Genomic DNA, 60,948 nt, shown 5'->3' on the forward strand with positions numbered 1-60,948 from the left:
CACCTTGTTCCAGTTTCTCCGGACACAATTTATACAGCTATACATGTTATCTATGTGTCACGGCTATGTATACAATTTATATACAAATGTGTTGTGGTTGTCTTAGAAAACATTTCGCCTCTACTTCAAGCAGGGTTCATCAGGTCATGCAGCAATACAAGATAGGACAGCTCAAGTCAGCGCTAGCTTGAGGCCTTTTCTAAGACAACCAGCAGAGTCCTGTAGGTATTGATTCAATGCCCTGAGAAGACAAAGACCTGGATGAATGAGAATATTCAGAGGTAAAAGACCAAACAGTCCTCCAGGACACCTCGGCATGCGACCTTGTGGGACTTCAATCTCAAACACAGGGCAGTAACTTGTCTGCATAAATTGTGAACCTTTAGGTTGGAACAACTTAAAAGGAATTAGTAAATGTAATGAATGAAATAGTGAATATGCTGTAGTAATATCATAAATAATAAGTCCCATTACATAAAAGCAGGACAGATACAAGCGTTTGCACTGACATCAGCTTGAGTTCCCTTCCATGTAGGCTGGATTTACATTCGGAATTGTTCAGATTGAATGCCTACACTGTATCCGACTTTGGGAGTATTTCTTCATTTTTATTGATATACATTTCAAGTGGCAAATGTCCAATATGACTGTGCTTATATTCACGGAACGCATGAAACAACCCACCCAAATCGCATGTACTGTAAATGACTATACAAGCGTCAACACATAGATCGAAAAAAAAAAACCATATGAAAATATCAAAAGTATTCAACTTTAATTCAATATATTAACTTATAAAATATTAAAGTTTTGTTATTGTTTAGCTGGCTTAGGTTGACTCTTCCTCTGTTGAGTTTCAATAAATGAGGGTATTCTCCGCATGACTCCATTGACTGCCGTCGGTAATTATTTGACCTTATTTAAGGAATTTGTTCAAATCAACACAATAGCATATTCAGAACATAAAATGCATTTCAATTTACAATGGATGTTTTTTGTAGCGTTTATTTGTGTGGTACAGGCAGACGACGCAGGTGTGTATACATTCTGAGTGGCATATGCGGATGTCGTCAGGCTGTCATGGACGGGGTACATCTGATCTCGACCTTTGCGCTGCATTCACGTTGGCATCAGATTTTTACCCACATTTGGAAGAGGCGTGATTCCAACCTGAGCAAATCCGACTCTGTGCGTCTTTTTCTCTTTGCGCTGCCATGTTTTTTTTTCCCCCCAAATTGTGTCATTTGGGAGCTAATAATCTGAATTGTGCCAACTATGCAGTGTCAATCCAGCCTCACCTTTACATTTCTAGGTATCTATTAAGCTCACACGAAATACTTGTCACGTACCTTGTTCTTTTTTACTTTAGGTTTTTTTTATACTTAGCAGATTTACACAAAAACTACACAGCTGCATGTGCCACGTAAGAAATGTAGTATTTATGTTGACTTCTGTTTGGATTTAAGTGACGGGTTTTATGACAACCTATGAGATAATAAATAGCCTTTTAGAAGGTTACAGATCCTTGTCTTTTACTGTACATCTGTGTGTCGTTTCACAATAAAGGAACACTAAAGGACTGCCTCGTAGTCGATGCAGATGCTGAAGGTAGCACAAATGGCTGCTTGTAAAAGGTGGTTAAACAAACAAATGTGACACTCCACTATTGTGCACTAACACATCATTTTTGTTGTTGTTTCTGTTTGTTTGTATTGCATTCTTGTTATATTCCAATTAAGAAATAGAAATGTCTGGCCATTGTAGCATAAATTCAATGGTTCAGCCATCTTTGATGTATGTCAACTGAGTGTTTTTTAATTTCTTGAATGTTTTCCATGACGAACTCATGCACTGATTTTAAAAGACGTGATCTCAGTTCGGGACACATTATGAAATGTCTACCAACATGATAGTTAGAGACATTCAAATGGTGGCTTTATAGGTCCTAGATGATGGCACGTCTTTCGCTTTTCATAGTGATTTACTGCAGCCGGGTGGGATGAGCTCAGTGAATATGTGTGGTCGCTCATCTATTGCACTTTTTCCTCTGTTGCTTTTTGGCCTTCGTGGGCCCTGGAGGTTTCCTAAATGTTGTAGAGCAGTTTGGATTGGAGGCACAGCAGTATAAAGCGGCCTTTGCCAGATGATCTGCCTGCGTCTCCAAAAATAAGAGAGAGCAGGGTCAGCGTGTGTGTGTGTGTGTGAGACTGTGTTCATGTGTGTGAAGAAAACCCCCGACTTGTAACCTTTATAGAACAACATCAAGTTGTGTTACCGCCCCTGAACTTTTATAAGGCCGTTACAAAAACAGCACTTTGGATGTACTGTAACTCATCTTTTTAAATGATAATAATAAATGAATGATACTTTTAAATATTTCTTGCACTGTATGCTGTTGTAATTGTGCTTTTTTCCTCTGTTTTAAATGTTTATAAGCTGTTATTTTTTCTTTGTTTTTAAATGCTATTAATCATATAAAGCACATTGAGTTACCTTGTGTATGAAATCAATATAATAATAATATAATAAATAATGTATAAATAAATTTGTTTTTTTTGTATTCACGTCCAGAGGTTCATTGTTTGTGATTACATTTCTACCTGCGGTTGCTCCTGCTGGTCGTCTTCTTGAGGAAATGTCTGTAGAAGTGGACATGACCTTGCCACCGCCGATGGTTTAAAAAGGAGAGAGGTGAGGACCTTGCTCCTCAGGGACCAGTTCTCTGACCCGAGGACAAGTTGGTCGAGGACATGAACCTCAAAGGCAGCGGAGGGCTCCAGCTGGTGGGCAACACGAGACCATATCTTTATGTGTTAATATCATCTATGATTGTACTAAATATATATATATTGGGAAAAATACATATCCTGTACTATAAGGGTGAAGTCCTCCTGTGGGGAGTTTACATGTTCTCGGCATGCTTGTATGGGTTTTCGCTACTTACTCCAGCTTCCTCACATATCCCAAAAACATGCATTTTAGGTGAATTGAAAACTACACTGCCCGCCGAATGTGAGTGTGAGGGGTTATTTGTCTGGACGTACCCCGCGATTGAGTGGCAAGCAGTCCGGGGTCTACCCTGCCTTTTGCCGCAAAGTCAGCTCAGATAGGCTCCACTTCTCCCATGACTCGAATGAGGATAAGCAGTGTAGAAAATGGATGGATGGACATTTTTTTTTTGACATTTTTGATGGAGTCACATCTATGTAGTGGTCTCTTCAACTATTCCACAAGACGGTACAAGGATTTGTGTATTTCATTCGATCCATTTTACAAGCTGAAAATGTGTTGCCTTTTTATTGATGGCCATTGAGGTATTCATTTAAAAATATATTTATTATTGTGTTTGTAGTTTACAGTGATGTTCAGCTGCAGTACATCATACTGAGCGGTGTTATGAAATATACAGTATATTATGTAATATCACGACCCTAACGTGGCTGAATAATAATAATAATAATAACTCTTTTGTGATGCACGGCACTTCTACACCACTGTAAACCATAATACTAAACATATCATTGGAATAATATTCTCTGACAGCATCAATCAAAAACTGAGCGTTATTATCGCAATAGATTGTACCAGTGTACCTAATGTTGTGACTGCTGACTGCAAGACTCCAAATGAGCAATCTAAATTATTTCATGTATTGCCAACTTCTCATATAATTGCAGCTATTTGTTTAATGGGTCAAAGTCAAGGCAGTTGAGCTTGGTTGAAACATTACATTTATTGCAGTCATATTCAAGCTGTTCTTTATTTTCTTGGCATGGAGTCTTCCTGACAAATGATCCAATTGCACAAATTTGGCTGCTAATTTTCCTGTTATTCTTGCTCCAATTGGCAACGTGACATAATGCATAGTGGCCGTTTTTCATTGCTGTGCAGCTTCCTGACAGACTGGCAGTTATCACCTCTTCTCTGCAAACCGCCTGAGCCGTTTAGTCGACACATAAAGAGAACCGCAAAGTCACTTCTTCCATGTCACACCAAATTTCATGACCCAGTTGGTGAACAGATAAAAGCAGACCAGTTCATGAGGTTCGTGGCCTCCTCTCTGTCTGTTGTCAGCAGTGAGAATTTTCAATTAACTTTTGCCTATTAGATTGTTGGTGACCACATGTTTCAGGAGTGTTAGGTTTGTTCTGAATCCTTCCTCACAGGCTGGGAATGAAGAGAGGTACGGGAAGTCAGTCCCACAACTTTCAGATTCAGGACTGGACCACAGGCAGGGCCCACAGCCTTCAAGTTTCCACCATTCATGTTTGTTCTTCTGCAACTTCACTCCGATGCGAGTCTACCTTATGGCACGCACAGGTCAAAAAGGAAAGGAAATCCGAATCCCAGCTGACGACAACAAATGAACTCTGATCCGTGCAAAGGGAAAATGGATCACTCAGTAAGTCATCCCTTTCAACTGGAAGGCTGATTCCACCACCACCCGCAAGCCCACCTCCCAGGGGACGATAACAGTTAGATCTGCATGGTGAGAAAGCAGCTGTCTGCTATAGTGTGTATGCAACGTGTGGATCATGTTAAGAAAAGCAATCATTTACTGTAATTTGGGGCAATTATTGACTGCAGCACAATATGTTTGCATGTTTTCCTGTCCCACACAGCAGCTTTGAAAGCTTTACTGCCTTCTTATATAAAAAAAAAAAAAACGAAGTTCAGTTGTGATTTATGACTATTTAGACAAGTGGTTAACAGAGGGCTGTAGGATTTTGGAAATACTGCATTCATGCAAAATACACAAAGAACGTCATGTGGACACTTATTCTGTTGGCAGGGAACAACCATTCTCACAAGAGCTGCTTTTTCTCTGAACTTATAAACTTCACTTTTAGATACATTTTCTTCATTGTGCTTTAGAGGACAATTGATTGGCTTCAAACGGAAAGATGTTACAGGCTGTCGAGACGACTGGCTTCCTCTCTAACCTCCATCACGCAGCAACACTGTGGAGCTTTTCTCCTCCCGGAGGTGGACAAGCCAGGAGATGACCAAGGGTCAGACTGACATGCAGACATGAATTTCTCCCCACTGTATTTTCCTCGCGCTAATGATTCAACCGAGATTTGCCTATATGGTCACTTCAACGGTAAATCCTACATCATACACGTTATTTGTCCTGTGGCTCACACTGACACGTTTGAGCACATACTTCCTGATGGTTACAGACAGTGATAGTTAAAGCTCGCAATGCTTTATGTTTCAACCTTTTACGAAAGCCAGAAAAAAACTAAATAACACTTGGGAATTTAAATATGACACCGAGCTGTGCAGTAAATTGTGATATCTAGGTATGATCGTTTTTCTGGGTGCAGGCATAGTTTGCTTGCCAACTGCACGCTGTAGTGGTTAGAAATGGGCCAAGTCATTAAAACTAACTCACTTACAATTGTGCTGATAGCCACTGATCAAATGAAGGCACTCAGTACTTTTGTAATGGGGGAGGCCCGACTTACCGTCATGCGCACTGTAATGAAGCGTAATGTATAATGCGCACCCATGTATAATACGCACCCTCAAAGTTGACCTCAAAATTCTGGAAAACCCTACTACCTATATATGATGCATTTTTACAATGCATGATTTTGCTTCTACCCATATGATCAAAACTTGAAGTATTATCTGTATTTTGTTAGTTTTTCAAAGAATTATTCTGAAGTTAAGCACTTTATTTGAACACGTAATATGTCTTTTCAGTTACTTGCTCTTATTTTGAAATTCACAGCCCTACTTTTATTGAGTCAATGAGAAAACACAGCACCTCCGCGGCCGCCCACCTGTCACCAATCAGCCTTCATTGCCACCTGCATTGAAGCCTGCCAGGCTCTCAACTTGCGCGTGAGATACGCCAGTCTCAGATTTCCTTCTGACCTCCGTGTTCTTCCTTCACCTCAGTGCTCCCTCCGTGTTCCCCGCCGTGCTGACCTCCTCCGCCACACCACCAAGCCATCCACCTGCTCACGCCACCGCCTGCCGCACGTTCCTCGCCTCGACGACCTGCCAATACGCCCCAAGGATCCATCCTAAATATCCGCTTCAATAAACCTTTCACATCAATCCTTTCAGCCGCCGCTTGCTTCTGAGTCCCGTTAACATCAGATCGTGACAAAGCCAGTGCCATAATACATTTGTTAGGTCTTTATTCCAGCTATCCCAAGCTATAATATTGTATTTGCTGTGCCACCCAGCTTCTCAGTGGGGGTGTTGCACAAACATACCAGACATAATGAGTTTCACTGGTGGGACCATGCTTGGGGACATCCATGCTACAACTTCACACAAAGCCAAAGTTAAAACCAGAGGTTTACTGTCTCTCGCGCTTTATTTATTTATTTTGTTTTTGTTTTTAAAGAGAATAGCTTAAGCATCCCCTTGAAATCTAAATCTTGGTACATACATCAATACATCTCAACTGTACATACAGTACATACCTCCTGAGTTCAGCGGAAATGATTCAACGAGCCGAGAAAATGCCCTTTTTTGAGCCAACATCCATGCAGGTCTGATGGCCATTTTCATTTTAGATGCACTAAAATCCACACTATCGCGTTGCTAAAAGATGATCACTTATCGCATGAAATGTTGATGCTGTGCCAAATGAACAGAGTAATATTGTCAGCACAGAGAGCCTGATCGCGATGCAATCCAAGAGGTGACTCGTATGAGGTGGCAAGCACCAGCTTCTGTTTGAGGCATGCCTCTCTCACTCGTATTTGTTCTCTCACAAATTATTTTTGGCCCTTAGTTGACAAAGATTATGGGGGGATTAATATATATTGAACTAATCTGTCAGTTTGCACTAAGGCTCGCATATGAGCGTAGATAGTATTTCCCTCAGGTAACCAAATGCAGGACTACTGGATTAAGAGCCATTTGCAGGAAGGCTTAGCCATGATCCAAAGCCATTAGCAGAACATGGCTGTGGAAAAGTAACGAGGGGAGAAAGGAGTTTTTTTTTTAATTGCTTCCTGCTGATTATAATTCAAAGATGTGCCTTTAAACGCTCCCTTGAAGACATGAATGCTTTAAATTGGAATCTAGTGTCACAATCCTCTAGGGAATCAAACAGAAAATGTTTAGTCAGAATTCTTTATTTTGTGTTTGGCTCATGCAGTGTTTGGATTTAGTGTATTGTACAATGCAGCTTGTCTTTAATTAGTTCAGCCTGCGTGATTATGGCATACTTAGTATATGTTCATTGAGAAGAGTGACAAAAAGGAGAATTTGTTTTATGACATCAATCACACATCGTTTTTAACACCACCATAAATCAGATTGCTCAATGTTAGCATTGAATTAATGCACAAAAGAACTGTTTTTAACTGATGTCAAACAAAATTCTGCAATCTTAATAAACACTGGGTAGTATTTAAGAGCGATTTTAACAGAATATAATTTAATCATACACTCTTCTAAGACACCTGCAACATTAATAAGTACTGTAGCATAAAGAATGCGCGTGTGAATTTTATTTTTTACCCCTCATAGAGCATATTTATCAGAAGTGAGTTTGTAGCACCATGGTGCATGGCTCTACAGTGGCATTGTAAAGATCAAATAAGAGCTGCCATTCAGGCCAAAAGGAACATTTACCTCTCACATGCATCAAAAACAACTGTCACTCATTAAAAAATATATATATATATTACAATAAAAAAAAAAAAAACTCTCCCTCAGCTTCCTTCCACACACAAACACTGTTAGACATTTCATAGGGCTTTTACAGTAACTTACTGGCAAAATTGTTGCCAGTAAGTTACTGCAAACTTGAATTCAGGCGATACTCCGTGAAAGCAGCAATTGGCTGCTGTCTCTTGACCTCTACAATGAGCTTCCTCCAGTGGAAACAGTCTGCTACTACTAGGATTGAGCCTTGTTTGAATTTGAGCGATTCCGGTCCTGATTCCGATTCCTCATTTTGATTCCAGTACCAAACGATTCTCCATTCCGATTCTTTTAAGGAGCTGGGTCAAAAAGGTTTGCATGGTTTAAATAAGGGGTGTCCAAATGATGAACTTCCACTTTTTTAGCAGCCCGCAGCATAGCATAAAATGAACATTTGACTCAGGGTTCTTCAAAACCAGTATCAATATCAAACCTATGAACTAAAACGCAATGTGTGTAGAACTGACCCAACTGACTTAATATTCAATAATTAATGTTTCAGCTGTCGAAATGAAAAGAAGAAGAAATGTTTCAGCTAAAAAATATAATATAGCATAGCTAAAATAATTTGAGACTGTTTTATCACGTCAAATGCTTTATATGTGCAGGTTTTAACTTGACTTCCTGTTTTAAGCATGTAGCCTTTTATTTTAAAGAGTACGCACCAGAACTCAGCATTTTGGCACAAAAGGTAACTTCACACAAATGCTCTGTAAAACGCTGATTCATTTACCTACCCACCGATGAGGCACCATGTTAGTGTTTGTGATACTGTGAGACAACATTTTGTCCCAATTCATTGTGATGTCAAGTTGCTAGGTTGACCTTTGGTGAACTTTTAGCTCCATGTAAAGCTTGTAATGCGACTGTTTCTACTTTCTTCCCAGTATGGTAAAATAATTGACTTGGTTTTTGTGTCTGTGTCTTAGCTGTTGGCAATGTTGGCATTGATGTATTTTATTGTTTCACACACACCCAATTGACTTCACTGAGGTTCCGCACGGTGTAGTCTGAGGAGCGGGAGGGAGCACGTCAGACTTCTAGACATCATGAAAGCCTCATTTGCACAATATAATCTTATTCCAAGTGTTGCACTGAGGCGACTGGTCATTTCTTTTTACCCAAGTTAAATTTGTTCACCGCCGCCGATTGGGACAAGCACGTCTTTGTGTGCGTTCTTCTTTGTTGGTTTACGCCACTTTCTTCTTCGGGATCCGTGGACTGTAGGCATCGAAACTGGCAAACCAAATGTTTCAATTTCAACGATTCCCGGAGAACCTGAATGTTAGTCCCGGGCCCATCGATTCTCAGTGCCCAACCCGAGCTACTACCAAATATATAATGTATATAATGGAAGCATATGCAACAATGTTTTTCTGCAACGATACCACAATGTTAGTGTTCAATATTTCGACACAATATATTTTTATGATCATTCTCTTTCTTGTATTATCATATTTTCTTGCACGGGTCTCTTGTTATATAGGCTTCTTGTTATTTAAACTGAAATGCTTAAATGATGTGGAGCCATGAATATTACAATGCATGCTGGGAACATATAGGCATACTACAGTACACTTAGACATTACAATAAAATCTACAGTTGTTTAACACATGCCATGCAGTAAAATACTGTGAAGTAATTATACTTTAATTAAATATAGTTTACAGTCCATCATGGGATTTTGGTTGACATCACTCTGTCAACAGAGAGTTACTACTACATTCTTTGAAATCAATGTGGTTTTTTTGTTGTTGTGGTTTTTTTTTTTTTCTGGTGCTGATGAGTCAAACATGGAATATGGGAGCTCTTTGGCTTGCAGAAGAAACAGGCCAAATTGAGTCATCACAAAGAAGTTCACACTTCTATCTAATGCAGTTGATGAGTCACAGTTATTAAAATGGTTAGTTTACCATCAGGTTGCGTACGGCTGAACTGACCCGAATGACACTCTATCGCCCATAACCCACAGTCAGGGATTCGTGAAAACAAAGTGCAGCATAATGTAACGCGAGAGTTAAATAAGGCACACATTCAGCGAACGAGAGAGAGACGGAGAGAGAGGATTTTTTTTTGGGCACCTTACATTTGTATGTTGACAATTTTTCATCATATCCATGTTGCTATATCATCCCTTAGTTTTTTTTTTCTGAGCAACGGCCTCCATGTCTTTTCCTGCTAAACAATAGGCGGGCACACGGAGTGGAAAATCAATTGGTTGCAATCTGTAACCTCGCCGCTAGATGACACTAAATTCCAAGTCTTTAGATTTATTCTAGTCATCAGGGTCGCAGGTAAACTGGAGCCTATCCCATTTGACTCTGGACGAGATGCGGAAGACACCGTGGACTAGTCGCCATATATACAGTGGATATAAAAACCCTGTTTAAATGCCAGGTATTTGTGATGCAGTATTTAAAAAATGAGACAAAGATAAATAATTTCCAAACTTTTTTTCCACCATAATTTTGACCTATAACCCGTAAAACTCAATTGAGGTGAATAAATATATATATTTTAGAGAGTGGAAGTAAAAATAAACAACTGCGATAATGTGGTCCCAGAAGTGTGCACACCCTATTATATAACCGGGGATGTGTTAAGAATTAACCAACGACATTTTATCAGATTTTAAAAAGGAGATAAATCTCAACTAAAGCTAAAATGTTCTAGTAGGCTTTTCCTGACAGTTTTGTTGCCACATCTTACGGCACTATTGCCATGGTCTGCAGAGAGCTTCCCCGGCATCAGAGGGATCTCATTGTTCATTGGTAGCAGTCAGGCGAATGGTACAAAATAATTTACAAGTCATTAAACATACCGTGGAACACAGTGAAGACGGTCATCATCAATTGGAGAAAATATGGCACAACACTGACATTACCAAGAACTGGACATCCCTCTAAAATTGATGAAAAGACGAGAAGACCATTAGTCAGGCAGACTGCCAACAGGCCGAAAGCGACACTGAAAGAGCTGCAGGAATTTATGGCAAGTACTGGCTCTTTAGTACATGTGGCAACAATCTCCCATTTTCTGTGTATGGATGGGGAGATGCAAGATGAAAAATAAAAAAGCGCATTTGAAATCTACCAAATGCATGTGAGAAAATGTGACAGAGCAATCTGCACTGCCAGCCATTGTATAAGCCCCAGTTTCCTGAGTAAAGTGAAATAATCATGAGCTTCCGCCACACACAAAACAACCACAGGGTGGCGCCACAGATTAAGGTGAGTGGAGGCCGGATACTCTCCAGCACCAGCAACTGAAAAAACTGTCTTGTGCCGAACAGGACATCCTGATGAATGACATGAGCTTCTCCATTTTCCACCTGACCTTTTTAGTCTAATCACAGCCAGTGTAAAAGAAGAGATATAAAACACTGGCCAGCTGGTGATAAAGAGCCCTCACAAAGAGCAGGTGGTGCTTGTGTATAACGTCCCCCCCCCCCCCATACATGAGGCCGGTTATGGCTTTATTACACCTACACATCCCCTTCATATCTGCCTGCTTCCCAGCCACAGTCAGCTAACACCACCTGTTGGGACAACCATAATACAATAGGAGGGCGGGGATGTTGTAATAGCAGCTTCTGCACACTCTGTAATAAACGTCTCACTTATGGTTTAATGGTGAACTTAATAAATTGGAATAAGGTGTTACTCATCCAAATGTGTTTTCTATAGTTAAGCGTTTCAATGTTCACTGTTCGTCTTGATGGTGGTACTTGAAGTTTATTTTAGGTCGTACTTGGTGCAAGACCTTTGAGAACCACTGAACGAGGACTCGCAAATCCTTATAAATTGTGTGTGGACAACATTACTCAGTGAAATGCCAATGAAAGAAATGAACCGATGACTTATCGTGCTAAGTGTTAAATGCAGAATATCACAGCTGAGCCACCATTCTGCAAGGCCATGCAGCTGTACAGGACAAGTTAAAAAAAACAACAACATGCATATGAAACATTTACAGAACCCGACAGAAAATATATTTCAATATTTATTTTGTTGCTATCGAATTTCTTTTTGTCATATTTGATGTTTAAGCAATTCCAAAGTAGTTGAAAGTAATCAAGTTACATACATTTAATATCGTGTTAGTTGGATTACATTACTGACTAAAAAAAAGGTAACTACTAACTGTATCCGAATACATTTTTAAAATAATCCTCCCAACCCTGGCTGTAAGCATGATTAAACATGTTCAGTTTTCCACAGAATTTCATATAAACACACCACAAATGGCCAGTATTAGGGTTTGACATTCACTTTTTTTTGCTCACCAGCCACTGTGGCTTTTGGTTTCCCAGAGTGACTAGCCACTGAACATTTTTATTAGCCACAAAAAAAAAAAAGGTCACTGAATATTTTTGCGATGAAGATGACTAATTGCAACATATGTAAATGGCATCTTATTCCACCAGCAAGCAGCTGCTCTTATATAACTATCATTCGCTTCCAGCTTGAGGTGGTTAAGACATGTGCAAACTAAAAAAAATAATTGCATCTTGTACCAGTTTTATGATGTTTATACGTCTTTAAAAATTGTACCTCTAAATGTTTAGTGTACTTTAAAATGGAACCTAAAACTAGGCACAATCACGTACAAACATCACAAGTGAACTGGGAATAACCTTGAAAATCAGTTGGAAAATGAGCAAGTTTTGATTTATTTCCAATGTGCATGCATTGCGTTTGCTAGGAACGTCGAACCCACCAATGTGGCCACCACGTCGGCACATCGCTTAGCCGGGCTGCAACAGCGCGCTGGCGTATCGTGTCTTCTATTCATATCTGTGATTATTACGTGACATCAATCACATAACCTGTGTGCTAAGGCTAATGAAATTGTCATTGTTAGCCTTAAGCTAACGTTAACATTTACAGCGTTAGGCAGGTAGCTTCACTAACGGGTAATATTAGCAGCTAACTAGCCAAATAGCTGACTGAGATGACTGGCCCTGTTTGTCAGTAATTGAATCAGCCACAACGTGCTTGCTTTTTCGATGCTCGTGTATCACTGTCGTGCTGCCATGAAAGGCGAGTTCTGACTTGCAGGTTTTGCATCACATTCCGTCAGCGGGAGACTACTGAGGTAGTTTTGAGCGGAAAACAAATCAAGAAATAAACGACCACATTGATGCCCCACTCGAAAAACATTTGTCACCGGGGGTGAGGGATGAAGGGTGCTGGGGTGGCGGGTGCTGAGCGAAACGGCCAAAGTGGCGAGTGGGAGTGGCTGTGCTACCTGCTACGGTGCAAATGGACCCGCATTTGGCTGGTTGGCGGGCGTTCTTGTCAAGCAGTAGGCAGTACAGTATGATGGTAGTAAGCTCATCTGGGGTTAGAATCTTAGCTCAAGCCTTATTTGGGTTTTCCATGGGTATTCTGGCTTCCTCCCACATTATTAAAAAAAAAAAAAAAACATGCACGTTAGGTTAATTGAACACCCAAATTGTTCACGAGTATGACTGGTTCTTTGTCCCTGGTTGTTTGTGCCCTGCAACTGGCTGGTGACCTTGCGACATACCCATGAACCTCACGAGGACAAGCGGTCGAGAAAATCAATGGATGTCCATGGACACTACAAATAACTGAAATGTTTGCTGATAAGTAGATGTGTACCATTTGTTTATGTTCCTTAGATCATACAACAATGTGGAGCAAAGATTAAACGGCATGTTTCCACAAAGCTAACAATGCTAGCAAACCATTGCTTTGGTCACAAAAAGATATAGTATCTAAAAAATATACTTTTATGTTCAATCATCTGCACTAAACAGTCATTATTTATGGATGTCTACACAGTATTTGGTTTATTAAAACAAGAATAGTGTTCTTGTGCAGTCAGTGGGATTCCTTGCTCGTTTTTAGAACAAAAAGAAATGGGAGAGTTAGTCTGAAGCAGAAGTTTGTTTTGTTAAAAAAAAAACCATGGGAACATAACACTTTTCTGTTTAGCTGTGCAGTTTTCACACAAAAACACAGGATACCACTGTGTTCAGACGTTGAATTACAAGAAACAAAGTTATTATAGGTTCGAGGAACAATGTATATTTTTGCCTATATTTGAGTAATTGGGTGAACGTGTGCGCGAATAGTTGTTTGTTTCTACGTGCCCTGCGATTGGCTGGCGACCAGTTCAGGGTGTACCTGGCTTCTCGCCCGGAGACAGCTGGGATAGGCTCCAGCACGCCCGCGACCCGTGAGGATAAAGCGGTACAGAAAATGGAAGGCTGGATGGATAGCTTTATTTGGGGTGGCACGGCGGCTGACTGGTGAGCAGATCTTCCTCACTGTTCTGCGGTCCCGGGTTCAAAAACGAGCTGTGGCGACCCCTCTCCGCTGGAGGGCGGTGTTGCTTACGTCAACACAGCCTCGTTCATTGAGGCCTACTGTGCAGAGCTGTCAGATATATTTGGTATTCCTCCAAGTGGTATTATTAACACCAAAGTATGAAAACACAAGGCGGTTGCTTTAAGCAAATATGCCTTTCTCTTGTCCATTTTGGTAGTGGAGGGTGTCACAGCTGGAGTGGTAAACAATCATGTCTCACTTGCTGGGACTCGGTTGGTTTAGCAGTTATACAAACAAGGCAGGATGATTATTTTTTTTCCCCCCCCCCCAGTATGATTTACTAACATGCCACTGAGATCAGCAGCTAGCTGGTCTGTCTGAGTGCGGTGCTTTGCAGCCCACTTTGCCGTAAATCTGAGGAGCTCTCTGCAAACAGCCTCTTTATGACAGAGAACAAGGTGAGTTACTTTGCACTCTACAAGGCAGACAACACATCAAACAAACACGGCAGGCACTGAGTACACCCGCAGTGTACCATATAACTTTGTGTTATTCGAGCCATTGTCGACGCTGGTACAATATTACAGCATGCTATCAATTAAAGGTGCTGCGGTGCATACGTGCATGTGCTGTATGCAGTCGTGGGAAGTAACAAAGTACAAAAACATTGTTACTGCAATGTACTGCTGTAAGTAGATTTTTAAGGTATCTGTACTTTATTTGAATATATATATTTTTTTGATGACTTCCCTAGATTTGAAAACAGATATCTGTACTTTCTATTCCTTTGTCAACATAGGCTTGTTACTTTTTCGACCTCAGATGACGACTCCACATAAAAAAATGCTAATCGAGAGATGTAAAGTCATCAACTACAGTGTAAGTACTTTTCCACCTCTTATGTATGGCGTGGTGGCGTTCATACAATAGCAAGCTAATTGATGTCCGTTAAACACGACATCCCCGTACGCTCTTCTGACAATTTGATTCCACTTGTGGCACTTGTAGCATTGAGAAGCATTTACTGTTTATTCAGCACTTCACATGTAGGAAGGTGTCATCTTCTCCCCAGCTCAGAGCACCTTTCAGCACGTTTCCAGCTACCTCATCCCGCCCGCCATGGCAGTCTAACCTGATGAATCTACACACGCATCTCCCAGCTGCACAGCTCACAGGCTTCTTTCAGCAACTGAACCTGCCAACAGCTTGAGCGCTAATCTCCAGTGATTTCTCTCCGAGTCATTTTCTTTATTGCCTTTTGAATGTAAAAGTTGCTGACTGATACTTCTGTTCTTCCACTTTCCAAATCTCTTTACACACCTTTTCTCAAAATGAGTGGAAGAATAAAAGAAAAAAAATGAGTGGCTGGCAATGATTCAAGAGAATGCAGGTGGTGCTGAGAGCTGTATAGTAAATCCTTGCAAACACTGAGATAGAAGCATAAAACGTGTTCTATGCTGTAAAGACAAGTGCTGCAAATTCTGCAAGGAGGTCTCGCAGCCAGATGAACTACTGATATAATGCTTCTTCATATATTCCCTGGAATTCTCCATGACAACTAGCATATCCTCGCAGATGCGGCAGGAGCACTCCAGGCAACACACATGCTGCCTGAAGAAGGTCCAATACAAGAAATAGTTCCTGCTCAGATTCAATTGCCACTGTTTCAGAGCTAATGTGTCGATTGCGAATGTAGTTTTGCAGTGACGTAGAACTACACTTAATCATACTGAGAGCTGTTTCTCATATACGGTATTCAGTAATACGGTACAGAAAATTGTGACCACAACAACAAACATATTCATTCAATATATAAATTAATACATACAGCTCTACTGCATGTAAAAGTCCTAAAAGTGTTAGGTTAGTTTAATTGTCCTTTACAGATCAGTAATGTTGACATATTACAATAATTAGAGGTGAGTTTGCAGTTTTTTTTAAACGACTAGCAAGGTTTGAAGTTGCCTCTCTTGTGTCGGTATATCTTTAGCTGTTTTATATTTCAGAAGACCAAAGATGAAATCTTTTCTTTGATGATGATGACAACGATGGTAGGATCATCATTTTCCTCATATCCATGAACGGATGGTCCAAAGCTTCGAACGAACAAATAAGCATTCAAATAAGTAACGACATATACAATACATTAACGGCTCATTTTTTTCGGCGACAAAAACGGAAACAAAAGTAAATGTAACCACCAGATGTAAATGGTCGCAGTGCCTGAATTGATCGTTTAGATAACTATTGGCTGAAAACGTCCTGTGCTGAATGTCAGAGCGCTGTGAAAAGAAGCAACTGCCATAACTGCCTGTCTCGTGATGTGAGACGACTTTATTTATAAGCTCGATGCAAATGCTCATCAAGTCACTCAAAGTGTGACTAAAATATGACTTCCTTTTGTCCAACTCCCTGAGCTCTTTGTTTCGGCATGCAAATATCACTTGCACCTACGCTGAGTAACCTCTGAATGTCCTGATGGACGTCTTGGTGAAAATGTCCTGATTGTGTTGTTCTGCTTGGAGTCCTTCCAACGTGCCAAAGTGGGCCTGCTTTGCAGCCACGTGTGACCGGGCCACTTACTGGCTCACACTAATGACCCTAATTGGGAAAGTGGGCTCCGTTTCAGGGTCACTGACAGACTGACTGGCATGTGAGGAATGTGACTCGATGGCACCACCCGCCTATTGTGTGCAGCGGCCAATCCATTAGCTGCTCCCCGCATTGGACAACTTGACTCATTCTTATCTGTGCTGCTCTCAAAGAGGCAAATAAACTGAGTTGCTTGTGCGATTTCCTTAAGCAACAACGTGTACTGTACTTATTGGCCTGAAATCATTTGGTTGCTGCCATGGCTTGTAAAAAGGTAAATTGCGAAGCATTGTAAAATGATGAACTTTCACTTCAATAAATTGAATTCTAACAGGCATGTTTTCAATTACTAGAAGTGTGTGTGTGTTTGTGTGTCTGAATGTTTATGTCCTTCAAATCGCAAAGGAATCTTGCCCACAATAAACAGGCTTTTGTATGTTATCTGTACAACATCCATCCATCCATTTTCTGAGTCGCGGGCTTGCTGGAGCCTATCCCAGCCATCATCGGGCAGGAGGCGGGGCACACCCTGAACTGTTTGCCAGCCAATCGTAGGGCACATACAAACAAACAACCATTCACACCTACGGGCAATTTAGAGTCTCCAATTAATGCATGTTTTTGGGATGTGGGAGGAAACCGGAGTGCCCGGAGAAAACCCACGCAGGCACGGGGAGAACATGCAAACTCCACACAGGCGGGACCGTGGATTGAACCCCGCACCTCAGAACTTTGAGGCAGACGCTCTAACCAGTCGGCCACCGTGCCGCCTCGACTGATGCAATCTTTCTCAAAATGTAAGACAACGAGCTACATTAATTGTGACATCACTTCGTCACTTTGGGTCTCTGACTTACGACGTTTTCTCCCGAAATGGCGCAGCTCGTACGGTGACGAATTATTCCATTTCGTTCTTATTCCACAAATGCAATATTAATCAGAGTACTGTGTTTTCAGTAGTGCAAGCACATACAATGTAATCTTGCAAAAGAAAAAAAAATGTCGGTATAGTTCCCCTTAAGTGGTTCAAGAGTTGTGGTTTAACTGTAGTTATTTCATCCATCATCCATTCATTTTCTAAGGCTAGGCCTCATTAGGATTGCGGGCGAGCTGAAGCCTAGCCCAGGTGGCTGGGCTGAATTGGTCGCCGGCCAATCGCAGGGCACATATAGACAAGCATTCACGCTCACATTGACATCGAGGCCAGTGATTTCCAACCTTTATGTAGCCAAAGCACATCATTTACAAATGAAAAATCTCACGGCACACCAACAAACAAAAATGCCACAAAAAGTGGATACATTAATTATTGTATTCACTTCCTGCTATCTAACAGAATGGCATGTATTTGTTCTGTCTGTCACTATGCCTCACTGGCATAAATAGATGAACAAAGATACATTATTTCTTGTCAACAAATAATTGTTTGAGCAATTACGTAAAACTATATAATATCCCGCGGCACACCTGAAGAGCGCTCACGGCACACTAAAGTGGTTGAGAATCACTGATCTAGGCAATTTCGAGTCTTCACTTAGCCTACCATAAATGTTTTTGCAATGTGGGAGGAACTCAGAGTACCTGGAAAAACCTAGATAAGCTCCTCCCCCAGAGCGACACAAACTCTACACGGAAGAGCCTGAGAGCCGAAATTCAAACTTAAAAACCACTCATCAGTGCAGTTCCACTGAACATATTGTTTCATTGATCGTGTAATGAGTATTACTGTATTTAGAAAAGGAAACATCTTCATCTGTTGGAGTTGACGTCATTGAATTGAGCAGGTATAAACAAGCGAGCGTGTTTAAGTCTCATTACGAAAGAAAAAGCATTTTGTGGAAGTGGAGAATGTCAACTTGTACCGAAGAATAAATGTGGAGGTAATAACACGAATGAGCAAAACTCACTGAGATTTGACGGCTGAAGATTTGACTCGTGATGATTTTCCCGCTGTAGCTCGATGCTGCCGCTCGCTGAAAGAATTGGGCATGGGCCACAGGCTGTGAGGTATGTGTGTCAACACTGTTGGCCCGGAGGTGAACCCTTAGATACACCTTGTGTTGGAGGGAGAAGAAAGGCAGAGATGGGGAAAGCAGGTGTGGCCTGCCGAGTGACTCAGTCTGACTCTGCCGAGTGACAAATCAAATGGCAATTGACAAAGCACGCGCTGGCTCCAAATTCACTGGCTTCCTCCACCCACACACACGGGAACGCGCCAAACCACCCCAACATACACGCGCAGTATGTACATCTCAATGGGTGATTGCGCTCTGCATTAAACAGGTTAATCTCTGCAGGAAAAAAACAATACTATTTGAGTTTGACAAACATTCCTGATCACACATTCGAGAATCAATACTCAACGGGAAATAGCAACACATTTACACTTGTGTATGTTTTTGTGACTCGTTGCTATTATTAAGTTATTGTTGATCTAGGGTTGATCCAGTGCCCTGTATATGAACCAGCAGTTACAACACACCACAGCACAATCTGACCTCACACACACACACACGCGCACGCACACGCACGCACCTGTGGCACTGATTAATGCTCTCTGGTGTGTGTGCCCCAGGTCAGTCTTTATGTGCTGATCCTTGAAGGGAGTGGTCAAGTTGTCCAAGATGAATTGATGGGTTCTTCTATGCGGGAGAGAAAGAAAAAAAAAGTGATTGTGGCATAGTGAGTCTTGCACAACCACAAACAGAAACGACTTTCAGTTGTCAGTCCCAATTCCCGTTGACCTGGATAGTGTCGAACCGGAATCCATAATAGGTGTGTTTGCAAAGCAAAGATTCCCTAAGAATGATCTATTTGCACATTTCTTAGTTGTTCAAATAAATGCATTACATAAACATTTTTTGTTTGTAAACGCTGAGCAAATGTACTCAGAAGTGTGCTGAGGTGTCTCCATCCAGCAACAGATGGATTTCAACAAATTGCAGTTTTAGGATGTTATTTTTTTTTCAATTTAGTGTGAACTTTCATGCTATTTGTGAAAGTCGGGGGAAAGAAAACAAAAGAAGTTATCATCCGCTGTCCGATAAATTCGGATTAGGAAGTCATCAAGTGCCGTGTTTTTCCAAATCTGGATGATGAAATCAGTTCCACAACCTCTGCACGGCGAGGCTGCCAGATTGTCTGTACCGCATGCGTTAGCACGTTATTGTCTGAATCATGGTTTCCACTTGCGCCAGCAGCCCACTGTTCTGCAGCCTCACGCTGATAGCATTGCCCCAAATGTTGTCGATGAGAAATGCGCCTTCATGCTCAGTGTGTTGAACATCTTATGAACAGACTTGCAACCTGCCCGCCTGTCTGCTCCCATGTCTGCACTCCACCTCGGGAGACGGGGATTAGCAGCCTTGGAGGAGCGACTGTATGGATGGCGTATGAATAACTTGGAGCGAGGTGACAGACGGGACAGATCGCGTCTCATCATCAGTAAAGCCTCGGGGCTCCCATAGGGGACCGGGGCATCACGCAGAGAGCGACATAAAGGGCAGCCGCAGACGAAGGCCTGGTCAAGGCCTAAGCTATAGAAGCCCTGACATCTGGCTTGCTTCTATTTTTCACCGCCAGCCTGCTACCCCAGTCTGGCAGCTATATGCTTTTCATTATTGTGCCTTAATGCGCTCTTGAATCGTAGTCAAAATTTTGCCTTGATATGTCTTTTTATTGCCAATTTAAATGCATCGGAAATGGGATATCTGCCATATACGGTAGATGGTAGGCGCATACGGGATAGAATGCTTTGCTGTATCGTTATATTGGCCATTAAAGTACAAAATGTGCAATGTGTGTTGCATTTTGGCCTACAAAGTGTAAAGATGAAATGATGAAACAATGAAGGCAGGCTCAATCGCATCGAGGGGAAGATACACAGCAGGTGGTAGGAAAAGCTCCGACAGAACCCCTGATTTGTGCAGAATTGTGTTGCTTAAAGGATATGGCCACCAGATGCCCATTTGGATGAAAATCTAGCTTTGAGTCTAATCTGTCAAATTTGGAAGCCAAAAACGTGTCAGCTTCAGACGTCCAAACTTTGGTTGGAACACCAGCTCCAAATGTTTTGTCTATTTCTGAAAAGGAAAATTATTGAATGTACATTGCATTGTTGTGATTATAACTTTATTGTATTCCTCTCATTTGCAAATATTGCACAATCTATTTTTGATGTTTTTTTTAAAATGAATATCGGATTGCCTTTGTGCTGGCTGCACAAGACTTGAGCAGTCCTCAAAAAGAAGCCATAGATGGCAGTGTTTTGCCTTATTTTTAGCAGCCGACTCAGCCCACGATGTGGTCAAGCCAGATTTGAATAGTTTCACTCATTTTTTTACTGTCAATATGTTTTCTGGTTGAACTTAATTTTGTAATCTATTTTTAAATGATTGTAAAATACTGTACGGAACTGAGACATAGTGGGAATTTCCTGTACAAATATTTTAATCATGGAATTGTGTGTCATTTGCCTTATTCCATTGCTTTTTATTCCATGCCCTTTTCCTAATTAAGTCAATCATTTCATAAAGTCAACTTGGAATGTGAATTTCTGTTAGATATTTTTCATGTCAGTGATGTACTAGAGTGGGAAATGTACATTATGTACATATTTTCTTAATCTAGAAATTAGTTTTGTATTGTATGGGTATGACAGTAAATTGACTGTCTGTTGTACTAGAGCGGCTCCAACTACCGGAGACAAATTCCTTGTGTGTTTTGGACATACTTGGCAAATAAAGATGATTCTGATTCTGATTCTGATTATGAGCTCTCAAAGTGTCAAATTGTCTGTTGCCAAATTTGAAATAAAAGACAAACATTTTGTATTTTTCCCAAGCATTACCTTTGATGTTTAGAATTAATACTTCTGTTGTTGTTTTTTTTATTTTAAATTTTTTTTTGGGGGGGGGGGGGGGGGGGTAGAACACACCTGGATATGTTTATTGGGTAGATTACAAAAGGGATTTTACTCAAACAATAAGTAGTTTAGTGGGAGCACATTTCCTTGGTCTTGTGCTGTGACTGGGCCAAGGTCGCTCTTACATTTGACTGAAATCATAAATTGACACTTGAGATAAACAGAACGTTTACCCAGCCCATGTGAGCTGAGGCCGATATGTAAATGCAGCCTTATTCTTTCATCAAATTTGCATTAACCCTCTTAACCAAACATTACAGGGCTCCAATTCAAACAGCACTAATGATGCCTGGCCCTTTTATGACCGATTGCCGTATCTGCAAAAAGAAAGGAAAAAGGAGGGGCAAGAGCAATTTAGCCTGGAATAAAAAGAGCCAAAGCATAGCGGCTATGGTGTTAGTGGCTGGCAATAATTGGATCGACTTTGCAAAGAAATGGATGTGTTTTGATGCTCTAGTGGCTGACTGGCAATGGCAGATTTATCATTCCCCTTTGATCTGCTGCTGCCAGACCTTTCCACAGCCTTCATTCCCGGGCCGACTAATCAAACAACTTTTTAATAAGACTATGCTGCATCTCAGCAGCCGCGCAGAGCGGCACGGGGAGAAACATCTTGCGATGAATATCAATTACCATTGTGACAAGCCGCTTTTCTCAAATGAGGACTTCAGCTGGACATCAAGAAGCATCGAAGAAGAAACAGCGGCTACTAAGTGGCACTCAGCAGGAAAAGATGAAAAAAATATCAGTGCTTGACTTTGCAGCTTTTTGTCTTCCACTTTTGACTGCAATAATTGTTGCTTACATTTCTATTCCCAATATGTATGATGTACGCACAGGAGAACGAGTTTTGGGGGCAAACGCATCGCAAACGAATCGCATAATGAGAGCACAGAGCTCCTCCATGACCAAGCTGTTGTCAAAAATGACATTGGCATCTTGATCTGCAACTTAAATATAATACTTTATTCCTTTCTGCACACTCCACTCCTTTACAGTTTGCTGGAAATTGATTAGAGTACATGGTGAATCAAACCAAAACTTAAATAGGCTCCAGAGAACTGTAGTGACTCTGATGTTCTTTTGTAAATTCCAATTGGTCTTCCAATATCAATATTACAAATGGTAGAAGCGACAAAAATATTGTGTTTCAGTCGCAAACTTCACCAATGAAATAACATAGTAGATGCAGCGATGTAAATTAACAGGACGATTCCAATTCGTTTTCCTGGTTTTATTACATGTCCATGGCCACTTGTTGCCAGGTAATGTTCATAGATCTCAATGATAACCATAAAAATGGAATTTATGCCTACAAGACTGACAGCTGACAGCAGAGCTGACAGAAACAGAAAATGACTGTAAGCGAACACATCATACTGACATATACGCTTCATTTATTTGAATGTATGTAGACATGCATTTTGCAATTGAATCACTACTGTGTAGTAAGTATAAAGATCTGTCTGTATTGGACACAAGATAAACAGCGCTTGCTGTTGGATCTGCTGGGTCACAGCCTGGCACCATGTCACACACAACAAACACACAAAAGCCTATCTCTAAAGTCTTACATTTACAACCACAATTGCAATGAAGTTGAGACGTTGTGTTAAACAGAAATAAAAACAGAATACAGTTACAGTCATTAACTTTCTGTTGTCTTTTTCATTTATTTAGGATATTTCAAAGCTTTTGACATTCAAATTAACATGGTAATAAATACTCGTGACAAGTGAAACTTTCTTGCATTGGAAAGGGTGTACTTGCATCGCTATGATATTACAACTCCAATTCCAATGAAGTCGGGACATTGTGTTATACATAAATAAACACAGAATACGTTGATTTGCAAATCATGTTCAACCTATATTTAATTGAAAACACTACAAAGAGAAGATATTTAATGTTCAAACTGATAAACCTTATTGTTTTTAGCAAATAATCATGAACTTGGAATTTTATGGCTGCAACACGTTCCAAAAAAGACTGAGAAAGTTGAGGACTGCTCATCAAACACCTGTTTGGAACCTCGCACAGGTGAACGGGCTAATTGGGAACAGGTGGGTGCCATGATTGGGTAGAAAAGGAGCTTCCCGGAATGGCTCAGTCATTCACAAGCAAAGATGGGGCGAGGGTCACCTCTTTGTGAACAAGTGCGGGAGAAAATAGTCGAACAGTTTACGGACAATGTTCCTCAACGGACAACTGCAAGGAATTTAGGGATTTCATCATCTACGGTCCATAATATCATCAAAAGGTTGGGAGAATCTGGAGAAATCACTGCATCTAAGCGGCAAGGTCGAAAACCAACATTGAATGCCCGTGACCTTCGATCCCTCAGGCGGCACTGCATCAAAAACCGACATCAATGTGTAAAGGATATCACCACGTGGGCTCAGGAACACTTCAGAAAACCAATGGCAGTAAATGCAGTTCGGCGCTACACCCGTGGACAGATGACCTTTACAGTGGCAAGGTTCAAGGTGCAAACCCGCTCTGTTTTCGTTGCTTGTCGCAGGATAAAATGGATGCGTTGCGGCCCAGCCACAGTGAGGTTAACAAGGCCGAAACAAAACGAGTGACAGCATACAACAAAGGGCAGTGTGAGCAGGCGAGGCCGCAGGATCTCCCTGTTGGTCGCCTACCACCAAAGGAAGCCGAAGAGAGGACCTAGATTGGAGCCCTTGCTAGGAAACTGAGGGTCTCACGTTTGGAATGCGTCTGTGATATCCCACACCGGCAGTCCTCTGACCATAGGTCTCACAATTTGTCTGTTTCTGCAGGGTGCCTCAATTATGTATTTCCTTTTCGACGGAATCAAAAAAGAAGGAAAAGACGAGCCTTCATGCCCTTGGGAGAGGACAACAAAGTGACATTTGGAGTGTGCCTGTCAAATTGCTATCTAATTGTTGCAGGGCTGCAGGGAGAGCCCATATCTGCTTTTCTCCCGTCGCCGGCTGCTGGCCCTGCCGCTCACAAAGCCCGGGGATGCCACACACATTCTGTTTGTTCTACATGAGCAAACAGATTGTAAACTGGCTGATAATTTTTGTACTGACAATGTCATTTAAGGCTGTCAGCCTTTTGTCTGCTCTGTTTGCTTTATTCAAATATGAAGCGAGTGGACCTCCCGTCCGTCCCGCACTTCTGCATTAAAATCACATCAATTCACTTCCATTTTGTCTTATCTGAAATTCATTGGAGGCAATCACTTGGTTGAATGCCCGACTGTTGCCATGGAGACCAAGGGTCCCGTGTGGACTTCAGAAGGATTAGGAACTTGTAAGATTTAAGTCGTGGAGTACACAGTTGCTTTGTTGTGGCGCCCTTTGATTTTGATGGGGAGGAATTTGCCTTTTCTAACTTTAGACTGAGGTGAAATGAATCTGGGCGTATATTATAACCTTCAAGTTAGGTTGATAATCTATTTGCACCCTTTCACATATGCACATGCACAGCTTCATTTACTCATTGCTATGATAAGTGGCATGCAGTGTACTGGCGGAGGAATATTTACTCCCAACCTGCCGAAATGCTCGCCTCCCAGGATGTCCCACTTTGCTTCTGAGGCATCCCCCCCCCCCCTCTTTGTTCGCCAAGGTCAGGGCACAAAGTGCAGAGTTATTCACATCCAACTGTCTGTCTGGAAGCGGCTGCAGATGTTACCGTTTTTGTGTTGGTTTTTGTCTCCTCATTCCGTCCATTCTCTCCCTTGCGTCTTGTCACTGCTCGCTGCCAGGCCGCTTGGCGTGTGACTTTTTAAAAAGCGGAAAAAACGTGGCCTGTGAAAGAAGTTGAGGCCTTGGCTTCTGTGACTTATTTATGTTCATTGCCTTCACAGCCAAAAGTACAAAGTAAACAGTCTGAAGGTAATGGATTCATTTTTAGTTGTGCCAGGCAGTTTGCGGACAACGGAGGGCCGCTTCTTTTTGTCCTCTTTACCATCCGCGCTAACATCTATTAAGCTACCCTTTATTGTCGGCAATGACAGGCGGTTTTCAGCACGTAATGCGTTCCGAATATTTTCTCCACATTCTTACAAAAGTGAAGAACAAAGGGAATCTTTTGAATAGTTTGTCGATTTAAAGTAACAAGGGGAAAGTCTAGATCAAAACACTGAATAAACGTCTTAAAATATGCTGTAGATGTATGGACTCATTTGCATCTCATTTCCTGATTGAATTGCACCGCACGCACACACACACACACGCACACACTGGCTGATTTGCTGAGGCAGCTGACGTATAGCCAAGATGTCTGGTTATTACATATAGGCCCCATAAGGTTGATTTAGACCGTCAGCTCACATTTCCTTTTAAGGTGCAATATCTTCATTCAATCTTGGTCAACTCTCCATTCGGTGAAATTTGAGGGGTAAACAAAAGTTCTCTCTGCTGGCACGCTGTCACCTGGAGCATCTAAACAATCAATGCACATTTGCAACTTGCTATTTACTCCATGTTGACATCAATGGCAGCCCTTTAAATTAAGGTCATTTGGTCAGATATTGCATGACATTACACTTGGCATTTTAGGAGGATAACTACAACTGAATATAAAGTAAAGGCATTTCCCTTTTGTGGGTTGTGTGAAATAGCCGACTGAGGAGAGAGCGCCATTAAATTATTCCTTTGGAAATTTTGTATTACTAATGGACAATGAATTTTCTGCAGCTGGCGAAGTAATATGGTGCAGTGCCAATATAAAGCTTTGTAAATACTCTATATTGCTGTTTCTTTAGCTGTACATTTCCCGCTTCCAATTTGTTTTGTCGTCAACCTGCCGTTTCTCTGCCGAAATCCCACAAAGACACAGCACTGGAAAAGGCTTTCACGTAATCCTGCCGCTGCCTGTCGAGACTCTATTTCATCTATAGAACTAGGATTATATCACAAAGACCAGACCCTGTTTGAAAAAAGAAGAAAAAAACAAAAAAAACACCTGATGATAGCAAATTAGACTTTTTCTGTTGAGCGAAAAGAAAAAGCCTCGGCGACTAAGTTGGTGGTCTGTTATTATTCATATTAATGAATTCACTTGAAGCTGAAAATGGGAATACAATTGGGATATGAAGTCAAATGTGCTTCTTTTTTTTTCGGGGAAGCTTGTTCACCGAGTTGACGTGTTACACTTTGGTCAAGGACGCATCTCAATGGTGCGTTGACACTCTTTATTGTGCCAAGAGGCAATGAGAAATCAATGGCACTGACCTGTCCAATGCAGTGTACCAGAAATAAGCTGACTGAGGTCACTGTCAGGAAAGATCTGGCTCAGCAGAGTACACAGAAAACTTTGAAAGGTCCTCAGGGACATTTCCAATTAAATGAGGCGATATTTCACATCGATACTGCACTACGAACGCAGCGTCCGTTTTTTCGACACAGCAAACACGCGAGAGAACGTGTAGGGAAAAAGTTCTTGGCGAGAGCTGAGTGTGCACAAGTAGATGGCGATACAGATCCGACGTATGGACTTTATCTGCTCCGTCTTGTAGCCCGGCGGGGCCTCACTGGCGCCGAGCTGCTGCACAGTTGGCTGGGCTATTGATCTCATTGTTGCTAAAGACACTTCATGTACCCTGAAAGACTGCCGCATAAAGCGGTGACATTGATAGGGCCGCACTGAGGTGGGCCTTTTTTGTCCCTGCCTGTGTGTGGGACTTGGACTTAGGATGGGGGGGTGGGGTCTGAGCCTCGAGCTGACCCGTACGGGACAGCGTGTGCACTTCGGATTGTGGCGACGCTCAAATGTCAGGCTGCCGTAACCATTTTTTTTGTTTGTTTTGTTTTGTTTTGTTTTGTTTTTTCTCTTTTTTGACTGATTTAAAAGTCATCACACTGGCATGATGACTCATCCAGCCAAACCACAATTGGCTCTTTATGGGCATGCCAACTTCAAAATACCATCTTGCATTTTTATAATATATATGTATTCTATGACACTGAGGCTTTGGTAGCACTTAGTAGTTCTGTTCATTTTTTAAGGGCGTTACTGCAGTGACATCTCTATCGTCAAACATCCCCAGGGTCATGATTCAGAAGCATCATTTGCTTAAAAAAAAAATAATAATAATATTCCTCAAAGTGGTGCAAAACTTCCCATTTCAAAGCCTTGTCATGCATGACGTCACACAAGATGTTAGCATACCGCGAGTTCAGAGAATCAAGGGATTGACTCTGGCCATGTGCATTACTTTTTCATTTTCGTTGTGATTTTTTTTGTTTTCGTTTGTTTTTTGTTTTGGGTTTTTTTTTTGTGATCCTTAAGAAGGACCTCGGTCACACGAGACGTCAGCGTATCTTACAGAACCTCAGTTCAGAGCTTCAAAGGATTAAGTATGTGCATTTTTGGCTTTTATTTAACATGTTTTGGGGCTTCTTTGCAACACTTATTACGAGACGGGCCTGCTTCAACCAGGGGAAGGAAAAAATAAAAAGTGTGAAGGCAATAAGAAAAAAAATACCAGACATAAGCAAACTCACCTTCGAAGCAAAATGTAACCAAGTACAACGTCATTTGCTATCAAAGTAAGCTATAGTGTCTTGTTTTAGATGTTATTGTGGTCGACTACTTTTTACACTTGTAATAAAAGTAAGCATGTTGAAAGGAGAGATGCATGAGGTGATTGCAATACCACACTGTTGTTTTAACACCGGTCATATTATTTTTCACTTGGATGACTTAATAAGGTTCAAATAAAGTTTCTATTTCCATTATTTCCTACGGGAAAATGACCGCAGTGGTATTTGCTTCGTATTAAATGAATATTGCACTTTACAGTATGGTTCCCCCTTGTAATTGGTAGGCTAAGGATTATACACTGATGGTAATAACTATGAAGTGAGGCAGTACCTTGAACTTCCCAAATGCTGAGCCCACACTTCCAAAATGGATTTATATTATATTAATGTTTATAAACAACCTTTAAAGCCTTTATATTGATAGCCCTATTTTTTAGTCGAACCAATGCTATTTCTCTCTCTCTCACACACACACACGCATACACACACACGCATATGCGCACACACGCGCACACAAACACACACACAGCACCTTACTGATGTTGTGCCAAATTCAACAGTGCAAATCTGGTACGTTTAGTCACAAATAAAGGGTTAAACCTTTCTTTGTACGCTGCCTGAAAGGGAAATTCAAGTTGCAAAGCGATAGCTGTCGACACGGCCGCCTTTCGTCGTCTCACACACGTTTCTTACATGTAGCCACATGAGGTGCCTACCTGCACATCTGGCCTTTATTTTGGTAGCTAAGGAGCATCTAAACAGTGCTCAATCCAAAAACGGCCTTGTTGTTTTAGTTACAGGTGGAAAGGATGTTGCTCGCCACACAAAGGATTTTTTTTTTCATGTCCCACTTGTGATTTCTGCTCACCTTGCTTTCCATGTATAAAATACCGCTGTCATTAGTGGGTACTGGCTATTATTGTTTTTTTGTTTTGTTTTGTTTTTTATAAAAGGAGTCCATTTTGATAGGATTAGCCCCTCCCAGGAGCCTTGTTGCGGCAGACTTTTCTATCTACTGATTTAGCCAAATGTAGGAGGTGTATTGTGCTGCTTTCAAAGAGCCACGGCCACCCACATTTCTGGAGTTGCAGGGGATAACCGTGCAGACAAGGCGTGACCGATGCGCCTCCCAAAGGGGAACAACACCTTCCGAAAGGCAAGTGCGTAATTGATTTAAAGACTGGTTAATAGCTCGTGCTTAATTCGGCGTACACGCGCAGTCAAATCCGCAAAACAGTGAAAAATAGATGTGTGAACGTCTCAGAGCCAATTGAGGGAGTCAAAGAGCGAATGTCATGCTGTGAGACATGGCTCGCCTCCAACCTCTTTATCATCCTTCATGTCAGAAATGGCCACTGCTCTGCAAAACAAGAGGGAAAAAAATCCCATGCGGAACATGTGCGGGAAGTCACAAGCAAGACACGTTTGCACCTTTGGGTTACATGTGCAACGAGATGATTGTATATGATACATTTCCTGCATTCTCATTTAAAGCTCGACCGTCTGCTATTTTGCCAGGACAGGTTTCAGCAAGGATTATAGCACAGCATTAGCGCCAGCCCTTTGTTCTGTGCCACCATTTTAATGTCATCCTCTGTAGCGTCTACAATGCTGTGGCATTCCACCTCAGTGGCACATGGGGTGTCCCTAATTAGATCATAATGCTGATCTGTTGTCCTGATTAGCATTGAATGGTCTTTGATCAGCATGTATTACCAGATTACTGTGATAGCCCACCTTTGGATTAAGACAAGGTCCACACTCATTGTGCTCCCTTGCTGGCAAGAAAGAAGGGGGTGTGGGTAGGTTGAGGATTAGGCCCGATGCCTCCTTTGTATGCGGGAAATACCACTTTATCAGGGAGGCTTGTGCTGAGCCACAGGCTCCTGCAGTGAGAACCAGGGAGTTGGCAGCTCTTTTTTTTCTTTTTCGGGAGTCAGCCTCGCTGTCCTTTTTGGAGGCATTGTGACGACAAGGTGTATGACGCGCCCCCGTCTGGCCTGTTCACCCGAGCAAATAATCTGTACTTTTGGAATAAACCCGCCTCCGCGTGAGCAAAACTGAAATTGGATGGTGGCATGCCACCAAGCCGATTGATCTCGAGGCCCTGAGTGAGACAGAGTGGCAGAAGTAATTTGATATAGAACCATAATTAGACATGAATATGCTTCCAACCTCCTGCTGTGATGATCCCCGGGTTTCAGGTTTGAGGAATGTCGGATTACCCATCGATGCTATTTGCCCGAGTTACCCACAATGTAAAGCACAGGGATAGTCCGAAGAAATATGTGACCCATCATAACCCCGAACTAAAATTGAAATTTTCTACAAAGAAATTACCTATTCTTAACTACTTAGACCTCTTCCATGTTTTCATTTGAAGTAATGCTTATTGCCTGCTTTAGAAGAGAAAGAATCACTCCTTAAATGGGTCAGACCTGTTGACATTTTTCCCAGCGTGAGCCATGTGATCACCTAAAATATTTATGAGATCAGTCGCCAAGAAAAAAGGATTTCTATGCCGTTGATGGGCAAGGTATCTTCATGTCTTCCCTCAGAGATTTCGCCATCAATCGCATTCACTGCAAGTGAATGGGAAGCTTTGAATGAAGTAATGGAAAATTGCAATCCATCTTTTCTGGTGGACAACTCTTTTATACGCAGCTTAATGCAACAAAAGAAGCCTGATGCAAGTGTTTCCCTCTTTGTCTGGCATTCTGGGAGAGGACAAATGCCTCCAGGCTTGGAATATTATACGAAGAAACGACATTGTACATCGTATATCTAATACAAGAGCTGTATCAAAGGAGTTGGCCTTTTTTTATTATGAGTTAATTAGCTCATTATTCATTTAGCAGGGGTTTTGACTGCACTGCATCACCAGTTTCTAATATTTACATTTCAAATAAATAACTAACTCTCGACAGTGTCATTCAAATCAGTTTCATGATCTTTGTCAAGGCAGAATTGTTACAGCTCATTTCTATTGGCTACTAATACTGTGGCTGGGGACTATACTAGCATGTATATTCTTTACCATATGACATATTATGAAATGATAAATAAAATGGACATTACTCTGCTTGTATTTATGAGTGTGTGTGTGTGTGTGTGTGTGCATACAATATAGTAAATACCACATATGAATATAGATTGAGTGATATTAGTTGCTCTCCAATGAAGAGTATATACTGCACCTCCAAATGTGTTAGTGAAACATGCAATGTGTTTATGATAAAAACAACAATTGTGTGATCAGAACATTCCAGAAACATTGACTTTATTTGACAGACCAAGGGTAAATTGAAGCTTTCACCTTTTTCCAAGCACCTTACATAAATATTGTCAGGCCATGTATATATAATTGAGCAGAAATTAAAGTCATTCAAAAAATGGAAAATATGATGAATAACTAAAACAAATAATATGTGCTTTTTGGCACAAATGCTCCATTTTGTGCACACACAAGCATACAGCGACACAGGAAGAAGGGAATGGCTGATATCAAGGTTTCCCATCTGCTGTCAGATCAATATTTTGTGCAATCCTTGTAGGCCTGGCTGTTTACCCTCGGCATCTGTGCCTAGCATACCAAGCCACTGCAATGTTTGAGCATGTGACTGTGTAATAATGGCAGACAGGCGAACTAATAGCCATCGCAATATCTGTAGCTTGACCCAGTGTGCCTCTCCCTAATTGATCTATAGATTAACATCAGACACATCAGTCAAGGGTTAACCTTTTCTGTTAGCTGCACTGTCTTTGCTGTGGATTATCAAGCAATTGGATGTCTGACAGCCACTAGCAAGAAAGAAGAGACACCGTTTCAACAAAGTTTGGGATTAAAACATGGGCTAAACAATGGCATATTTGTTACCAGTTTTCTGATGTGCGAATGCGTTGCGCCGTCAGGTTTTCCCACAAAGTGAGACGGAAAGTTCATCTTCACACGATCTAACTACTCGGAGCAAGTCTTTGAGTAATCTTTCTGCTGTGTGCCTTCTTTCACGAAGTGTCTATTTCACCGGCGCAGACTAACCGAGGTCAGGCCAGCCCTGCGCCGCGCGGCCCCACAGTTCTCTCGCCCTATATGTACACTTGGTCCGGCTATGTAAACTTTGACATGTGGGTGTCAATCTCTCCCATATTTACCATGGGCTTTATCAGACCATGATTAGTTTTCCGAGCAAATTTGGAGGTAAAAAGAAAAACACCACTAGCAGTGTGTAAGCCAACAGCGCGTGTGCCACTGTTGGGCAATGCATATTTACAAGGGTCCGGCTTGTTTTGCTAAGGCTTTCTCTGTAGGTACATGTCAACTGAGAGCTTCGGCAAGAAGCAGGGCTTTATCAACAAGCAAGAAAGGGCGCATTCACGCACGCAGGTTCATGTTTGTTAGCAGAGCTCGTCCTCTAGTAGAACTGTAAATACCGGCCTGCATGTCAACAAGCGGGTGTCGGCGAAACAATCACAAAATTATCAACAGTGGCACAAACAAAAAGGAGCGGAAGCCCCTAATGCACTAACAAAACCGGAGTTGGGTCTATATAAAACATGACTGATGGGATTATTTCCATTTATTGCATTAGAAAAACGACAACCTAAGATTGAACTTGATAGGATTATATTTGTGGACACTGGTCAATGACATACGAGGGCCCTAAGTGTTTGCCTCAAACAAATGGTCCCCACTAAACGTGTACTCAAGCCAGAGTAAATTTGATTGCAGACGACGGAGAGAAAACTAGAGGGGGGGTGACAAAGCTATTCCTGTAAATAGCGGAGAAAGAGAAACATTTGCTATGACGTGGAAAAGCAAAGATGGAAATCACATGCAAATATCGGGGGATGCGACAACGTAGTTTGCTTTTAGAGACCTTGAAGAGACCTCGTGGAGGAATAATGAGGACCTCAGCTTGCATACTCCTCTTCGTCTTATGCAATGATCTGAATGAGCTGGATCGGCATCGGTTCCAGTCATCCGCGAGCCTAAAATGACCCCGCATTTTATTCCGATTTTCATTGCCATGAATGAATGAATAAACCCTGCTGTGCTGAGTCGAATCCAGAGTCAACACTCCTCATCCATGGGCAATCTAATAGACCACTGATAAAAAAGAAGTTATCCAAAGTTATTAATGTTCGACTTTCTTCCTCCCATGTTACCTTCTCGTCTGGACCAATCCCGCTCCACTCTATGTGGTGTCATGGTAACTGAGGGAGTGTGTGGTCTCTGTTTAATAAACGTGGCCGGACCAGAGTGAGGGTCCCATATTGACCACTCGAGAAGAGATTAAATGCTGGTGACATTTCCGAGGTGGAATTTGCAATTTCCACAAATATGAGGGCATCCTCAAAGCCGGCATGACGGCACATAAAATCAATACAAATAACCTGAATCCCTAATACCTTGATCCCTGTTAGTGGAGGGATGCATTACAACTAAGACACTGGGAAGTGGGAGACTGAGGCCCCCACCCGCCGCCGGGCTCACTGCTGATTCCCATCGACTGTCTCCAGGCCAAACACACACGTAATAACAATTAGGTGGGCCTCTGCTACTCACATAAACACAAACATGCAAAACTCACACTCCTATACATGTCTAATTGATCACCAAATATGCATCTGATGGTGTCACATCCTTTGAGCAGATGTTAAATGAAATGATTAAATGGCACACAACATGATTCACAGAGCCAACATCAACATTCCTATTGATATTCCGACGGTGGAAAAGCTATCTTTGGGAACACATTGGCCACACCCGTTGTGAGTCATCACTCCAAGCGGGATTAGCGGGCTTACCCCAGATTTAGCCAGGGGGAGACACTGAAAAGAAAACAACTCTCCTTCTTTATATCCTCGCTTCTGTCTGTTGCAAAAGTCACTTCTGGGGGGGGGGAGGGGATTTGTTGTGAGCATTTGAAGGGTGTGTTGCTGCTCTGTACAGTAGACTTTTGGAAGAGGGGAGTTTTTATTCAAGGAACACAAGGACAGGTAAGGCGAGGCGGGTGGCGTGAACAGCAGATGCCACACCACTTTTAGTCTTTGGGGCTCTTCTAAACCAAAACCCAGCAAAACGTTATCACAGATCTGCTTCACGAATGAAGTTATTGCTAGACGTGATCAGCTACCTCATGAACACAAAATAGATGTCAAATATTGTTTAGTGTTGTAGAGGCAGCTATCACACTCAGCTGCAAGGCTTCATTTCCTGTTGATTGTCAGGTGGCCTTGTTGCAAACACTCTATGATAACAGCGCACCTGCCTCAATGTCTCTACTTCCTTTGTTAGCCCCTCCCACTTACGGCCGTCTGCTTACAGGTGGCAGGTGGTGCTGAGGAGCCAGCAGAAGGGCCACCTCCACACACGGAAGCCATTTATAGTACTTCAAAACATTCTACTCACATTTAGGATCATCGTTGTTCCTTATGGTGATCTGTAATATTACTTTACAGGAAAAAAATAATTTGTGCATCTATCCGCTTTGGTCACGGGTGAGTTGGAGCCCATCCCAGCTGACTTTGAGCGAGAAGTGGGGTACACCGTGGACTGGTCGCTAACTGGTCGCAGTTTGGCAGACCGGTCTGCGCCAAGCTAGGTGTATCGGCACAGCGCGGTGGCCTTGGAGGTACGCTTGGCAGAGTGAGAATTTGGTGTCAGAAAATTCCTCTAAACTCACGCCTGCTGGAATCAGGTCTACGTTTTGGCACAGGTGGTCTAACGCAATTTTGGTGAATTTGATCGGCGCACATGCAAGCAGACAGATACTATACTCGAACTTTGCAAACATGTGATGGATGACAGACGTGTTTCAACAGCGTGCATCTAACCCTCTTAATCATTGTAGAAAGCAATTACACTGGGGAACAATTTAAAAAAAATACTTGCTGAGTTAGATTTTTATGCTGATTAAATCTAAAATTGGCATGCTGATTCCAAAATGTCAGTTTCTCTCCACAGCTTCCCCTCCAGATAAGCAATATTCCACTGATTAGCTGTAGTAAGACTTGCCAGCTGATTACGCTTGGACTCATCTACAGCTACGTGGCAACTTGTTTGTGCAGTCACAATTGAGACAGTGCGGTGAGAGGTGTGTGAAGCTCCCAATAGGTCAGTACTATCAATAACAGAAAGCTAGCATAGTAGGAATAAAGAGGATTTGTGCCGGCTTTTCTCTTAACCTTGTAACCATGGGCATACCGTTGTAAGTTCTATTTTGTTTTATGCTGTTTTTTTTTAGTTTTCACAGCTTGTAACTACTCCATCTTAGTGTTTTATTTACAGAAGTATATATTTCCTTTTTCCACTTTGTTCTCACATTGTTCAAAAACTTGACATGATAGAGAAAGACTGAGATCAGTTTATTTATAAAATAGCTGTCAGACCTAACTCAACAAAAATTGTGTTCCCCAGTGTTATAGTTAGCATCATTATAATCCACCCATCCATTTTCTGTACCCTTTATCCTCACTAGGGTCGCAGGCGTACTAGAGCCTATCCCAGCCATCTTCGGGCGAGAGGCAGGGTACACCCCGGACTGGTCGCCAGCCAATCGCAGGACCATCATGATAATATATTTTGGAAATCATCCCACGTACTGTCCAGCAAGCAGCTATGGGTGAGGAGCACATGAACGATGGTTGGAGGGGATATAGATACATGAGGTCTGCGGACATGTTTAAATCACCAGCGGTTTTCACCAGCTCATTCTGGATTTAATAAGGTTACCCGCTAACTTTGTATGTTGCCACAGCGGCCAAGAGCAGTGACACTGCATGGATCGCTGTGATTTACACAAGTTGCTCTTCCGCATATAGACGTCTCCATGTGAGACAATTGTGCCACATTTAAAGGGAGCCCATAATTTGATGAAAATTATGAAACGCACGTGTAAATATTTACTCTGCTTCTAGCCACTGTGTCAGCCTCCATTGAAGAAAGAAAAAATGCTTGTGGTAATGTCACAAACATCAGATGATTTCTTAAAGGGGCAGTTTGAATTGCAATTTTAGTGACAATGTTCAAAATGATCATGAAAGCAGTATCTGCATTATCAAAATGACTCAAGTGACTTGATGTTGGAAATAAACCAAGTGGGGAAAAAGATTTAGTTACATTTATCTACTAATTACACACATTGTAGTTAGCAGCACAGTGTGTGGGACATGCCAAAATAGTTTAAAAAAAAAAAAAGATAGCCGTACGTCATCCCACATGAGGTAAGTGCTTGCAGATTCATTTCTATTTGTATTTGTATCCCAAATGCCTCTAAGTCATTTGAAAAGAGGTCCTATGGATGACAGGTATTTCTGTTGGGTGCATGGTGGTCTTGTCATCACATCAAAGTTTTATGTCTCCCAGAACTGCGATCAATTGTCAGTAAAATGTATGTGGACATCTCTATTTATTCCCACTTACACCTCTAAAAATATCAGAATTCAAAATTAAATCAAAATTATTTACACAAATATACCCGTGATTTACACCTTTTTCGAATCCACAAACATATCCGTGATTTACATGGTTTTCAGATCTACAAAATATACCTGCGATTTACACGTGTTTTTTAACGTTGTGTGTGCATTCATCATGACTTATCATTTGTAAATATTAAATTCTGCTTGTGAATTTTTCGAAGGTGAGTTTGCGGAGCAGCGGGCACGCGCATTTATTTTTGAGACAAACGTAGTTTAGTTTTCAAGATATTCGCACACAAATTGAAAAGGGCAGCACGATGGCGGACTGGTTGGCAGATCATCAAATCACCCAAAGTTTAATAAGGAACATGCTTAACGTCCATAAAATCCATAATATTTGGGCTAACGTTCTGATATTTTCAGAGGGGGAAGTGGGCTTAAGTGGAGATGTCCACATACATTTTTGGTGATGATTGATGATAGTGTTCTGACATTGAAAAAACGTTGAGCTTTTTTATGCTTACAATAAACATTTTAGACTGTCCCCGTGGCGGCTGCCATGTTTACCATTTAAATCGAAAACTCCAAATAAATGACCAATTCAAATAGCGGTTAGTTTTCAGCATATTTGTGATGAAACATAATTTTCTTTTGTTCGGTGTTGTTCATATGAGAGTGCAACAATATACTGTATGCCAGCAATATAAGATATAATACCAAGTTGGACAAATCGGTGTTTGGAAACTCAAGCAAACAGTAATTTTTTTGGAGGTGAGGGTATTCTGCCTGACAGCTATGAAATATAAAATATGAGTAAATACTGCCACTTTATAGTATAGTACATTCCTTTTTCCACAAATGAAAAGGGGGTGTTCCAAAGGCAATTGGTTTTTTTAGCAATTGCTCCAAAATGGATTGCTATTATTGGAAATGACTGCCAGTTTCATTTTCTTGAGCAAAAAATATCCAAAACAACTTGTTCGTGAACTATAGATCATTTAGACCCCGTGCCTCCTTTAACTTGACGTTTATAGTCCTTGTTTGGTCAATGCTGTTGCGATGTATTCAAATGCACGTCACCCCACTTTTCATTCACAAGAAACGTGGTCCTTTGTCTAGTATTCTTCCTGATGAGCTTTTTTACCATGTGTGCCAGCCCGTGGGGTCCACATATTTATGTGAGTTGTTTCTTTTTCCTCCTGCCTGAGATGAGCGATCACTGATGGATGTGAGAATGTGAACCTGGTGCTAAAGCTTCCCTGTCAGGAGGTATTACTGCGCCGTGTTGTGCACGAGAACAGTTGGAATCCCTCGCCACTGATATCTTAATCTGCGTCTTTCAGGAGCACGGCTCCTGACGAAGTGGTCACCGGGGAGGCGAGGTAGGAGGGAAGGCTCAGAAGGAATCCAGGTGACCCGTGGCGTTCACTTGTAAATGGTTGGGGAAATGACATGCCTGGACAGAACGTCTCCTCAAGCCTCCTTTTCTTTAGCAGCCAAAAGCCAGAGGACAGCAGGATGCTTGCAGGACGGGAGGTTTTAAAAGCTACGCCCTGGTTAAAGCTGCCATCATCATTACACTAAGAGGCTGAACTGTGGCGGCGTAATGTGTGTGCTGAGTTACTCGGGTTATTTGAAGGGCCCTCAGCACAAGTGTGTCTGCTGTTGACACTCCCCATTTAATATTGTTTGAATTTTTCATCGAGATCCCAAGCTCTGTTAGAAGAGCCCTTTGTTTTCCGATGTGTTTGTACATTCTTTGTGTGCCTGTTTGCAGAGCAATTAGCTCCTTATTTTGCTAGATGTGTAACAAAGTTAGCGTGACTTTTTTTGTTATTTGTGACTTTTTGTCCAATATTACCCATTGTGGAGGTCTGGTAGTGGTGGTCCGCTGCACGGGAATTTGAATCTTTTGACTGGACATCCAGCTGCAGACATGCCTGTACCCCCTTCCCCTCTGTGACCATTGTGCAGGCGACCCTGACGCAGCCTTGAATGCAGGTCACAGCAGGTTAGCCACAAAGCTCGGTGAAAGGGGGGTTTTGTGTGCGGGCCTGAAAGAAGTGCACGCGATTAAAAATAGCCTGCCCTCCTGTCAATGCGTCGCCATTAAAAACAGCTGGGCCGGGCTCCTGCCTGCATTGAGCCACATGAAAGTTGATTCTCTCTTTGTGTCGCTATCTTGTCACAACTCCCCCTTTACTGCCGCCCTTTGTTGGCCGCTTTGTGCTTGCGCCATCACGGAGGCAAAGTCAGCCTCATAAAAAGAGTTCATTTTGGATTCACTGGCCTCCGATGAACACTGGGAACTTTCTTTTTTGTGCCTTCATCCATAAATTGATGCTCACTCACTGGGCGCTGTCAGTCGGCCTCAAAAGATTCTTTATCAAGCATTTCCTACTTCTCCCCTTGGACACGTTTTGTCAATTCAGCAATGTAGGTAATCGGCCTAATCACACTTGGTTGCCTCCGAGGCTGCCAGGACGCCAACAACCTATTGTGACTGCTCTTCTAATTTAATTTACGCCACTGCAGGGGGGACAAATCATCTATCAATATTTCCTATATTATTAGTGTTGTTTTTATATGAATCATAGCAGCTTGTCAGAGGATGTTGTGGGTGCATGAGAGCGTTCGCATTTTGCTGTTACTTATGACACATTAGGGCTTTCATTGAGCTCTCACAGGTAAAAGTAAACACAGAGGATGCCACCCATGGAGATGCTGTCAGTGGCTGCAGTGAATCGCATCAGCACTACCTGAGTAGCCAGGCCCTCCAGGGGTTAATGGAGGAGGAGGAAGGACAGCAACTCCTCCTTCCTTTTACTGTGCAGGTTTGTCATTTTCTACCCGCCTTTATTATTGTTCCCTCTTTTACCATGCTCTTCTTTGATTGTTTTCTTTTCTAATGCCAAAGGATTCCCTCCGCCACCCCTCGTCCCAGAAAGAAAACCCCACACTCGCGTAAGCATGCCGCAACATGCACTCTCCAATCAAAACAAAACAAAGAGACAAAAGTAAAGAAAAACACCATGCTCGCATTGTCCCAATAGCGCATTCTCTGCCGAAATTGGAATAACTGTTGGAAAAAGTAGAATTGTTGCATCCATCTATCCATTTTCTATTCCGCTTATCCTCACTATAGGGTCCAAATTTGCAGCAGTGTCAAACATATTTCCTTCAGTGAATAAATCAAGGATTGTTTGTGTCTCATAACAAAATCTGCCTTTTCATATGAAATGGATACTGAATACAATAATGCTAAGTTCTGACTAAGTTAAGTTAAGTTACCTCTTGAGAGAGGTACAATAATACGTTAATTATTGTGGTTTTCATTTGGTTACCTTATTTAATTCCACTCGAGTCAAAATATTATGAACACCTCCCACTATGGTGCAATTCAGTTCTACACAACTGTACGTCCACAAATATAAACATGAAGTAATATAAGGCTTTTTTTGATCCCTTGCTCGGAAAATCCTTTGCTGAAATTCACAGCAGCATTAATAGTACAAGAAAAAAAGTAGTGCGCATGTTAACCAAAACAAATGTTCTTTAGCATTTATATGTCCAGTGGACCGCTGCATAATTGCGGTTCGGCAGCTGTGGATTCACCTTTTTGACAGTGCTCATTCATGAATTATTTTGGTTCTTTTGGTTTATTATTTACTTTTATTCTTTTTTTGGGGTGGGGGGGGGGGGTAACTAAATTATAATGGGCGTCAATTATTCTGCGATTAGCGGGGGTCCACTGTACAATGAGTTTACTAATACACACACACAAATGTATAAAAGGTATTAGTTCACAAACAACCATTCGCAACTCACATTTACACCGACGAACCTTTTAGAGTCTTCAGTTAATCTACCATGCATGTTTTTGGGATGTGGGAGAAAACCGGAGTACTGAGAGAAAACCCACACAGGCACGGGGTGAATATGGAAACTCCACACAGGCGAGGCCGGATTTGAACCCGGGACCTCAGAACTGTGAGGCAGATGTGGTAACCAGTCATTCACCGTGCCGCCTGTATACATGTTCATTTTACCGGTAAGGAAAGCACTTTTTTTCAGTGTTCAGTGTTGCCTCCATTCTTTCCTTCTCTCTTTCTCTCACTTTCTCTCACACACATGCACGTATGCACACACACGCACGCACACTCATCTCTGCCTCTGCGCTTTTGTTCTATCTCTCTGTCTGCTTTGGCTGCGTTTGTGTTGCTGATGGAAAGGATTGTCTGGTTTTATTAATATGACAGGTGAGCCTGACCAGCTGCTACCTGACACAGTGTATACATGTGAGTGTGTGTGTGTGTGCGTGTGTGTGTTTGTGTGTGTGCGTGTGTGTGTGTGTGTGTGTGTGCGTGTGCGTGTATGTTTGTGTCAAAAAGCGGCAGTTGTCTCATACACGCAACACACACATCCATGCATGGACGCCACCCACACAGAAATGATTGCGGCATATTGTTTTTTTTTTTGTTTTTTTTCATAAATGTTCAGATGGGAATCAAATTGAAGCATTTTTATGGTCAGCATGCAGATGCTTCCCACTTTGACAACATACTACCCTCATATACTACCTCTCTGTTTACTTCCTGGCCAGTTTCATATCCCTTTCTCATCTGACATGGCCATTCCCTTCTCTTTATGTTTTGACTCATATGCTGAGGTTCAATAGCTCATATTGACTTAAGCCACTGAACACCAGGGAGATGCTCTGTATTCATAAAAGAGATGGGCGGGGAGACAACGGTTATTGGGACTTGCGGCAGGTTGGTATACGTGTGTATAACTTGAAGTGGGGTGTTGGCCTATACGTCTGTCATTGACTGCAGCTCACGCATGACGACGGCAGCCCAGAGGTCTTCCACCTGAGTCGCTCCATTACCTGTGTGGACCACCTTTGTCTCACTGCTCTGTGAAGGAAAATTAATGCACGCTAAGTGGTCCAGGCCAGAAGGCGTCAGGAAGGGAGCGTGTGTGCGCATGTGTGTGATGGGGTGGGTGACGGGAGCCTTGTTACATGGAAGCTATATATTTAGATATCCACAGCTAGTTAAAGATTATTAACAATATATATATATATTTTTTTATTTATTATTATTTATTTTATTTTTTTTATTTTATTTTTTTTTTTTTTTAAAGTGTGTTTATACCTTTTGCATTGAGATGTACAGGTACAGGTATACGTACAATTGATTTAAGCTTATATGTATGTTCCACTTACAAATACAACAAATAATTGAAAAAAGTATTTGAACCCTTTGGACTTTCCTGGATTTATGCATAAATTGGTCATGGCCATGTCATGAAAATGGACAAGCACACATATTTTAAAGTCCATCCATCCATCCATTTTCTGAGCCAAAAACATGCGTGTAGGTTGATTGAAGACTCTAAATTGCCCGTAGGTGTGAATGGTTGTTTGTTTTATTGCGATTGGCTGGCGACCAGTTCACGGTGTACCCCGCCTCTCACCCAGAGATAGCTGGGATATGCTTCAGCACGCCCGCAACCCTGGTGATGATAAGTGGTACAGAAAATAAATGAATGAATGAATGAGTGAATTGCCTATCCAGCACCTTAATCGGGTTGCACTGACTAACTGGGCCATTTCCTTATTCTTTTGAGACCATTTACTTCTGTGCATTGGGTCATTGTCCTGTTGTACCGCACACATCCTCTATTGCGATATAACGGGCAGACTGCACAATGTCTTGATAAACGTGGGAATTAATTTTTCTGTCGATAACTGCAATATGCTCAGCTCCTGAGGCGATAAACTGTACTTCACACATCGGATGAAGTTTTCATGGAAGTGCGCTGTGCCCAATTTGTGTTCCTTTTTCAAACAACTCGATTTTGATTTAATCTCTCCACAGAATAGTTTGCCAGTAATGCTGTGAAATTTGCAGGTGCTCTTTTGCAAACTTCAAACATGTAGCAATGTCTTTTGGTCAGGAGTGGCATTCTACGGCCTGCTGAACAATATGGCCAAACACGATTAAACCAGACAATCACGAACAAATTACAGTACACAAATTACATCCACGCACCTGGTGATGAACCCTTGCACTACCAACTTGCTACAACGGGAAAAGTGCAAACCCCTGGTGCTCTCCACATATACTGTACTTTAATTGAACCAACAACACACAGGCGTCAAACGCAAGGCCCGGCGACCAGATCCGGCCTGCCACAAGTAACAAGTAAACTTGAATACTCCACATTGACTTAATGGCTAATCACTTGTTTTTGACATCTCTTCTTCCAACAGGCCATATTACAGAAGACTTGATTGCTGCCATCACCAGCCTTTTTTTCTTGTTTGTTTGTTTTTTCTACACATGCCAAAAAAGCTGGGAAAGGGACATGTTTACCACTGTGTTACATCACACTGACCTGAAACCTGACACTAATTGTTGAAGCGTTGTCGGAGGAATTATTTCCCATTCTTGCTGGATGTACAACTTCAGCTGCTCAACAGTCCAGGGTCTCTGTTGTCATATTTTTCAGTTCATAATCAGAATCAGAATCAGAATCATCTTTATTTGCCAAGTATGTCCAAAAACACACAAGGAATTTGTATCCGGTAGAGGGAGCCGATCTAGTACGACAACAGACAGTCAATTGACAGAGAACACTTTGGAGACATAAAGACATTGACAAAAAAACAGTCACTGAGCAGTAAAGGGTTGCTAGTTATCTGGTAATGCCGGTACATTTTTTTAAGTTTATTTATTTTATTTTTTGACAATTGTCATAAAATGCGCCACACATTTTCAATGGGAGACAGGCCTGGACTGCCGGCAGGCCAGTCTAGGACTCGCACTATTTTACTATGAAGCCACCTTGTTCTAACGTGTGCAGAATGTGTCTTGGCATTGTCTTGCTGAAATAAGCAAGGGGGGGTAATGTTGCTTGGATGGCAGCATATGTTGCCAAAACCTGTATATACCTTTCAGCATTAATGGTGCCTTCATAGATTTGCAAGTAACCCATGCCATGGGCGCTAACACCCCCATATGTGGAATGTTCCAAACAGGTGGGTTTTTAGCATTCCTCAATTTTCCCAGTCTTTTGTTGCCCCTGTCCCAGCTTTTTTGGAACGTTTGGCAGGTATCAAATTCAAAATAATATTTGCAATGAAAACTTACGTTCAGCAGTTTGAACATTAAATATGTTGTCCTTGTAGTGTACTCAATTGCATATAGGTTGAAAAGGATTTGCAAAAAGGATTTTTTATTCACATTTTACACAACGTCCCAACTTCATTGGAATTTGAGTTTATGTTAGTACCACACCACTGCAAACGCCAACCAAAACAAGAAATATACATTTTGTTAAATGAATAGCTCTCTGATAGTGAAAAGAATGATCATTAGTATCTTTTGAAAGGTAACCTATTTTGGTGCATGTCTATCTGTTGTATCTGAAGTGGCCCGGTGAGTGTGTATTGTTTTCAGTTCATCCTGTTTTTCTGTACCATTTACTGTAATTGGCCTTCAGAAGTTAATAAATGCCTTTGAACGAAGTAGCCTGTCAAACCAGGAGACAGCATATGTTTTATTAGTGCGCTCCAAAGGCGTCGACAGACTGGCTGGCTGATGGGCGGATCGCGCCGGCCCACTCAGTTAACAGAGTGTGGGGACAAGTTTGTCCCTGCACTGACCCGTGACCTTCTTGGTTGCCTCCTGGCTAATCGGTTACCTGTTACAATGACAGTAAAGATATTTTTAATTCTTATTTATTTATTTTTGAATTTCTTATCAGAGTTGCGGGGGAGTTGACTTTTCCCGTTGTCTTTGGACGAGAGGACATAGAATTTAGACTGATTGCTAGTCAATTGCCGGACATATATGGACAATCAACCATCCACACTCACATTCATACCTTCAGAGCAATTGAGTCTCTAATTACCCTAACATGCATGTTTTTGGAACGTGGGAAGAAGCCAGAGGAAAAAGAAAAAAACATGCAAGCATGGGGAGAAAATGCAAATCTTACTCCACAAAGATTCAAACCCAGAACATCAGAACTGTAGGGCAGATGTGCAAACTACTTGATCGCCATGCTGGCATCACCCTGGAAATTCATCTGGGCTTCAAACTACATCCAAATCGGTGGCCAACCAGACTTTGTGAACATTCAACCGTCAAGATTTCACTGTAACTCTATTTGTCAGCTAGTTGTTGGAGAGGTGCTGGTCTGCTCCCAAAGAACTATCAAGTTTCCCTCGAGCAAGGCACCAACTCAGCTCAGGGGCATAGAACCATTTTTGCTCGTCGTCACTTTAACATTTGTTGCCTGCATGTGTGTGGTTTGAATTTCCTTGTGGTATAATGCAGCAATTTGAGAAGTATAAAAAAATGTATGTTTCAGCAACACGGTGAATGGTTGTTAACAAGTCCGCCCTACAGTTCTCAGTTCAGGGTTTGAATCTGGGCTTATTTCTAGGCCTTGACAAATGACTAAACTCGTGAATATGGAGGAAGTGAACATCTATAAAAGTGTCGATTTTGCTGATCATCCAAATTAGGATTTTTGGACCTTGATGATGTAATACTTTTTATCTCTGGCAAAACATCCCAAAAGGTCGACTAGCTCTCCTCCTTGATCTCAAGTGTTTCGCATGGAAGCACGCAGGTACAACAAGTTCCCTTCCCGATTACTTATCAAGTACCTTTTCCTTTGAGAGGAATATTGCTTTTTTCTCGGTGTCAAAAGACAAGAACTTAATGCGCCGTATTGCTACTTAAAGCACACTTTGCTCTTTTCAAATGTCCCCATTGTGACCGGCGAGATGAAAGAAGCCTTTTCAACGTGTGGCTCAGCTTTCATGTCTTCCTTCATTAATGACAAACTCTTCTTTGATTGAGCTCAGGTCCGAGGCCAGTTTGGTCGGACAATCGGCCAATGGGCGACTTCAGCGGAACACAATGAGGAGCTAACAAAGATGTTGTCTCAAATCCCTCTCGAGATGTTGGGCCCCCGCATTTTACTGGCCAGAGAATTACAGTAAAGAGCCTAAAAGTGAGGATTTGTAATTCCTCTCTCATTGGACTCAGATCACGGCCAGTGGAAGATAAATCCACGACGAGCCTCTTTGAATACATCGCCGCTCATGGGAAATCGTTTGCCAGTCGCTTCAGGAGTCTTCCCCTTTCAAATATGATCATACCAATATCAGACAGATATACATCGATGGATTGAAGAATAAAGTGAGCATGGCATACAGTAAGTGTAAATGGTGATACACACACAACATTGAGGGGACGTATTTTTATTTCAAGATAATACAGCACATTTGCAAGTTGTTGTTTTTTTCTTACACATTGTTTCTTTGCGCAGCTTTCCCTGCTGCACAAATCGAAATAGACATTTTTTTCCCCACTCTTTTTATATTTTTACTGCCCCCTGATCGAGTTGCACATCAGTCTTCCATGTGTTTAAAACTTAATTTCCTCTTGTGTTTATTTCAAATATTTGTTTAAGTACATTTTTATCATCTTTCCAGACAATAAATGCTTTATAGGCTCAGTTAATTGCAGACCATGAAATTAAAACACCAACAAAAGTGATTATAAACGTATGACTGATTTTAAAAGGCCAAGGAAGAAAATTGAAAATGAAAAGGTGACTTTTCCATCCTGGTGATTTTTCCATCAGGAGGCGGCTTGGGCCAATAAGAGGTGAGCTTTTGTTCCCGTTATCACACATTGTTCATTTGTCTCCCGCCCGGAAAGCCGTGTTAAGATAACGGCATCCTATCATCAGATTGTCTTATCAAAATGAAGCGCGAGACAGGAGCTCAGTCGGTGTGAACAATCAAGTCAGTCTGGATGAAAAGGTTAATTGCTCCGTACTGGCGGTTCAAGTTTTGCTGTTAAAAAAAAATAAAAAAAAGTACTATTTATTAAGATTTGTTTGTGACGTGTCACTTTGCTGTGAATTCATACGCCAGCTTTGTGTGCAGTCGTACTCGAGTCGTGTGTAATTTTGTTCTGGTCATTTCAAGTGCATGAGCGTGCAAGCCCTTACACAGCGGTTGACACCGGGGTCAGTGGAATTGCCCCACTTGAACTAAAAGACATTTAGTTTGGTTTGGAAAGTGAAAACTCGAACACCGTTAATTTGTTTGCTCTTCCACTAGTCAAGACCGCCGCAAATGCCATCACCTCAAAGAAGCGGTCGGCCGTCCTCACTTTTATTTGTTTGTTTCTTTGGAGGGTGTGAGAAGTTGTGGTGGACATTGGACTTGTGGGGTGGGGGTGCAGGGACTCTCCATGAGGAAGGCTGTGCGGCCTGGCAAACAAGTTAGCCAGTGACAGGGAGATGGGGGGTGTTGGGGGAGTGGGGGGCGGGAGGGGTCGGTTCATTTAGCCAGGCATAGCTGCTCTTGTTTGTGGTTGTCCCTGACAGCGTCGCCAACGCCGCTCCAAAGCACCTGTGTTTGCTCACTAGCTTTCCCCAATCTGCTCGAAAAACGCTGCGAGCATGTCACATGGCGGCCAGATAGCCTCGGCACCATGGGAATACAAAAGCCGGGGCTTTTAGAACAGTTAATCATTAATGAAGGCCTCTCTTTTGTTCCCATTGAGCTCCGTGCTGACAGAGGCTTTGATATTACATATGGCAGACAGGTCGCATGCAGATCTGGCCAAGTACATCGCCTGTCAGGTCGCCGGAACCGCGGTGGTGACAGCGGGCGCGAAGGAGAGGCCAAAAGCCATCTGCGGATGACAGGAAGAACACGTCGGTTCATTTCCTTTGACATGGCATTCAATAATATTTTCCAGAGCACAGTTCTAACGTATTTGAGCCTAGAAATGGAGGGCCATTCTTCTCTCAAAACTATTTCACATGACAAAACATTGACAGGTGCAGGTGATGTCCACAGTTATTTACACCCGAGCCAAATGTTTCATTTTCATTTGGCGACTGGGAACTGACAAGTGGCAAAGGACTATGTTAATGAAAAGGAGTCGTCATTTTCAAATTCAATTCAAATATCGAATTTGCTCAATTGTCAGGAATATGAATCATTTTGAAAATCTAAAACCCAATGAAAATGAGTCATCATTGCTGGTGATATTTTTCGCCATTCTATACAATGCTGGCAATTTGTATCATCGAAGAGCATTCTTAGCACATATTATTTTACGTTAGATTATTACTTTTGATTGACTAAACATGTATTTTGAAGGACTATGACAATTTTTGCACTGAACTTTCTGTCGAAATGCAAAAATAGTCAAAGTAACAAATACGTTCGTATTAATATCACTTAACAAATTGCTTGCAGTATTTTGTCACCTTCTCGCGTGATTTCCTACTAAAAGACATGAAAATTCATTTTTGATCAAAGTTTGTCCAGGGTATAGGTCTACATAATTGTACGCTCAACAGTATATTGGGCTAACATAAACACAATATATTGTGCAGATATGTAACAGTATTCAAAAAGATCAAAAGTATTTGTCTTCGCCATTCAAAAATTCAAAGAGAAGCGAGCACAAACGAGACTAAAGCAGCTAAGGGAGATGAGAAGACAAAATAGTACATATAAAAAAAAAAAGTGTAAAAGAATTAGCAACAACAACAAAAAAATTCAAAAAAGTTTCAAGTCATGAATACACCACTGGCAATGACTGGCAGGAGGTAATAAACTGAGTCACGTCGTTTTACCAATTAATTAACATGCCCTAATCTCAGTTTGCTCTCAATTTTGTAGTGTCAGTGAGCCACAGACTAATTTCACGCTTGTCAAAGGGCGCACTGGAAAAGGTGGAGCCTCCCAAAAAAAATGTGTGGGGGGCATTAATTTACTTTTCAAAAAGCATGGGGCCAAATTCATCTCAAGGGGAGATTAGGTTTACACAACCACATTCTTATAAAGCTGCAATAAAAGGGTCAGAAACGCTCTTATCATCCTTTTACCTCCAAATTCCAATGGCTTTATTTATTGAAAGGTTTGTCTGGATCCCACCACGAATTCACCCCAGTGCTAAAAATACTGTAGGAAACGTCAACCAACTAGTGTTCGCGCACAGATTTTGTGGTAGAAACATGGCACAAGAGCAAAAAGAAGAAGAGGCCGCTAAAAAGCAGGATGCATGCTGTGCCTCAAGTCAATCATTAACGTTGGTTCGGTGATACCTGCACTCTCACACACCAAAGACAAATGGAGGGTTTGTTTCTCAGAATGAAGTACGTTTCGGACTTTTGGGCTTTGGCAAACAACCTGCCTACGCGCCTTTAATCATTGTGGCAGGTTTTCATGTCACTCACACAATTTCCAGCGAGTTTTGCACTATCAATCTTTTTTTTTTTTCAGCAATTTGATTTCTATGTTTAGGAAAACTCGACAGTACTGTGCCAAATCACCATTATATTTGTGGTTTGAATTCTGAATGTCATTCAGTGGACTGCAGCTCTCCGACAAGGCTCAACTGTTAACAAAGCATGGTGAAGCGTCATTGATGTTCCTGTTTGTTAATTAGCAGGCTTCTTCCTAAATGAATAAATACAGTTTTTGCAACTTCACCCAGACTCACTCACTCAAACTGAATGGTGTGTTCTTAGCACATGCACAGAAATCTGGAATGCATTTTTGTGGAATCCTGCTATTATTATTATTGCGTTATTTTTAAAATGACTTCTTAATGGGGGAAATGGGGAAGACTCAAAATTGTAGGTTTTTTTTTTTTTTTAGATTATTATTATTTAAGGGAATGGAAGAATGTTCTGAACTCCTTTTTCCATGCCATTGTCTTGTTGAGCAGACATAGGAGTTGTGCCATTGTGGATGTCTAAATACGTAGCGCAGCTTTTCATAGTTGACGTCATGCCGTTTTGTCTTTAGGGAACAAACGAAATGAAACTGAATCAACAGTTGGAGATGTCGTGCAGTCCCTTAATCAACAATGAATTTCATACCAGAATCTTAACAATCAGTTCATTGTTCATTAACACGAGTTTCAATGTGAAACCCCAGACTTGTTAAAAGGGTCAAAATTCCTAATTTGGATCATTCAACTTCCTCTTGCATACACCTGAATTTGATTAGCATCGCATTATCGCTATTCATGCATTATTCAATTCTGAAAAAGTCCTGGATTTGCAGCTTCCCAAATGGAACGGGCCTAAGCCTCAGCCCTCACTAAAGTGTTGTGGACGTGGTTTGGGGGATTCCATATTGAAATTGTTCTCTTCATTGTGAGAAAATCTCATATCCTCACGCGACCATAAATCTTGCGTCTGCTTACACGCAGTTCGACTCCACTGCAGAGTATTTATTTGCTGACCCTGCTCACCGACGATAAGGGCCACTACTGTGACCCAAACTGTAACTCTTGGTAACAAGCGCCCCGTGTTTCTAACAACACGTGCTCAGTGTGTGGCTCACAATGGGAACAAAATAGAGAACAAAACATAGGTGATAACAAATTCTGCCGTGAGCTATGAGGAAATAAATTAGGTCGAGGCGAGTCAAAGGATGGGCTTAACAAGTGTATGCGTCAAACAGCAGTTCCTGTTTCAGGAGGGGAAGGTACACGTGTGATGGATGGCTCTGCAAACATAGTTGACATACCTGGCCAATGCCATGGGCCGGTCACAAGCCGCGAGTGAGAGGAACATTGTGTGAGCCGTGCAGCTTCCCGCTCCCTCCTCTGCCGGGAGCCCGTGGGGATCACTTCAGTCAGCAGAGCCCTGTTTGACAGAGACACAGGCTCCGGATAAATTCCACCCGCCTATTTATGGGACGCGCACTTCTACGAGGACGCCTTCGATCCGTCCTCAGGGAGCCCGCGTCTCAAAACACTCAAATAGTGTGTGTGGGTGGGTGGGTGCAGCGATAAGCACTGGCCCTGGAATTATACTCCCAAATTCCCAAATCCTTAAACAGCGTTGTTCCATCTCATTTGCAGAGAATAGCTTTAAAACGCTCAATGAATTTCTATTTTATATTGTTGGCTATCTTTTATACATGAAGCTTTTATCTAAGGATTGAAGATGAAATGTATATCCAGGAGGCTGTTCCTTGCGCAGCCTATAGCGGGTGAGTGGTAAACCTTTATTGGGAACACCCAGGAATGTTTAGTTAGCTCGCCTGTCACATTCAAGCGTGTGTTTACAGGGTGTTGACATTCACACAAGCGGCCATGTCCGAATGAGCTGAAAGAATGGGAAATACAAATGATTGCACGACAAGTGGTTTGACGCAAAAACGATTGTGTTATTATCAGCAGCAGGAGGAGTCGAGCATCGTTGTATTTGGAGGAATTCATTGCACTTATTAAGCGCGGACGTTTGCAACAATATAACGCAGTTGTGTATCGTGTATTCAATTGTTTATTGATTCAATGTTTTCTTCTCTTTATTTTTGGCTTGATTAAATACGACTGGTAAATTACCTTTTACGGGCAGTTTTTCACCTATTTTCTAATGCATCCCCGTTTCAAAATGTAATTTGTCTTACGTTGTTGCATTTGTTTTACGGGATTACTTCAAATGTTAATTACTGTATTTTGGAGCCTAAAATATTCGATTGTTTCTCAATGGAGATTTTAATTAACAGTATATTGGGATGAATTGTTTGCCAAATACAGTTGTCTGTTGCACAACTTTTACTGCTACATTTAATTGAAAGGTTGTTACATAATTATATTATATTATATTATATAACAATATATTTACAAATACATCAGGTTGCATGTTTATTGTATTGGGAAATCAATTGTGTTATTATGCAGAAATGTTATTTTATTACACGTTTATTATGTTAGGAAATTAAATGTTAATTCACCACACAGAAACCTTGTGTCATTAAATCTTTATTATGTGAGAATATTATTATTCAATTACCCCAGAAATGTACTTCATTAATTCCCTCATTTGAAATATGACTTCACAGTTTGTATTTCTACTTCATCTACTGAATTGTATCTTTCAAATGACGAAATCAAACACATTTATATTTCATAATACAGTGTAATTTTATTTGATATTAGTATGATCATAAATATTCTATGTCTCAATATACATTTGTAAGATGTGGCAAAACGTTGATTTGATGTGATTTAGGATTTAGTTAAGCATTTCATAATATCAAAATCATGACGTAAAACCGAGCAACAAAGACAATAATGCGATGGTCCCCGTTCATTCAACAAAGCCAAAAGAACAAAAGAAAACTGCCAATATGACACAAATTCGATTCCAAATGTAAGATTTGTATCTTTAAACATGGGTAGAATTTGATGATATTGAAATATGGCTTTGAACTGAGGCAATATTAGTAGAGGGGGTCTTTTGCTGCAGCGCGCGTATGGCCTTGTGACCACCCACAGAGAGCCTGACAGAGCCCATGCTCGAGTGGGGTCACGTCGCGTCACCGTTTTGGTGCGCGTAATTGCAGGAGTGATGGAAGTTTGTCCCGTGAAACTGGAGTCCCGTGAAACTGGAGTTCGCGGCTCAGCTCTCGGCGAAGTCCAAAACCGAGTCCTCCCAACTCATAAATAAATGAGCTTTATTTCAGTGACGCTGACAGCTCCACCCCGCGAGGAGCCATTGAAGAACAATGTCATACCTGAGGTCTGACATGCTTGTGGTCGCCCCAAAACGGGGTCGCTCAAACGTTCACGTTGAAAATGTAATACTAGTTGAACTATTTCAAATGCTTTCTCATTTGATTACTTTTCGAATTTGGAATGAAAAGCATCACCGGGACCCTTACATGTTTCCTCCCCCCCCCAAAAAAAAAAATTGGGTTCGAACCATAGCTCATTATTTTGAAATGAACCCCACATTTGTTCTTTACACAAATAACAAAACATGATGAAATGTAAATATGTAATTAAAGAAAATGTGTTTGTTGGGTTTCGTATATGTGTGTACTGTAAAACATGTGGTAGACGTGATATCAACCCCGTGACCAAGTGGCCGATGTGCACAATTTGGACAATAATGCTCCATACAAAAGACCAAAATTATTTAAAAAAAATGAATCTGTTCAAAAGCAATCTTCTTGCATGTGTTCTCAGACAAATTAATAGATTGCTCTACAAGGTGGACATTTCCAAAGGCAGCTCTAATTTCATTAAAAAATGTTGTTGGTAATGTCATGGATTACAATGAAATACATTTTGATTTCATTTCTTTTTTTTTTTTGAATAAATTACATAATCTCTTACAGCTATTTAGATGCTCCCCAACACTGGTCAGAATGGTGAAAACCGCCAGTGAATCTCTTTTCTGTTTTTTCTTCACAACATCATATTGTGTAAAAATCATCCCCACTCTGACCACCCAGGGGGTCCCTGACACCACAACCTTTACAGAGGGGGATGGGCATGTGTGTGTGTGTTTGTATTTAGGCAAGTGTCTGCTCACATGCATGAATATGCTCCTTCGTCTTATGTGTATTGATCCTCCACTGACAGCCCACCACTCTCTCTTTTTGGATGTTGCTGTTTTGTTTTGTTTTTTTTGGTTTGTTTGTTATTTATTGTTATTGGTTGCTTGGTTTTAAAGAATCATTTACTATTGCTATTTCCCCCCCCCCCCCAAGCGGAGTTCCACCATTAGGAAAACCAGGCAGACAACATTACATGCACGGAGAGCGAATACACAAGCGGGAGAGACGTGGTCAATGTATATGCAAACACAAACCAACAGGACAAAACAAAAGAGCACAATATGGAATCCTTCTGACATCCAGTGGCGCGCTACCCTCGCTCTGTTTGCCAACTCTCTAACTTCGCTCGTATAATGAGTGCGTCTCTTAAGAGCCCTTGGAGCCTTTCTGCCTGTGGTTGTAAAAAATGACATCGTTGTCGGGACAAGGTACACTTTTGTTGTACTCTAACGATGCTGCGGTGTGAGTTTTGGGCTCACGCGAAGACCTCCTCTCTTGAATCGGTAGCGCGACTCGGTGCTTGACTTGTGCTACCTCCTCTAAGAAGAGAAGAGGGGTCAGACGTTATCCCCTCTTCTTCCCGCAGCCTCTCATGGCAAAGCGAGCCCCTAAATGAGAACACGCAAAAGGTGAAGCGAGATACGATAACCCGTCCAATTAGACAATGTCGACAGATAACGGAGCATACAGTATGCCGCTTAATGGGAATTGAAAGTATCGCGCAGCTGCTTTCTTATCTGGCCGAGTAAGAAGAAGCAGGCAACAAAGGGAGGCCTAAGACTAAGAGGCTTGATGCATGGGAAAGCCATGGGCCGGCCATTGTGGCTGCCCTTCTGCTAAGCAAATAGTCCAAACTGTTCATTCCCCATCTCCCATTCTCTCGCCGGTACATTGTTTGTGTCCTTGCATTTCATTCTGACTGGCGAAGATTGCTCTCAGGGCCAGTGAGCAAACAGTCCAGAAAAGAGCCGACTATCTCCTGCCGTTCCCAGGAGAACTAGCATTTTTATTTCAGCTCCAAGCTGTCAAAGGATTGGAGAGTTTATGTCAGGATCCTGAATTAATTGCTTTAAGCCTCGAGGCTGACGCCGGCGTTTTTACCACCAAATGTTCGGTAAAATGTTTCCTCGCAAATTATGCAGCCCCTCCCCCCGCAGCCGCTGCCCCCCACGTTTCGTAGTCGGCGGCCACGTGGTACTGGGTACATCCGGGAGAAGTTTGTGCAACACAAATGGCGTGTTTAGCGGTTGTGATGGGGGGCAATTCTGTGACTAGTGATGGGCCGTAGCGCGGCTGTCAAGATTGGGTGGAATGAACGCAAACAACAAACTTTTGTGCGTGCGTGTCTGTGTGTGCATTTGTGTGTGTGTGTGTGTGTGTTGCATCCCTCGCCACGACGCTAGGTGCACGAGCCAAGCTTGGCAAGGGAATGAGTAAGCTTACAGATGCCTCAATAAACCATAGCTGTTTAGACATTTGGTGGGGCAGGTTTTTAAGGCTCCAAACTGTCCTCGGAACTGCCAAACTGTCTTCAGGACCGTCTGTCGTTCTCAACTGCTGACTTAATAATGTATACATAGTATACAAAACATTGCGTCTGTAGAAAAAAATAGAAGTAACATACCTGAGCTGGTTTCCCCACAAAACATTGCACGTGACACCCACACAGTCGATTACATTTTGGAGCCCTCTGACATATTAGAATCAACGACAAGAATGTGAAATATGCAGCTGATATAAAACATCGTGATGTTGGCATAGCTACGTGTTGCCATTCTCTGTTGGCTCTTACGCGAAGAGGCCAAAACCAACAAAGGAGGAAGTGGCCCGGCGCTTCCAGCCCTCGGCGCCACGTCAATAACTGAACCTGAAACCGCCATCTGGAAATGGCTTTTCTTACCCAAATGCAGCGTCGGGAGGGGACCGATATATTTGCATGGCAAAAGCACCGCAATGATTTGAGCATACCGCTGCGACCTTTTGACACCAGCACCGATATGAAGTTGCTCCTGAAAGTCGTTCAGCGAAAGCTTTGCATATGAAGGAAACGTTCATGCAATGTTTGCATGCCTACGTAAACACAACTGTTTGACGTCCGCCGCTGGCAGGTCGGAGCGAGCCTGAACGCGCCGCTCATTTCACTGCAACCGCAAATACATCATTTGCAGGATGTGCACCTTTCATTGTCTTTCTGTCGGCCACTTCAAGATAAGGGTATCCAGGCTCCCGCCAATAAATCTGGCAGTTGACTCCATAATCTGAGAGGATATTAAGTGACAAACACAGCGATGTTTCTGTCAGCGTCAAGCAGGCGAGGGTTAATAGTGTGTATCAGGGGACTACTCTGCAGTGGGGAGAACATACAGGCCTCATCCTTCCTCATAATCTGCTCAACAGCCCTGTGAACAGCGCTCGGCTTTCCTCGAGCCTTCAACTGAGCATCCGCCTTTCCATTACAAATAACGCGGCCATTTATACGGGATTAAATCGGGGATTAATTTGATTCGGGTTCGGGTATGGGAATTCATTAGTGAGCTGACAGTGGCGCTATACATGCCGGGAATTTAATTTGAGTCCCCCGAGGAAAGCGCTATGAGACGGAGGTCTGAAAGACAAGGAGGGGGCGGGCAATGCTCCCCACTTTGGATTTGCACGCTTGTAAAGTGGTACTTTATTGCTGCTGATTCGTGGTTATTAAATTGACCTAGAAGTGGCCGTGTTTTGAGAAGGGACTATATGTTCACATTTGGCCTTGACGGTGCACAGATTAGTATAGATTCTGACAGCGACATAATGCTGGGCTTCGACACAAATTTGGCATCAAAATGAGCACATGACTTGAATGTCATTGATTGTCATGAATGTTGAAACGACGTACCACCTCCGCTCCTGACAAGCTGTGCGGTATGGAGTAAAGGCATCGAATTCAAGTCAGGCCCAGATTACACAATCCCCCTCCTGCACAACATCAATCTGCTATTCACTAAATTGGACAAGTCCCATTGTAAAATAGCCTATCACAGCGCACGTCTGCAGAGGAGAACATATGCAGGACAAAATATTCCGTAGTTTGTTATTCTGAGGACGGCACAGGGGGCACACGGGCTTGTTTGTCTTCACTGGAAGAGGAGATTGGATTGGGGGTTTAAATGAATCGCTGGCGCGCCACGTTTATAGGTTTCATTAACTTTTAATGAGTTGTGTGTCCTTCGTCGTGATTGGCTGGCAAAGCTCTGCCTTGACTTCCTGGAATTGCAGCTGAGGGGGACGTGTAGAGATTTTGCAGCGCATTTAGGGGCCATCTTATGGCAATGTGATGCGTGGTAGCATTTCCAAAAGCCCCAAATATCCATCGGTATAGCTTGAGGAGAATAAAGAAACCTTGGCAAGCCAGGCAGGTGTCCTTTTAGCACAGCCTACTGACAGAATTTCATGTCAGCTTTGTCCACAAGGTCTGATCTCAAAGGGAGACATGAGATCTTCTGGGAAATGCCTGTAGAAACTGTAGAAAAAAAACAACAACAACAACAAAACTGCAAGAAGTGTGTGCACCTTCTCCTAGTGTGCCTCAAGTTCAACCATCCATTCTCTGTCCGGGCTCATCCTTTGCGCCGGGTTGATGTACTGAGTTGTTCCATGTTTTTGAAAGGCGACAGACACGATTTGCATGTCGCAATATTTCACAAGGACAAACATTGACCATCCATCCACTTCCAGGCATATAAAGGCAGCAGGGCAGAGTAAGGCGCCCCATCCTGGCCTCAATAGATCGCCTGTAGGTCACTGTGTGCATGTCCCACCAGCTGCTACCTCGCCCAGTACTCAATGGCCATTGTTCATGGACCTCTCTCTCTCTCTCTCTCTCTCTCTCTCTCTCTCTTGCACTCTTTCTCTCACTCTTTCCGTCTGTCTGTCTCATTCTCTCTCTCTCGCTCTCTCTCTTGCCGTCACCGCGACATGAAGGAGTCCCACAGTGGAATGTCACACAGTCCTGTCAGAAGAGATGCGGACACATCACAGTCTGCAGCCGCATTCTCACCCTGTCTATCCTGCTCTCTCTCTCTTGCTCGCTCGCTTGCTTTCTGTCTCTCTCTCTCTCTCTCTCTCTCTCTCCCTTTTACAATCTGTCTGCCCTTCAAACACACACACAAACACACACATCCATCCAAACACATCCTCAGGATGACCCTTCATTCGTCTGGATGTTCAAAATAAATGCCACACCTGTCGATTTTGTTGAATTTCAAAGTCCCCCCAATCAGGCTTTACCTTTAGGGATGACATGAGGAATTCAACTGATTGAACTGACTTGAACCCAATTCGGATGGACAAATACGTGTCTTGTTGGAAGCTGTGTTTTATACTGGAGTAAGGGCAAACAGGGGGAAATCGTTATAATCATTATTTTTCATTATTATTATTATTGACTGTATTATTTCATAAAAACCCCAAATTATTTATTTAGAATATATGCTCATTTTTCTACATGAGATAGTTTGAAATTTGCCAAAAGTGTAATTAAAATGAGAGTATGTATTGTGTTAAATGTCCTTAATATTAATAACTACAAAATATAAAACAATTGAAGCGTGTTTTTAATTGAATTAGTCAAAGAAAGAGTTTTGCTTAGTTTCCAAATGTGGCTGGTTTGGCTGGAAATTGTTTCGTAATCCTGGCATAAATGTGTTCAGCACAAATTTGTGTTGCAGCAAATAATGTTTGCATTTGAATTCGTCATAAGACTTATTCATTTTTGTTTTAAATAATACACAGTTTGGTTTCAAGGGTGTTCCCCAAATGAAGAAAAGAAATATTTCGTTTGTTTTGTCATCAGAGTCATCATTGAAGAGAAGATTTCAAAACGTTCGATGATATTTCTGTTTTGGTTGGTGACAATAATGAAATGTTTGCAAATCACACACGTTTCCCCGCAGCAAAGCAGCGTGCTAATAACGAAGTAATGCATTCCCGGTTTAGTGCAGGCTTAATGCATCTGGACTGCGACAGGCCGCCTGCTGGGTGGCTTGGAGTTTTGACTTTGCGGCGTCTTTAATATAGTGAGGGACGACAGTTTGCTTTGCTAAGATATAGGATTAGGAGTATTTCTTCTGAAAGAGGAGTTAAGTTGGCCTCGTCGGTCCCTCCCCTCCAAAAGCCTGAGACAGAATTACAGCTTGTTGGACCGGTGTCCCGCTGTTGCCATGGAGACAGATCTACTTGGGTGTTCCAATCGGCGGGCTGCGGCTCTTTTGAGACGAAAGGTATGATATGAAATATCAGGCGTTTATCCGCCTGAGATAGCCCATTCATATACGCGCATTAAGATGGACTTGGGACTAAAATCCCAGTTGTACGAATCACTTCTTCATCCCACATCGGACCGCTGCTGCACCTTTTCCATTTTCTCGTTACAATCCCTCCAAAAATGATGCCCTGTGATTTTCTGCCGTTGCACCACTCAGTTAACACCCATGGGTGGGTGCGTAAAAGGCTTACAATGTACTGAGTCATTCACAGAAGTCGCTCGAGCATTGAAATGCATTGCTGTAGGGAGAATGTCTCACTTTAGAGGTTCGTAGCATGCAATGACCAGGAGGATGCTGGCAGCCGAAGCCATCATGTTAGTCTGTAAAGACACGCGGCAAGGTAATCATTCATGTTTTTCCTCCCCCCCCCCGTCAATAAAAGCCTGACATGACATTCTGCATTATTTAGCTGTGAGGTCTCATATAAGGCCTTCATCGAGAAACATGCAAATGCATGGGAAGCGCAGCTAAATCAGGTTAGCGGAGTAAAGGGATCAACAGGCTGGATCAGGCTTTATTTAGTTGCTATAACAACCCGTTTCTGGGATGGGATCCTGGGAGACTGCATGCGCCATATATATATATATATATATATATATATATATATATATATATGCACTTCACTACAAATTGGGGTTGTTACCTTTGAACCATCCAACTTCCAAAAGGCCATTTCCATCTCCTGCGCATCCTCGTCGGCAATATACTACATGAGATGTATTCTTTGGGAAACTTTACAGCACAAGCATTATGATTAGGATTAGGATTAGGATTGCCGATGAGTATGATTATGATTATGAGTGTGATAATGATTAGGATTAATGATGATTTTGATGACAATGATGATTATTATTGTTATTATTATTATTATTATTACAATTTCAGTATTATTATTATTACAATAGCAGTCTTATTATTATTACAATAGCAGTCTTATTATTATTACAATAACATTGTTATTATTATTATTATTATTATTATTATGCACTGTGTTATTTTTATTTAGAAAATATTTGTGACATTTATAAAAATCTTAAACTATAGTCACACAATTTTGAGTATCTATAGGAAAAGAAGAAGAAGAATGACAACATATTGAAGCAAATAATGTGTAATTTTCAGCAAGTCTGGAGCAACAAACATGTCAATCATTCACACATAGCGAAATATATCCAATCATGCTCAAATGGACTCAGACCGGTAAACATAGTCAGAGTATTTTTGAAATGTTAGAAAATATCATAAGAAATACGAATACGAATTCTGAAATACGAAAACGAGTGCGCATTTCCCAACTACTCCTCCTTAAAACTCATTGTACGGATCAGATTAGTCGTTAGTTACTGATGATTTTTTTTTTTTCCACCAATGAGACGCAATCGTAAGTACAACAAGCTGCAAATCCTGTCAGCTTTGCGCCGCTCTGTTCCTCAAATCCAACACGTCTGCTTTGCAGAGCATTGACGGCATCACCCACCGCTTCAAGCAGCACCCAAGGGCGCCTATTACCCCTCAGCGTCTTCGAGTACACAACATATACAAGTTCTTCCAGCAGCTTTAGACAATTTAAAAGAGTCCGTACCTGTGTCAAACGGCCGCTGGGTGCAGTTGAACCACACATGATGCAGGAGCCCATTGTAGAAGCTTTGCCTTGTGCCTTCTGCAAAGGGCTCCAGACATCGCGGCATTTATTTGAGCTCAAACTCAGTCACTGTTGACTTTAGCACAAAGCAAAGATTTCACTGCCCCGCTAGTTAAAAAAAAAAAAAAAAAATGATTATTTTACAGAGATATCGATCAGTGTGCTATAAAAAAAAAAAAAGCCGCTTAGCGTGATATGTCTAAAACGAATAGTGCCAAATTTAATGTCTGTGTAAATTTACAGAGCTGCGGCGTCCTATTCAGAGTTTACACTGAGCGCAATTTGGTTGGCGTATGTGTGTACTCTTCCTATATGGCATCGCCTCCACTCCATTGTTTACTGCCTTTGTTTATTCGCAGATCACTCTGTTTAAAGTGAGATGCGTAAAGTGGGGTCTGGAGAATAAAAGCACACTTTGAGGCCCTGCGTGCAGGTGCTGAGGGGCTATCGTGTTGCATTGGCATAAAGGCGCACCGGGGGGGTGGGGGCTTCAGGAGCCCGAAATCTCTCCGTTTGGAGCACAAATGTCTCCTCGAGTCATTCGGTCTTGGATTTGAGCTCAGAGGAGGAGATTTTGGGGCGGTGAATCCATGTGGATGCCAACTGACCTCTATCTTATCTAACAGGATGCCTACTTTGAGAGAGGGGAGACAATGGAGGCCCAGATTGTCGGCAGAGAAGTCAGGGCATCACATTCAAGCGGCTCTGTCCCACAATCAGGACCCCCCCCTATTCTCCGACGCCACGGGAGCTCGTTTTAGGCCACAAAGGACACTTCATCTTGGCCGTTTCTCGGAACTTTACGGTTCGATCGATCGTCGTGTGCTGTGCGTGCAGGCCGCCAGCTGATGAGCGGCGATTCCCTATTAAAGTGGTGTGTCTGCATACATAAGATACACAGATGGGGAATAAAGCTAATGATGCTCCGTTCTTCCAAGTAAATGTGCTCAAGTCATATTTTGAGATCTTCATTCATTATATGAGTTACTACCATCAAATATATGACTTCATTAACACAAATGTGAAATCCATGCACTGTTACAAAAGCAGAATTTGGGATATTTTTGTATTGGCTAGCCTTACATGGTGCAGGCGCACCAGTGAGTGCTCATTCTCTTTTGGCCTCTTTCTGATAT

The 60,948-nt window shown here is 41.9% G+C and overlaps 2 long non-coding RNA genes across 2 annotated transcripts; one reads left to right on the forward strand and one right to left on the reverse strand.

Annotated features, from left to right (window-relative positions):
• Positions 1–14,291: 14,291 nt before the first annotated feature.
• LOC133488028 (uncharacterized) lies at positions 14,292–15,341 on the forward strand. Its single transcript, XR_009791532.1, has 4 exons — positions 14,292–14,438; positions 14,585–14,668; positions 14,780–14,859; positions 15,053–15,341. It is a non-coding gene; the product is annotated as an uncharacterized LOC133488028 (long non-coding RNA).
• A 30,370-nt stretch (positions 15,342–45,711) lies between these two features.
• Positions 45,712–59,838, reverse strand: LOC133488301 (uncharacterized). The gene is made up of 3 exons (XR_009791608.1): positions 59,753–59,838; positions 50,039–50,157; positions 45,712–47,177 (listed from the first exon to the last, which is right to left on the reverse strand). It is a non-coding gene; the product is annotated as an uncharacterized LOC133488301 (long non-coding RNA).
• Between the last annotated feature and the right edge of the window lie 1,110 nt (positions 59,839–60,948).

This window comes from Phyllopteryx taeniolatus, chromosome 13, assembly GCF_024500385.1.
Source record: "Phyllopteryx taeniolatus isolate TA_2022b chromosome 13, UOR_Ptae_1.2, whole genome shotgun sequence".
In the NCBI taxonomy this organism is placed as follows: domain Eukaryota; kingdom Metazoa; phylum Chordata; class Actinopteri; order Syngnathiformes; family Syngnathidae; genus Phyllopteryx; species Phyllopteryx taeniolatus.